At 45.8% G+C, this 72,089-nt stretch overlaps 1 protein-coding gene across 2 annotated transcripts; it reads right to left on the bottom strand.

Annotated features, from left to right (window-relative positions):
- Positions 1–44,972: 44,972 nt before the first annotated feature.
- SF1 (splicing factor 1) lies at positions 44,973–67,531 on the bottom strand. 2 transcript variants are annotated; one of them, XM_088442536.1, is made up of 12 exons: positions 67,395–67,531; positions 65,372–65,497; positions 62,329–62,404; positions 57,343–57,495; positions 56,914–57,003; positions 56,649–56,832; positions 55,993–56,108; positions 55,812–55,919; positions 55,386–55,578; positions 46,400–46,583; positions 46,161–46,322; positions 44,973–45,993 (listed from the first exon to the last, which is right to left on the bottom strand). In XM_088442536.1, the coding sequence occupies exons 1-12, from the start codon at positions 67,396–67,398 to the stop codon at positions 45,665–45,667; spliced, it is 1,725 nt and encodes a 574-aa protein (XP_088298662.1). In that variant the 5' UTR covers positions 67,399–67,531; the 3' UTR covers positions 44,973–45,664. The 2 variants fall into 2 exon arrangements, with proteins under 2 accessions (XP_088298662.1, XP_088298663.1); XM_088442537.1 differs by lacking the exons at positions 62,329–62,404; positions 67,395–67,531 and having other exon boundaries at positions 65,372–65,458.
- Between the last annotated feature and the right edge of the window lie 4,558 nt (positions 67,532–72,089).

The following is a 72,089-nucleotide window of genomic DNA, read 5'->3' as shown; positions in this document are numbered from 1 at the left end:
TGAAAGTCACCATTGATGTCAGATCTAGGGACATTACACAAAAATTAGTCAGGGCAGAAATTAATATGATATACCATTCCATCTGGGCTTAATAAAGATTTTCAAAGTGAAGGTTTTTTTTTTTTTTTATAAATTCCTTACTGTTTTAAGTATGGTTTTTATCAACTAGTTTTATAATATGGTGTGTGTCTCCTTTCCCTTCTCCTTTTACCTGTATCACCCATATTATGGCTTTTCTATATTGGAATCATATGTCCTATTTATGGCTGTCATATGCCCCTTGTGATTCTGTGCTAATTGTGGTTCTCTTTATACTTTTCAGATTATTATAAATTAGCTTGGACTATATATTCCACTGGACTCTCCCAACATGGCCACCGCCACCAACTGGTCTTCTATGGAGACTTTCCCTCTGTAATTTGAAAAGAAGGATTCCATCATTCCTGATCGGATCCCTGAATAAGGACCGGAAGCATAAAGCTCACCAGGAGCGTTGAAAGCTGCATACACAGAATGGAACGCAACCTCTGGACCACAGACGGGAATAGGAAGTGTGATGCTGCTTACTATTTCTGGATGTGAAAATTTGGCGGGATTTGTGAATAGGGGGAATTACAACAGAAAGTGAAATGGACAATATGGAGTGGAACATTAGGGTTTGCTCAATATATACTTAAGAGTAGTAAGTTTGGTCTGTAATTAGAGTTGTTTATCTAGATATTGGGGCTGGTATAAATACTGCCCAAAGGTGACCTCCTCCTCAGTCCTTGAAAAAGATAGTTTATGGTATTGAAACGCGTTGGTGAGGAGAGCTACTGTACTCGCCCTGGTTTTTTGTTCATCTGTACTTGGGGACACCTGGTTCAGATTTTAACAATTGCCTTTATGCCTACCTGTTCATATGGACTCAACATCTGGTAGGAGTTCATCTTTTCTCATTTATGTGATTTCTTATATTTTATTTTTTTTAAATAATGTCACACTATTGGAAGCTTCTCTTTCTATTCTGAGGGTAATCAACATTACTGTTTGGAGAATGGATTGTGACGGGGAAACAGACATCCTAGTTGGGCAGTGCCCTCACCCTACACATGCATTTGTCTACCTGGGTTCCAATCAATACAGTAGATCTTCAATAAAAAGGTAGACACGAAAGTGTCAACATGGTCAAAAGGTCAACACAAAATTCTAGACACATGGCTTTTTTCAGTTTGTAGAAGGGATGGTACTAGGAGCGATGGTTAGGGTTAGGCACTTACCGGAGGGCTAGGGTTATGAACCAAGGGGAGGGTTAAAGTGAAGATTAGGGTTAGAAAACAAAAAAAAATGTGTCAACCATTTCTGTTGACCATTCCGATGTCGACCTTTTGGCCATGGCAAACTTTTGTACCTGTTGATCTTCATCTACAGATGTGTCCTTTTGCATCTTTGCCACTGTAGTGGCAAATCGTGCCACACCTGGTGCGAGATGCGTACCTGCGAGCATCACAAATTAGAGAGAAACTGGCTGGCCTGATAAATAGTTGGTTAGGTGTATGGAGCACCGTTTAGTTAGATAAAAGTTGGTCTGGGATATGGCCAGCTTATTGGCCTAATAGAATAACCTGTGATATGCGAGCATGGACACGATACCTATGAGTTAGCCCACATATAAACGTCAATACTTTAAAAAGCATAACCAACCTAGTTACTGGTATCGCAGCCTTGCCCGCATCTCACAGGTTATTATATAAGGCACTAAAAGTTCTAGTCCATACTGGCATTTTTTGCCCTATGACGTTTGTCTTTAAAATGCCACATTGTCCTCAATAAGTTAGAATAAATAATTAATTTATAAAATAATATAAACTAATTTAAGTAGTTTATCCACTGAAGCTCAAACAAAAGGTTTGTTTGCCATTCCAAAATGTTATTTTTTGTTTCTTTGTGTGAAGCAGTACACAAAGGCCACGTTATGTCATTTGGGGGGAAAAAGTGCCTAGCTTTGATACTTCATGAACAAGGCAAAACTGAATTGAGCCCATTCTGGTTGCTTCGCAAACAGATGTCAATATACCAAAGCACATGTCACCATCTACAGGCCGTAACAATGTATTGCACACCCATGAAAATGCAGATAAATTAGAAGACACAAAAAGACTAGAGTTTCTAAATATGGGGGGGGGGGGTGATGCAGACCTAAACGCCAGTCAGCAGTAACTACTTCTGCTGTGTGTATGCAGAACTAAATGTACACATCTCTGCCAGGAAACTGCCCCTATTAGTGCACCTTGTTTACTAACAGTCATTATCAGTGGGCACTTGCACCAGCAATATCGAGCAGACATAATTACGGGTGCACACAACTCTGCTTAGCCTGCATTTCCGTTACTAGTGAAAAAGATACATCAATCCGCACTGTTATCTATTCTCATAAAGATCAACAATATATACTGTATGTATACTAATTGGCCCCTTATATCATATCACTTGAATTAATTAAATACATTAAATTTAAAGATAGGGGGTGCTATAATTCGACAATTGAACTACATAAGTAACCAGAGAGAAAAAGAATTGTCATTAGATTAAAACATTGGCCCTCATTCAGAGCCGTTCGCTATTTGTGGTCGCTCGTTTAAAAACAAGGGGTGGCTATTCAAATGATCCGTACGCACATTGTAGTCTGTTCACACCTCTAAGTCTGAACGAGCGAGCAAAACATACGCTCGTTTATTTGTTAAAAACGCCCCCTGGCCGCTCGCATCCTACGTCATGTCCGCTATTTATTAGATTAATCGAGTACATCGACCAGCGTATGAACTGCTCGCTATTCTTGTGGTTGGTGTTTGCTACCACAAATTTGCGAGCAGTTCTGGCTAAAAAATAACCCAGTGACGTGGTCACTGACGCTGCTGTTTTAAATATGCACACCCATAAAACGCCCGTTTTGACCTTTAAGCACGCCTGCGTTCGGATCTCCACTCCCCATTTTCAAGCACCTTCCCCTGTTACCACCCACATACGCCTCATTCTGTCACTCAAAATAGCAGGCACTCGCTATATTGCGTACCAACGATTTTCGGCCGCACTGACTGGTTCACGCATGCGTACTAAAAACCGTACGCATGCGCAGATGTGCAAACATCGCTCGGAACGAGCGTACTGCCGCTAACGAGCGGCTCTGAATGAGGGCCATAACCTTTATTGTCTGCATCTTAAAATATATAAATACTCAATGTTAAAACAGTGAAATATAAAAAATAGAATTGTGTTAATAGAAAGGAAAATTGTGAAAATAAAAATATTTATTCCGACCGCTTAGAGCTCTTATACCCTAAATTGCTGTTTGTTTACTAATAGTATAATGTCCATAATGTTCCACAGTAATAAACACATATGTTTTATCAAATGATCACATGTGAGTGTTTCTTTTCTCAAAGGGTAATTATTCTGATTGTGATACAGACATTGTTGCTATATGTCTAAATTTCATATTCTAGGAAATAAATACTACTTCCTCAGAGATATCATCTGTATATTAAACAAAGTATCCAGTGCATAAAATGTTTACACATTGTGGACCTCATTCAGAGGCAGTCGTTAGTTGCAAGCGGTCGCCCTGAATCAGGGCGGCCGCTTGCATCCTGAACGGCCGCCTCATTGTCAATGGTGATCACCATTGCGACCATCGGGGCTTATGACCAGACCCTAAGGTTGGGTCTGGGCACTCGTAAGCCCCAGGGAGCTTTCTGCTCTGATGGAGCAGGAAGCTCCCCACTGACATCACTGATGATGTCAGTGCGGCCGCCCACAAAACGGTAGGCGTTCGTAAAGGAACGCCTCCGTTTTGGAAACCACCCCCCCGGCCTGCCTACCACACGGGGCAAGCTGTCGATCAACATCGACAGCCGCCCCTTTGGTAGCGAGCTCAGGAGCGACAGAGTCGGGTCGGTTACGAGTGCATCGGCGCTTGCGACCGACTCTGAATAAGGTTCTGTGTCCATTGTTATGGATTGTCAGAGGGAGCATAGTATCAGATCATCCATCAAATGGTTGGCTAATATAAGAACACTAGTAGATGAAATATAGTGTACTTCTTTCATTACTGCTGTGAAAACATATATTCAGCAATAAATAAGTGGGACTTGATGGAATATCAAAATATTTCCAAACAGGTTCTAATGCATATTTAAATTGACTGCGCGTTCGCCTATTATAAATATATAGGTGTTTTTCAGTAATTGTATTAGTTCATATACACCTCATTAGTGACTATATAAATCAACACCTATTGTTGTAGGTCAATATATATTGTCGCTTCTCTTTATGGTGGTACAGACACACTGCCTATATTTTCATGTGATCACAGAAATATACTAATAAATAACAAGGCTTCATATGCAGGACGGACATCCTGTTATACTGAGCAGTATTGTAGCAATAAGAAGGAGGATCACAGGGCCTGATTCAGAGCCGAACGCTCTGACCAGAGCGCTCGCTCTGAATCAGTGCCCTCCTCCCTGAAAATGGAGCGGCCTCCTGGTCGCTCGCATAGCTGTGGGTGACCACCCACAGCATATGCGAGCGGCCAAAAAGATGGGCTTGCGACGAGACCTGCGGTAGGGTCTCGCTGCCGCAAGCCCAGGAGTGATTTTGGCTCTATCAGAGCCAAAATCACTCCCACTGATATCATTACTGATGTCAGTGGGGCCGTCTGACAGCCACGCCCCCGGCACGCCCACCAAAGGGGGCGTGCTGTCAATCAACATCGACAGCACGCCCCCTTTGGTGCGATACCCGGAGCGACGGAGAGCCCGTCGCTATCCGGGTCTCGCGCATGCGCACGACGGAGCTCCCTCCGTCGTGCGCATGCGCAGTGGGGCAACATCGACCCGCTTGCGAGTGTCCTGCGCTGCGAGCGGGTCTGAATGACCCCCACAGTTCATATACAGTAGAGAATATCCTTCCTATGTAGTACAGCCAGTGCTCGAAGTGGAAATTTTGAAGTGGGGGTATGGAAATTTTAAACCCCCCTCCCCAAGCTTTAGGGATTTTGATAATAAGATTCAGTCTCTGCTTCTATCTAAACCCCTGCACCTCTCACTGCATAGTACCTTCTCCCACCCCCCTGCATCTCACACTGCCTACTTCCCTCACTCACACCCTGCATCTAACATTGCCTACTTCCAGCTCTCACACCCTGCACCCCACACTACCTACTCCCCACTCCCACTACCCGCTTCCCTCTCCCACACCCTGCACCCCACACTACCTACTCCCCACTCCCACTACCCGCTTCCCTCTCCCACACCCTGCACCCCACACTACCTACTCCCCACTCCCACTACCCGCTTCCCTCTCCCACACCCTGCACCCCACACTACCTACTCCCCTCTCCCACTACCCGCTTCAATCTCCCACACTACCTACTCCCCACTCCCACTACCCGCTTCCCTCTCCCACACCCTGCACCCCACACTACCTACTCCCCTCTCCCACACCCTGCACCCCACACTACCTACTCCCCACTCCCACTACCCACTTCCCTCTCCCACACCCTGCACACCACACTACCTACTCCCCACTCCCACTACCCACTTCCCTCTCCCACACCCTGCACCCCACACTACCTACTCCCCACTCCCACTACCCGCTTCCCTCTCCCACACCCTGCACCCCGCACTACCTACTCCCCACTCCCACTACCTGCTTTCCTCTCCCACACCCTGTACTCCACACTACCTGCTTTCCTCTGCCACTCCCTGCACCCCACACTACCTACTCCCCACTCCCACTACACACTTCCCTCTCCCACACCCTGCACCCCACACTACCTACTCCCCACTCCCACTACCCACTTCCCTCTCCCACACCCTGCACCTCACACTACCTACTCCCCACTCCCACTACCCGCTTCCCTCTCCCACACCCTGCACCCCACACTACCTACTCCCCACTCCCACTACCCACTTCCCTCTCCCACACCCTGCACACCACACTACCTACTCCCCACTCCCACTACCCACTTCCCTCTCCCACACCCTGCACCCCACACTACCTACTCCCCACTCCCACTACCCGCTTCCCTCTCCCACACCCTGCACCCCGCACTACCTACTCCCCACTCCCACTACCTGCTTTCCTCTCCCACACCCTGTACTCCACACTACCTGCTTTCCTCTGCCACTCCCTGCAGCCCACACTACCTACTCCCCACTCCCACTACACACTTCCCTCTCCCACACCCTGCACCCCACACTACCTACTCCCCACTCCCACTACCCACTTCCCTCTCCCACACCCTGCACCTCACACTACCTACTCCCCACTCCCACTACCCGCTTCCCTCTCCCACACCCTGCACCCCACACTACCTACTCCCCACTCCCACTACCCGCTTCCCTCTCCCACACCCTGCACCCCACACTACCTACTCCCCACTCCCACTACCCGCTTCCCTCTCCCACACCCTGCACCCCACACTACCTACTCCCCACTCCCACTACCCGCTTCCCTCTCCCACACCCTGCACCCCACACTACCTACTCCCCTCTCCCACTACCCGCTTCAATCTCCCACACTACCTACTCCCCACTCCCACTACCCGCTTCCCTCTCCCACACCCTGCACCCCACACTACCTACTCCCCTCTCCCACACCCTGCACCCCACACTACCTACTCCCCACTCCCACTACCCACTTCCCTCTCCCACACCCTGCACACCACACTACCTACTCCCCACTCCCACTACCCACTTCCCTCTCCCACACCCTGCACCCCACACTACCTACTCCCCACTCCCACTACCCGCTTCCCTCTCCCACACCCTGCACCCCGCACTACCTACTCCCCACTCCCACTACCTGCTTTCCTCTCCCACACCCTGTACTCCACACTACCTGCTTTCCTCTGCCACTCCCTGCACCCCACACTACCTACTCCCCACTCCCACTACACACTTCCCTCTCCCACACCCTGCACCCCACACTACCTACTCCCCACTCCCACTACCCACTTCCCTCTCCCACACCCTGCACCTCACACTACCTTCTCCCCACTCCCACTACCCGCTTCCCTCTCCCACACCCTGCACCCCACACTACCTACTCCCCACTACCCGCTTCAATCTCCCACACCCTGCACCCCACACTACCTACTCCCCACTCCCACTCCCCGCTTCCCTCTCCCACACCCTGCACCCCACACTACCTGCTTTCTTCTCCCAAACTACCTGCTTCCCACTCCTACACCCTGCACCTAACATTGCCTACTCCCCACTCCCACACCCTGCACTCCACACTACCCGCTTCCCACTCCTACACAAAGCACCTAACACTGCCTTATTCCTTCTCCCCCCCTCCCCCTGCACCTTTATTTCCATGTCCGGAGTTGGCAGAGTCTGCCTTCTTCTCCCTCTCTGCCAGCTGGCAGTGGGCTCTCTTGCGGGCGTGGCATCATCAAGCAGGGACAGTTTTGATTAGCGCTGGGATGGATTGCGAAGGCGATTTTTACGTAGTGCTGGCTGTGAACCAATCACAGCACGGACCGGCAGCCAATCAGAAACAGCTGCATGGCTGATTCTGATTGGCTGCTGGTCTGCAAGCCGTGATTGGCTAGCGGCCACCGCCAATTAATCTCTTTATTTGGCCGCCGGTCTGTGATTGGTTCACGACCAGGGCCGGGGTTGTGCACTGTTGCTGGCGCCGCATCTTTTCTACCGTTGGCCCGCCGGTACCTGTCATTCGATGCCCAGTGCTGCTTAGAGATGTGTCCCCAGAGGGACACATCTCCACATAATACGGAGGAAACTTCTCTTTTTTTGTTTCCATCGCTGCCGCAGGGGTTGCTGGCTGAAGTGGCGGTATGGCATACTGCTGTATACCGGCTCACTTCGAGCCCTGAGTACAGCTATATTAAATACTAGCTGTGCTACTAAATGCCCTTTAAATATAAAACGGTATATTACCGATTTTACTCTAATGAAAGGGATAGCATTGACTGTACTTATATAGCCCTCTGATGAGGCTTTATATATCTGATAAACATCCCATTATATTATATAGTACACTTGACTTTAGGTATCAGTGTGTAGGATCACTGTTTGACTGGAGCAGCCTATATCTGGCTGCTTCCTCATGCGATATAAGTGCACTTGCACCAGCAATATGGAACAGACATAATTACGGGTGCACAGCTCTGCTTAGCCTGCATTTCCATTTACCCACAATCTCCAAATTTAGTCTATGGGGGGAACCCAATTGCAGGCAGGAATTTTTTTTTAAAAAAACCCTGTGGCGCAGGGCTTTTCCCACAGCTTTGGGGTTCTATTATTCAATTAGGGGACTGAAAATGTGATGCACTGATTTTTATAGTAGTCACCGCATTTTTATTCTCGCACCTCCAGAGAAAGTCTGAGTTTTCCTAAAATGGTTAAATTTAGGAAAAATCAGCGGGACTTGCTCTGGGTCCCCGGTGGCACCACCCCTGAGGGCTGATTAAATAATTGGAAGTTTCCCATTAGGTTAATTAATCCTTAAATGACTCACCTTACGAAGCAGTGTGTTCTGCACCCAGCATCGGGAGTCGGGTCTTCTGCAGTAGGGTGGGCATGTGACAGTGAGTGTGTGTGTGTGTGTGTGTGTGTGTGTGTGTGTGTGTGTGTGTGTATGTATATGAGTGAGTGTGTTTGAGTGCCCCCCCATATGAGTGTATACTCCCCCACCCCTGTACCCAGCACTGGGAGAGCAACAGGAGCAACAGAGAGCACCTAAGACCCCCGGACAGGTGAGTATCATTTGCTTATTAATTTTATACACAGCACGAAAACCCCACGACCACTTTTTTTTTTTCTTTATTGGATACAACGGGTATCGGAAGCGTGCATACCCGCAGTAATCCAAAATTGGGAGCAATGTTTTTTATCTTGCTAAACCTCACGTGTAATTGAATCGCCCCCTATGTAAGAATGCCCTGTTTTAGTTATGTCTCTTTAGAGTAGACACAAAGGGAGATTAGGTTTCTGTCTGTCTCTGCATTGAGATTTATGTTCTTACCTGCTTAAAATCCTTTTCTTCGGAATCCATGGGGGACACATGCTTAGACCGTGGGTATAGGCTGGAATAGTAGGAGTCCAAGCACCAACTAGTTAAGCTTTTTCTCCCAGCAGCCCCAGCTCCTCCTCCTCCCCTATACCCTGACCCCAACCAGGCCAGTTAAGTTTGCTAGCCCAAGGCAGGAGTGAGAAAGAAGGAAAACTGATACACACAGAAGACTAAAAAGTGAACTGGAAGCAGAGTAAACACCCTGCAAGCCAGGTGCGTCAGGGTGGGGACCCTGTGTCCCCCCATGTTTCCGAAGAAAAAGATTTAACCTGGTAAGAACATAAATCTCTTTTTCTTCATCATGCCATAGGAGACACAAGCTTAGACCGTGGGATGCCCCAAAGCTATCCCCCCAAGGGAGGGGACTCTCCTGAGATGTGCTGAGAACTCCTCGCCCTAAAGCCGCATCCATGGTAGCGAAGATGTTAAATAGCAGTTGAGGAACGTATGGCTAGAGGACAACATGGCTGACCTACAAAGATGCCCAGCCGAGGCGCCCCGACAAGCAGCCCAAGAATTACCCATCAATCTGGTGGGATGAGCCGTTACCACAGACAGGGCAATGACTGTAAAAACCCGAAGAGCAAAAGACAAGTTTCCAGAGGAACAAATGGGCTTTTCGTGGAGAATACCTTGAAGGAGAGTACGTCAGGAATCAGAAGAAATCTGCACTTTCAAAGAAGAGGTGGAGGCCTAAATCCAGACCTGCCTGTAGAATGGAGAAGCTGAGAGAGACTAAATACTCTAGGGTTAAAATTCCTGGCAGGGCACCAAGCAAAGTAAGTCCGCCAAAACGCGGTGATAAATTCTTGCAGAGGAAGGCTTACTGGCATGTAGCATAGTGCGAATTACTGACCTGGAGAACCACTTAACTCTCAAGACAGATGTCTCAAGAGCCACCCTGTCAAAGCAAGGCAGGCCAGATCTGGATGGAAGCACATGCCCTGAGACAGAAGATCCAGCTGCAGAGAACCACGCAGCTTAGCATCGATTGAGAGGCACAGGAGATCTGCGCACCAAGCTTGATGTGGCCAATCGGGCTCCCGGGATGACCGTGCCACCCCTCCGGAGGACCAGTGGAATCAGCAAGATTGGGGGGGAGGGGTCAGAGGGGGAGACATACATAAGATTGAACATCCACTGGTCCACCAATGCATCCACCAGAAAGGTTCCCGGATCCCTGGTGCAAGAGCAGTATCTTGGCAGTTTGTTGCTGTGCTGAGACACCATTAAGTTGATGACCAGCAAGCCCCATTGAAGAACCAGGAGCTGAAAGATGTCTGGGTGAAGTGCCCATTTGCCGGAGTGGACATCCCGGCAGCTGAGGAAGTCCACTTCCCAATTCTGAACCCTGGGAATAAAAGCCACCAACAGCATTGGAAAATTATGCTCTGCCCAGATGAGAATGCAACTCACCTTCATGGCGCCTCGACTGCCGCCCTGATGGTTGATGTAGATGACGGCTGTGGTGCTGTCGGACTGTACCTGGACAGGATAATGCTGGAGGAGCGGCAGAGCTAGGCAAAGAGCCCTGAAGACTGCATGAAGCTCCAGAATGCTGACCGGCAACTGTCTCTCTTGAGCCGCCAACCGAATCTGAAAGGTCTGCTGACAGGTTACCGCCCCGCAGTATGAAGAATGATCACCTGTGCTGCTGATAAGACCTGTTCCACCGAGACAGAACTTCCAATTGATGAGGCCAGGAATGAAACTGTGCATACTCCACCATGTCTAAGGTGGAGACCTTTACTTGGCCCAGGATCTGCATGCAATTGTGTATTCACACTCGGTGATGACGCAAGAACTTACGAATCCTGGCCTGCAGGTCCTGACATTTCTCTGCTTGAAGGAAGACTCGCTGCACCCTGGAATCCACCAAGGACCCAAGATGGCCCTCCAGGCAAGAATCAGTAGGTCATCCAGATAAAGAATACTGATACCCCTGCACCACAATTAAGCCGCCATGATCTTTGTGAAGACATCTGGCACCATGGAAAGTCCAAATGTCAATGGGCGAAATTGAAAATAGTCCTCCTGAACTGCAAACCGGATGAAGTGCTGGTGACTGAGCCGGAGAGGAACATGCAAATAGGCATCTTGGATGCCTAGGGTGGCCTACAAAATCCTAGATTTAAGCTAGAATAATGGACCATAGAGACTTCATGCAAAAGTTTGGGATCCACAAGAACTTGTTGAGGGTTTTCAGGTTGAGAATTGGTCGGAAAGAACCATTCAATTTATGGATCCAACACCTTCATGGGCCAGGGGTACCCCTCCCTGACAGTTTGGCTTTGACCCAAAGAGAACATATGTTGGGGTCCTTAGAATGGAGAATATTATCGGAGGCCCAATTACTCCATCTGGTGCCTCAACAAGATGGCCAACATGCTGTGTCTGGTAATTATTTGCATACTCCTGTCTCTGTATCTGTCTGTCTATGTGTGAAGTATAAATACTAATTTTTACTTCTTCATTTTTAAAGGACCTGCCATGGATCAAAGGTTGCAGTCGGATGGGGTGAGGGCACAATCTCCATCAACTGTGCCTCCCCCATTCACCACTGCCACCCTTGCCGAAGTCATCAATGGCCTTAGGGTGGCAGTGGAACGCCAATCTGCAGCCATTGAGGCAGTCCAGGCCAGCATGGTGGAGCAAACCTCCATTCTAAGGACAATTAGCCAAGATGTCAGGGAGATAAAACAACAACTCACTGGCCCAAGAGAAGGTGAGGTGGACTAGTGCCCTGCTGTGGCTGGAACAAGCTCCAAGCAGGGTACACGACAGTCCACCCAGATCCGTAAATTGAAGTCTCAGGAGTCGGCTGCAAAGCGGAAGCGCAAAGATTGATCATCTTGGATTTTTACCACCCAGATTTCTCCACCAACTTTATGGAAGTTTATGGCGAAAAATTAGATCTACAAATAATAATTTGAGCTTGTATCTTGCCATCATATGTGCCAGACATATTTGGAGGTGAATTATTTGTAGGAGGTGAATGAGGGACATTTGGTGATGGCACAAATGTCACAACCCACATTTTCAAGTGTGTACCCATTCCAAATTCATCCAGAAAATCGTGTATCTATTCATTTAATTTTATTCTGTTTTTTTTTTTTTATTTAAAAAGACATAATTTAACAAAATAAAATTGTTTGTATGAACAAATAAAAACTTACTGTCAGTGAATTGTCTTTTTTATATGCATTTTTACCTTCTAAAAATGACAACAAAACCTCTATAGCTGCTATGGAACTACAAATCCAAGCCTGGCCTGGCACAGTATTGCTATTAAGGCATGTATATATTGTGGAATGGCATGCTTGGATGTGCAGTTCCACACCAGCTTGAAGGAAACATAAAAAAAAAACACCACAGTTTTCCCTATTACACTTGAAATACAAAAAACACAATTTTGATTGTATTTGAATATGATAAAATATAGGGATAATTCTTAGGGCAGTTAAATGTATTTGGTGTGTGTAAATACATCACAATCATAAACAAAGAGAGTAACCTGAAAATTAATTGAAATAGGCTTAAGAACGCATCTACATAGCAATTATACAATGCAATGGGTTGCACCTGCTACTCTATTATTTGTGACCGCAAACATCAGCAGCGAAGAGAACCATCGACTGCAAACACAGGGCCTGATTCAGAGCCGGACGCTATTTGCGCTCGCTCGTCCAGAAAAAGGGGCTGGCTATTTAAATTGACCGTTCGCTCTTTGCGGTCTGTTGACGCCTCTATGTCTGAACGAGCAAACAAAACATGCGGACGTTTTTTTGTAAAAAACGCCCCCTGGCCGCTCGCATCATACGTCATCTCCGCTATTTATTAGATTAATCGAGTACATCGAAAGGCGAATGAACTGCTAGCTATTCATGTGGTTGCATTTTCCTACCGCAATCATGCGAGCAGTTCTGGCTAAAAGACACCCAACTGACGTGGTCGATGACGCTGCTTTGTTAATTATGCACACCCTTAAAAGGCCCGTTTTGACCTTTTGGCACGCCTGCGTTCGGATCTCCACTCCCCGTTTTCAAGCACCTTCCCCTGTTACCACCCACAAACGCCTCATCCTGTCACTCAAATTAGCAGGCATTCGCTATTTTGCGAGCACACGATTTTCGGCCGCACTGACTGGTTCGCGCATGCGTACTAAAACCCATATGCATACGCAGATGTGCGAACATCGCTCGGAGCGAACGAGCAGCCGCTTATGAGCGGCTCTGAATCAGGCCCTCAGTGCTTGTGGTAGGCCCTAAGCTAACGCAGGCACTGCGAGTGCTGCAGAGAAAAACACAGCCAGGTGATGTGTGCAGTGACGATGCAATTTAATTATGTACTCCTATATGTTGGTGTTAAAACGCACAGCCACGCCCGTGCTAGTGTAAGCACACCCTGTTTACACAGAACTGCCCCGATCACCACCCACAGACGTCCCTTACTGTCACTCAAACTAGCGCACTGGTAATTTGCACAGAGCAATCGTTTGGGGATCACAGTGGCTGGCTCGCGCACGCGCACTGCGAAGCATACGCAGACGAGTAGTAATCGCCCATAGCGAGTGATCACGGCTTAGCGTCCATGTCTGTATCAGGCCCACTGGACGCTGAGGTGCACTTAGTGCCGCCGGGATGACACTAGTGGCAGTACACAAGATCGCGTACTCTGATGTACGACCTGTGCCGCCAGATTGCCACAAGCCACAGGATGCTGGGTTGCGCACTATACACTGAGCGCGGTCTATGCCGCCTAGATGACACAAATGGCAGGAGGCAGGAATACAGACCGTGTCGCCAAGATGACACAAGCCACAGGACACTGAGTGTGGTCTATGCCACCTGGATGACACAAATGGCAGGAGGCAGGAATACAGACCGTGCTGCCAAGATGACACAAGAAGCAGATAGTACAAATGCGGACCGTGCCGCCTAGATGACACAAACAACAGGAACAATGAAGCTGATTGGATACAGGTAACTCGACTGAATACAGGAGACCACGCTAGAACCGGAAACACGTGAAACGCTATCACCGGCATCAGAGCAGTGTACACAGGAGAAGGTCATGGACGCAGGCAGGGCCAGGTTAAGCTCTGTGGGGGCCCCTGGGCAACAAACATGTGGGGGCCCCTATCAATAAAGGTTATATATATATATATATATATATCTATATAAATATATATATATACACATATATATATATATATATATATATATATACATATAGTACCCCTTCTGCAATGCCCCCTGAAGTTGTGCCCCTTCTCCAATGCCCCCAATAGTTGTGCCCCTTCTCTAATGCCCGCAGTAGTTGTGCCCCCTGCAATGCCCCCAGTAGTTGTGCCTCTTATTCAATGCACCCTGTAGTTGTGCCCCTTGTCCGATACCCACAGTAATTGTGCCCCCTGCAATGCCCCCAATAGTTGTTTCTTATTCAATGCTCCCTGTAGTTGTGCCACCTGTCCAATGCTCCCAGTAGTTGTGCCCCCTGCAATGCCCCCTGCAATGCCCCCTGTAGTTGTGCATCTAAAGTAGTGCCCCCAGTATTAACTCCCCCTCCGCGCCCACACACCTGTGAAAAACTTACCTGTCAGGGCTCCGGGGTCCCGCAGTCGCGGCTGCTGCTGCCTGCTGGATCTAACTAGATCCAGTAAAGGCGCACAGGCTCCTCTCATCGCGCGGGTGCCGTCATGACGTCACCCGCGCAATGAATCACTGGGAACGCTGGCCTCTGAAGCAATCAGAGGCCAGCATACCCAGTTAGTTGGTCACGATCTACATGCAGGAGCTCCGCGAGCTTCTAGTAGATCGCGACCAACCTTAGCCGGACCTGACCTGAGGCATGTGGCCAGGGGTCGGGGACCAGTGGCGGATCTAGACATTACTTTTAGGGGGGGCGGTTTTAGAATTAAGACTCCTCCCCTATCTATTCATTACTCCTCCCACTTACAGATCTGCCCCTCCCATTTCCAATAAATTTTGGAAAAAAAATAAAAGAAACAGAACATTCATTAACAAGAAAATTATTATTTCTTGTTAATATTATACACTAGCGACAGCCCCCCACCAATAATATCCTCCGCACCCCCTCCCCACATAATATAATATGCTCCATACCTCCTTGTAATAATATGCTCCAGACCCCTCCCCACAAAACTTATATTAATATGCTCCAGGCCCCACAAGACATAACAATATAATAATATGCCCCACCAGACCCCACTTATCACTTTTTGTAATTATGGATATAAGGAGACATAATTTAAAACAGTGCATAACAACAAGGCACTCACCTGCTGGACATGCTGCTCCGCATGCCTCCTCCACATGGTACGCAGTGTGGAGCCCCAGGGCTGGCTTATGCTGCAATATGTTTACACCTGAATACATGGGACCTCTGAGCAGGGTGTGAGCTGAAAAGTGCGCCAGTGCGGGGCACAGAGGAGGAACAGGAGGCAACCATCAACACGCTGAGGCAAGTGTGGGGAGGAGACAGGGGAGGGAGGGCCACGGGACACCACGCTGGGTTGGCAGCCTAGCAACAGCGTTGCCGGCAGCCCAGGAACAGCATAGCAGGCAGCCCGGGAGAAGCGTCACCAGCAGCCCAGGAGCAGGGTTACCAGGAGCAGCGATGTGTGAGACATTGCTAGCGCTGCGGGCCTGCGCGGCTGCACTGTCAGACACTGACAATGTCAGGAGTGGACGGGGCTTCGGGCTTTGTGTACGGGGGGCGATCGCCCTTATCGCCCCCCCCCTGGATCCGCCACTGTCGGGGACAGTGTGTGGGGGCCCCTGGACGACCGCCCCTGTCGCCCTGCCTTTAATCCGGCCCTGGACGCAGGAGCCAATCCGGGCTGATCCCAGAATGATAGACAGGAGGTAAATGGAGCTTCAGCGAATGCTGGCCCGGCGTTCACCTTGCACAGAATTAGCAGTGTAGCGGCATGTGACACCATGTCAAAGGTGGACACCATTGATCCCAATGCCTGCATTGCAGAGTGAATCGACACTCTGTGATTGTGAAGCAGTCTGTGTAGTCTTTGCTGCAGTGGTGAAATCTTGTCCGCTGTTAGGGAGTCCAGTAGAGCTCCCAAATGTACCATCCTTTGAGGGGGTGTCAGAGAAGACTTTTTCCAGTTGATCAGCCAACCATGCTTTTGTAGAAAGGCAAAGGTTACCTGCAGATGGCGGTGAAGAGTCTCTGGGGAGCTGGCCAACAGCAAGAGATCGTCCAAGTATGGAAGCAGTCTGATCCCTTGACAATGAAGAGAGGCCGCCATAACTGCCATGATCCTGGTAAAGACCCGAGGGGCCATTGAGAGGCCAAACAGCAGAGCCTGAATTGGTAATGTTGCTGCAGTGTAGCAAACCGGAGATATTGTTGATGAGAAGGTGCTATAGGTATATGTAGGTAAGCATCCTGAATGTCTAGGGATACAATAAAATCTCCAGGATCCATAGCTAGTATAATAGAATGGAGGGTTTCCATACAAAACCTGGACACCCTGATAAACTTGTTCAGAGATTTGAGGTTGAGGATAGGCTGATGAGACCCATCTGAACTAAGAAAAGGGTAGAATAATAGCCCTTTCCCCATTGTGAGGTGTGAACCCTAATTATTACTCCTGAATTCAGCAAGGACTGAATGGCTTTTTGGAGCAGCAGAGCCTTGGTTGAGTCCGATGGAGGTCCTGTGCAAAAGAACTGTTTGGGGGTCACCTTAGGAAGGAGAGGGGGTATCCATGGGAGACCACTTCTCTTACCTGGGCATCTGACATGGTTTGATGCCAAAGTGGGCGAACTGAAGAAGTCGGCCCCCCACTCTGGAAGCCCCCAGGGTAAATGGTAAATCTGGTAAATCTACCTTTTGTCGTTTAAAAAGTGCGTTCCTTTTCTTGGGAGCAGGTTCATCCGCCTCTATTTGTAAAATAGATTTAACAGCTCGCACAAGAGCAGGAAAATTTTAGTTTAGAGGGTGGCTCCTTGACTCCTGAGACGGAGTCAGAGTGAGAGAGGTCTGCGTCTTCTGCCTCCCCAGATGATATATCAGAATCAGATAACTGAGAGGACTGGGAAGATAACACAGCACATTTAGTAGGTAAAGGCTTTTCCTTTTGCAGTATTTGCTGAAAAACCGTAGAGGTTTTTAGCCAAACTGTGTACTGAGGTAGACAGTACATCTGCCCATATTGCCAAAGGATTTGCAGGGAGTAGCTGCTGTGGCCATCACACAGGGGGAGCCACCATGGGGACTGCTATGTGCTCCACAAGTTTTGTCAGCATCTGCGAAAAGACCTTCCAGGGTGGGTTCTGAGGGAGAGACACCAGGACTGAGAGGCGGGTGATGGGGCAGCAGCAAACAACCGGAGGAAAGTCTGGGGCTGCTTGCCTGTTATGGTAAAAGGAAAAAGTAAATTAAATCATAAAATTAAAGCTTGGGCTGCTTAATGCAGCCCCGTTATAATGGTGGCCCAGCTCCTGCCGGACACCAACGAAACTGAAGTGCCCTCAGGCTGTGGGCGGGGTATAGGGGGAAGGACCGGAGCATCCTGGGATTCAAAAGCTTTGCTGTTGGTGTCTGGTCCTCCAGGGCCCACCTACACTCCAATGTCTCCCTGTAGAGCCCTATGGACCCTGAAGAAGAAAGAAAGTCCTCCGGAATAGAGGAAGTTTCAACATCAGTGTTAGATACGTCATCTGTGTGGGCTGAGGAAACCTCGGAGTCTGAATCATAACCTGACAGGTGAGTGGAACTCTCACGTCTGGAGGGAGATGTGCAGTCCCTATTCAACATACGCTGGAAAGACTAACACCAGCGCTAAGCCATGTACTAATTGAGAGAAGGACTGTACCCATGGCGGCTCTATAGTAGACAGCTGTACAGGACCATGAGAAGGTATAACTGGGGTAGCTGGGCCCCTGAAGGGACACTCGCAGGGGGATCAGGCCCAGGGGCTGAAAGTTTGTTAACCAACTGCATTACCTTTGAGAGGGAAATAGCCTAAGCTGGTTCCTGGCTGGGAGTTGCAGTCAACGTACTTTCTTGCTGCACAGCTGTGAAACACCGGACACAGATTATCCAGGTCCTGAGGAAAAGTACAGTGGCACAAGTCTTGTAGGTGCGCAGTGCAGGAGTGCCCACCTCCCTGGGTGCTTTGTTCTTGGAAGACACGTTATAGAATCCAAGACAGTCCCCAAACACCAAATGTTATAAAACAAGAGTATGCAAATAAGGGGTAGTGTAACAAATGATTTTCTTGACTGCACCACAGTAGGTGAGGTTTGCAGAAGGTTGTTACTGAACCCCACAATAAAGAACACTCTAAGTCTAAGCTATCTGAATAGAAAAAGCCAGAATAGAAAAAACACTGAGAAATGAAAACACAGGGAACAATGAAAAAGCTAAGTATTCATAAACAGTAAACATGCACACACGAGACTTCGGGTTCCAGCGTGGATCAAGTAAACTCCTGGGGGACCTGCTGCGGGCGGCAGGCCTACAACACCGCTGAGCAGTCTTAGAGACAGGTTTGTCTTGGTGAGGATCTAGAGACTGGTGGCCGTTGCATGGAGAGGTATTTCTCACCAATGCCGCAGAAAAATCAGAATCGGAGGTCAGTGAAGCAGAGAGACTCTTTCAAGATGGCGGCTGCCCCTGCTTCTCCAGTGTCTGAGTGTGGCTCCCTGCAGGAAGAGGTATAAGCTCACAGCCCTGAGGGAGCTTCATCATCTGCCCCCGCTTTCATGGCTTATCAAGATATTGTAAGAGCCATCAAAGACACAATAACCACTATGTTCACAGACAGGGCCTTAACTAGGGTAGTGCGACCTGTGCTATGGCACAGGGCACCGCAGGGCAGGAGGCGCTGTTTGGGCCTGTCAATTTTCCTTTTTATTATCATTCTCACTTGTAGCTTCCTCTTCTTTTATCCCCAGCATCCCGTGGCCTCCCTTATCTCTTCCATGGCCTTCCCCATGAGGCCATGCCCTTTTTCAGGTGCACTATCTTATGTCCCTATTTAAAAATTGGGGGAGGGGGGGCGCCAATGCTCTCTTTGGCACAGGGCACCAAAAAATGTCTAGTTATGGCTCTGTTCACAGAGAAAACAGCCAAGTTTACCTCTAATATTAAGGAGCTGAAAGAACATCTCTCTCAGCTTACACATAGAGTTAACCAAACTGAAAATCGTTTGGGGGAGATGTTTCATGATGTCTCTTTACTTAAGGAGCAGAATGCGACGCTACAAAAATCACATTACCATTTGTGCAACAAGATTGATGATCTTGAGAATAGATCACGTAGGAACAACTTGCGACTGGTAGGTGTACCAGAGTCCATTAAAGGGCCACCACAGAACCAGTTTCTTCGCCAGATGCTCCCTACCCTGCTGAAGGCTGATGAGGATTGCAGTGACCTGGTAATTGAAAGGGCACGTCGCTTGGGGCCAGTGAAATCTGATGTTAATGCACAACCTCGGGTTACCATTTTTAGGTGCCTTAATTACTTACATAAGGAACTTTTGTGGGTAACCTCTCGTAACAGAAAAATCTGCAATGGGAAGGCAATCGATTACATCTTTTCCAAGATTATTCAGTTGAAGTCACTAGGATGCGGAAGGAGTTTTCCATGGTGTGCAGTCGTATAATTAAAGATGGCCGAAAATTCCCTCTAAATTACCCCGCTAAATTGAACCTTTTTGAGGGGGACTCTTTCAAGGACTTGCTGCGGATGCTCCTAGATATCTTCGTGAAAGTGCGGAGGCTGAAGATTTTATAGATGTGCAAGGCATGTTTATATAAGTTCTCTCCCTTTTGGGGTCCTCTATTGCATGGATGGTTTTTGATGCCCTCAATGTGCATGCAGATTTATTTGAGGTTATTCCTTTTTGCTCAGAGGACATTTTCTTGAATGAGAACAATTTCTTTTTCTCTATTAGGCTCGTACAGCCTCAATGCGCTGGACTCTCTTTTTTACTCTTTGCTTATTTATTTCTTAATTATTATCACAATGATCCCTTTTCTTTTTCTTATATTACCATAGGATTATTCCCTGATCCTGTTCTCTAATATTTATTACTGTGCATCCAAAATTTAGGAGCTGAACTAGATGTATGTTATTTGAGTTTTGTATGCTATTTGATAATTGCTCAGGGTTGATTATTTGATACTCAAATCAAGATAGCTTTGTATGTCAGTTTGATAGTTTCAATGTCTCCTACTTAATAAAAGACTCAATATTTGCAAGGTATTTTTGGGACACACCTGTGTTATAAGTTTTTGTTGATTTTATTATTTTAATTCCTGTATTAGGTAACTATATATGTTATTGTTCTAGGGCTGCTCACCCAGTAGTAGGGGTTCCCCCCTTGGGTACCTCGTATTGATTTTTCTTGTCATTTATAGACGGAAGTTTATTTTGTTCACGCTTAAAGCTGTGAAGAATTTTATCCTTCTAATATTTGTTTTGTAACTGCTAGAAATTATATTTTCTAGGTTGCATGCATTCTTTTACTAAGGAATGCGTTTTTTGTTGGGGGAGGGGGTGGGGGAAGGGTTCTTGGTCTTGGTGCAACTTTCATACATTGTCTAATAGCTATTTGCTATCATGTCTAGTTTAAAGGTACAGTATGTTCTTTTAATGTGGGAGGGATTAACTCCCCCAGTAAATGAAAAAAAAAAACCTCTTATATTTGAAAAAAATCACAGGTAGATATCGCTTTATTGCAAGAAACTCATCTCACTGATGTTGAACATACAAAATTAGGCCTCCTTGGTTACATGGTAGCTGCATTTGCCTCATTCTCCTCCAAAGCCAGAGGGGTGGCAATTTTAGTTAGGAAATCTCTTCATCCTCAGATTTCCCCCATTTATTCAGATCCCGAAGGACGTTTTGTTATAGCAGAGATATCTGTACTTGGGGAAAAATATACTTTTTAGAATGTCTATGCACCAGTTAATTACTCTAAGGTATTTATACAGAGGTTATTGGCTAAGTTATACCCATATACTGATTCCCAACTATTTGGGGGTGGAGACCTAAACATGGTGGCGTTTCCTTCTATGAACAAGTCCTCCTCTCCAAGATGTCTGGCCCCTAGACCTCAAATGGGAATTCAATTTATATGTGAACTGCATCTTATTGATTGTTGGAGGGCATTATACCCAGTTGATAGAGATTTTACATGTCTCTCATCTGCACATGGCACTTTATCACATATAGATTATTGACTCCCCTCTTCTGATCTATTTTCAAGAGTTTTGGATGCAGGAACTGACCCAATAGTTTTATCAGATCATGCTTTGATTTGGTGCTCTCTGGCAACATCGGTGGATGTGGGAGATAATAGACAGTGGCATTTTCCCTCATATCTAGTTACTGTCACGACCCTGTCTAGTTGTCACCTTTTTGCCTTGGGACTTACCCCTGTCAGCTTCCCCATGGATCTGTGTGTGTAATTTGCCTGGAGGATTTGCTCTGATTATTGCACCTGGTCTCTCCTCTGTCTGTGAGCACTGCTAGCCCTGATTGGAATCACAGGTGTGGTTCTGATTCTCAGAGCTGCAGAGATGAATACTCCCTCTGCATGTTGTGCCTTCCACCACTCAGAATGCTACTATCAGACCACCTGTCCGTATCCACCAATTGCTGCCAGACCCATGGTATATATATCCTCTCTTGATAGCATTCTGGGCCTGAACATCTCGTCTTCCCGTGGTGTATGGTTCATGCATTCAAGTCTGTCCCTGAAACCTGCTACAGCAATCCCTGGCGCTATCCAGAAAATCTGTTTCAGCTGTACCTGGCAATCCAGTAAATCTGCTGGCAGCAACCCCCGATGCTTCCAGAAAACCTGTTACAGCCAAACCTGGCAATCCAGTAAGCCTGCTGACAGCAACCTCTGGTGCAACCCGATAACCTGCTACAGTAATACCTGGCATCCAGACGTCCTGTTACAGCAATACCTGGCCTGTGCTCTGCTGTTAGTCCTACTCCTGGTTGGTCCCTGGCACTCTGTAAACCTGCATCGTGTCACCCTGCCTTGCTTCCTGCTGTGGATCAACTCCTGTCCCTTTTACCTACCTACTCCCCTCCCTGAACCTAAAATTCCCAAACCTACCCATTCCTTCCTGAAACCTGTTATTTCCAATTATCCTGTCCAGCCTGCAAATTCCCAAACCTACCCAATCCTTCCTGAAACCTGTTATTTCCAATCATCCTGTCCAGCCTGCACCTGAGTTCTAGCCTTTGTCATAGTAATTCCAGATTACCCTGTTTAGCCCTCGTCTCAGCATTACCTGACTTCCCTTCAGCCATTGTCACATTCCAGTTCTGAGTCAAGTTCCAAGCTCATCAGTTCAGTCCACGTTACTCCAGTCCAGAGTCAAGTTCCAAGCTCATCAGTTCAGTCCACGTTGTTCCAGTCCAGAGTCAAGTTCCAAGCTCATCAGTTCAGTCCACGTTGTTCCAGTCCAGAGTCAAGTTCTCAGTTCATCAGTTCAATTCAACAAGTCTTCCTGCCGGTCCCAATCCGGTCCCTCCAGTTCCTGTCATTTATCATCAAAGGCAGTTTTCACTGCTACCCAAGTCTTGTAAATAGAGCTATTTACATTATCTGTGATTCCAGTCATGCCGGCCTCCGTTGAAACCCGATCACCACCTGAGACAGGTAACTCGCAGACACCAATTGTGACAGTTACCACTTTCAAATTTAGAAACATGCTTGAGGCCAAATGAGCGGAGTTTAATATGGACAACCAAGAGCACGCTTCTAATCCTTTTCTGTTTTGGCAATCTGCTAAGGCAGTGATGAGAGGGGAAATTATCTTGTTTGCGTGTAAGTTTAAGAAAGACCGTTTTGATATGTACCTGTCATGTGTTGTTATGCTCAATTCAAATCTTTACCAGATTCCAAAAATAAAGCAGCTTATATCCAAGCTAAAGTCCACTATGATGCAATTTTAGATCAACAGTCAGTTAAATGTACCGAAAATTCAGCATTTCAATTTTATCGTCATGGCAATAAAACGGGCCGCCTATTATATAATCTATTGTGAGGTTCAAGACCAACTTCTTGGGTGGCATATCTTAGAACTGCTATGGGGAGTAGGGTAACTAGAGGGCCTGACATATTGGAAATATTTTGTACATTTTATGCTGATTTGTATACTCAGGGTCCTATAGATATTGTTAAAAAAGAAGTCTTTTGGAAAGATCTATCTATCTATCCCTACCATGTCGAGTTCACATGTGGAGACCCTCCTTGCTCCAATTACTTCTGTGGAAGCAGTAACGTTTATAAACCATCTCAAACCCCTTGAGGCTCCAGGCCCAGATGGGATGTCAGCAGAGTTTTCTAAGATTTTGATAAAACATGTAGGGGATACTTTAAAAGATGTTTTTAATGACATTTTAAAGGGTCAACAACTCCCCTTTTATTTTAATTTGGCTGTTATTAAAGTTTTGCCGAAGCCAGGTAGGGATCCAAGTTCCTATAGCCCAATATCGCTCATTAACGTGAACTATAACATTTTCATGAAGATATTGGCCAATAGGCTGGAATATATTTTACGCACAGTTGTCTCCCCTCTCCAAACAGGATTTATCTACGGAAGACATAATGTTAGAAAAGTTTTGGCTGCTTGTGTTGTACCTGTAAAAAACGGGTTAAAATATATATATATTTGTTTAGATGACGTAGGGTCCGGGGATGGTTATGGCTTTTGGAGGGGGACCCTATGTAATTTAAAAAAAAAATATTTTAACCCGTTTTTTTTACAGGTACAACACAAGCAGCCTTCACATTACTCACTGATATGTGCAGGCTGCTTGTTTGGGTGAGTTTGGCAGAGAGAAGAAACTGCAATCTCGGGTGAGTAATCTCATCTAAACTCGCAACTAGGGAAAGAAATCTCTATCTAGTTCACCATCGGAAATTCACTTTCAGCTAAACTCACTTCTTAGTAAATTTCCCCCATGGTCTCTAAATAATTACGTTTTGGGGTAACCCAGCATTTCAACCGGGTCTAGATAATGTGGGATTTTCTCGGGGGCGAGAAAAGGGGATAGCGGCAATCAACGATATATTTGGCCCAAGAGGCACCATTCTTACCATTCAAATGCTTCATATCAATATTCTTTACCAAGCAAAGATTTCTATTTTTTAACATGCTAGACATTATGCACTGTCTTTACGACCTGCAATGGTTCCTGCTAATATTGTTGATTCACTGCAGTCATTATTTGCAAGAAGCACTACCTTATCCAATAAAACTAAGTTTCTTTATGTGGACCTACTTCCAATGACTCCAGAAAAAGCATGGTCCTTTACTATTGAGACATGGGGAAAAGACATACCACAAATCACATTCCCCTCAATTCGGTTGACCCACATGGAAAAAACTGTTAAGATCTTACATTCTGCCTTGCTACAAGAGGTCAATTTAAAAACAGTGTACCGCACTTATATATCACCAGCAAAGAGGTGAATCGGGGGCATGTATAAAATGCCAACACTCTTTTTCGACTTTCTTTCACAATATGTGAGAATGTGGAAAGATAAGGATATTCTGGGAGAAGGTCATGTGCTTTATCAATGAGGTTTGTAAGTTACACCTAAGTACAGATCCTTTGGCGATGTTGTGTGCCAATTTTATTAATTGGGATCTTCATGGTAGAGGGAATGAGCTTATCCCCTTTTTGACGGCATCAGTCACAGTAGCCAAAAAAGTGATCCTGCAGAATTGGATAACTTCGACTCCTCCTTTTCTCTCGGCAGTGAAATCTACCTTACTACAATTAGTATACCTAGATCACTGCCAAATATTGAGAGGTGTTGTCCGATTTCATAGAAATTGGGGAGTATTCATTGATTCTCTTGCTTCAGATGCAAAAACTCCAATTTTTAAACTATTTGAAACTACAACATGGTGTAAGTACTTCGAAATTTAGCATGAGGTTTGCACTGTTGACCAAGGGGGAGGGGGAGTTGGGAGGGGGGGGGCAGGGGAATTAGGTGAATTCTTGTTCAAAATGGTTGAAGTCTTATATTGAATGGATATATTTTATATAGAAATTTTTCAGAATGTTAAATATATTTTAATTGTTTAAATTGTCAAGTACTTCTTGCTGATATATTAATTATTGAATGCATTTTATATATGTTTTCTTTCTCTATTGATATGCACTGTATTGTACAGACTTGGCAATTTTTATTGTATGTTTTATACATATTTCAATTTGTTCCAATTAACAAAATAAAATTTGTTATTCAAAACATTCAAGGAAGGCACAAATGGGCAATAACTGCTTAACAATCCAGACCCCAAAGGGTAGGAAGAAGTTGAAAGTATAACCTGACTGCACAGGAGGTATACAGGGAGACAGGCACTCTTTGCTCTCTGGAGACAATCAGAAGCAGGCACAGGCTAATATAGCTGCTCAGTGTGGGAGGGGAGAGGTGAAAAGTATCTCAATGCCAGACATCTGCTGTGAGGGAGTACACCAAAGGTTCAGGGGAGGGGCTAACAGGGAGAGCCAACCTCCCCCCTTGCTGAACCAGATCCCATGGGCAACGGCCACCTCCATAGAAGCATCCCAGGGGGTGCAGGGGGTCATTATTATCCTTTATTTATATGGCATCACAAGTGTTCTGCAGCACCTTAGAGTACATAAACTAATAAGTTAACAAGGAACTAGTAACTTACAGTACATTATAGTGCAGGACAAGGTTTATATACATTACTGCAATAGCAATTAAAACACTCGCAATAAGCAGTAGGGAGTTAGCAGTCAAGAGTTAGGTGCCCTTGTGGGGAGTAAGGCTGTAAAACAAAGTGTAAGGAGAAGCACATGAGGAAAGAGGTCCCTGCTCATGAGAGCATACATTCTAAAGGAGAGGGGCAGGCAGAAAGGCGTGACACAGAAGGGGTAGATAGGGAGGGAAGAGCATGAAGTGGGTTAGGATGAGAGCTGGAAAGCCTTGATGAAGTAGTGGGTCTTGAGAGCCCGTTTGAAGATTTGAAGAGGGATGGAGAGTCTGAGAGGGAGAAAGTTCCAAGGGTAGGGAGCAACACGGGCAAAATCATGGAGGCAGGAGTGAGTGGAAGTAATCAGTTGGCAAGAGAGGCAGTGTGCATTTGTTGGGCAAAGTGGACGGTTGGTGGTGTGAAGGGAGATGAGGTCAGCTGTAAGTGGGAGAGGATTGGTGAGGGCTTTGTAGGCGAGTGTAAGAATTTTGAATTGGCATCTGAAAGGGAAGTGGAGCCAGTGTAGGGCTTGAAGTAGAGGAGAAGCAGATGTAGAACATTTGGAGAGGAAGATGAGCTGAGCAGCAGCATTGAGGACCGATTGTAGTGGAGAGGTGTAGGAAACTGTGAGGCCAGCTAGGAGGTTACAGTAGTCCAATCTGGATATGACCAGAGAAGTGGATGAGGGTTTTAGTAGCATCCAAGGTGAGGAAGGGTCTAATCCTGGAAATAGAGAGGTGCTGAATGTGTTGTTTAAAGGAGAGGGAGAAGTCTAGGATAACTCCAAAACAGCGCACTTTGGTGCTAGAGGAGATAGTTGTGCCATCAATAGCTAATGAAACTGAGGAAAGTGAGGTAATGGAAGAGGATGGCAAGATGATCTGCTCAGTCTTAGACATGTTAAATTTAACAAAGCGCTGGGACACCCAGGAAGAGTTAGAGAAACAGTTGGAGATATGGGTGAGTAGAGAGGGGGAGAGGTCAGGGGTAGTAAGGTAGATTTGAGTATCAGCATACAGATATTGGAGGTCAAAAGAGTTGATGAGTTCACAGAAAGGGAATGTATATAGGGAGAATAGGAGAGGTCCAAGAACAGAACCTTGGGGAACTCCTACTGTTAGTGGAAGTGGGGGGAAAGAGGAGTCATGAGGAGAAATGATCAGAGAGGTAGGAGGACAGCCAGGAGAAGGCAGTGCCACGTAGACCAAGAGAGTGAAGGATTTGCAGGAGGAGAGGGTGGTCTACAGTGTCAAATGCAGCAGAAAGGTCAAGGGGAATGAGCAAAGAGTAGTGGCCCTTTGGCAGCAATGAGGTCATTGCATACTTTTGTGAGGGCAGTTTCAGTGGAGTGGAGCGAACGGAAGCCAGACTGAAGTGAGTCAATGAGGGAGTGGGTGGAAAGAAAGGTGGTAAGGTGATTGTAAACAACAGGCTCAAGGAGTTTGGAAGCAAAAGGGAGGAGAGAGAAGGGTCGGTAGTTGGAGTGTATGTTAGGATCAAGGGTAGGTTTTTTTTAAGAATGGGGGAGATGAGCATGTTTGAATGCAGAAGGGACAGTGCCAGATGATCGGGCGAGATTGAGGTGGGCAAGATGGGAACAGGCAGGAGAGGTATCAGAGGAGACAGGAAGGAATAGTGTCAAGGGGGAGGTGGAAGGAGGGTAGGACCAGATGAGAGCCATGACTTCCTCTCCAGAAGCAGGGGAGAAGGATGTCAGACTTGGTGAGACAGATGGGGAGGGGCAGGAGTGCTAAGGGTCTAATGGGGTATGATGTCCTCATGTATGGAGTCAATTTTAGATGTAAAGGAGGTGGCAAAGGCAGAGAGCGAGGAGGGAGTTGAAAGTGGCAAAGAGATACCAGGGGTTTGAGGACTGGGAGATGAGGTTCAGCACTGTAATGGTGCATACACATGGTCAGATTTTTCTTCAGATCTGAACGATTTAAAAAATTGTTCAATCGTTCATATCTGAAGGAAAATAAGACATATCTGAACGATGAATGATGCCCGTTCCCGTTTGTCAGATAACGATATCTGACATCTGATGTGTTGGCAGTCAGTTTTGGACGATTTCCATTCATTTTAATGCAGTCAAAAATCGTTCAATCGTTTGCAAATCGTTCAGTCGTTCATCTGACAAATCTGACCGTGTGTATGCACCTTAAGATGAGAGAATAAATTTTAAATGGAGGAAGTCTGCCTTATGATGCATACACATGGTCCGATTTTTCTTCAGATCTGAATGATAACGATTTTAAAAATTGTTCATATCTGAAAGAAAAATCTTACATGTAGGTAACAATGCGCATTCCCGTTTGTCAGATAACGATATCTGATGTGTTTGCAGTCAAATTTGGTCGATATTCATTTTTAATACAGGCTGAAATCATTCAATCGTTTGCAAATCGTTCATCTGACCGTGTGTATGCACCATTAGAGTGCGATTTCCTCCACTGACGCTCTGCAAATCGTGAACACTTTCTTCTTCAGGGTCCTTAGGGATCCCCAGGAATACCATGGGGATATTATGATTGGAAGACCAGGCACCAAACAGTTAAAGCTTCTGCTCCCAGAATGCCCCAGATCCTTCCCCATATATATACTCCGCCCCTAGCCATAGGACTGTTGTTCGTTTGGAACAGCAGGATCAAGACACACGTTTGTAACAGGGGACTGCTCTGGCAGTCCTAAGCTTTTATTTTTATGTTATATTTTATTTTCTTATGGTTGAGTCAGTAGTACTCAGCATTCAGACACAGATGATGCGAATCGCTCTACCTCCGCCAGGCCGCAACATTAGTAATTGTGCTGGTGATTTTGGCAGGTCGCGGCTGAGCTTAGCTAGCAGCAATGCTGCGACCAGGACTGCACCGGATGTTCGGAGATGTCAGGTAAGGCAATTCCTCGCTTACGAGGAATAATGCGCGGCAGTCCTTGCTTTTGGCGTCGGAGACGCATCAGAAGCCGCTGCTGTCAGGGCCCGGGATTGTCCACGTCCTCACTACACCACCAGGGCCTTATCGTCTGATGCCAGGGATTAGCAGCAGATGCTTCTGCTGCCACGAGGCCAGCGTACCTGGCTGGTTAGCGCAGCCTAGGGGAGGTAAGCACTCCTCCGACCCAGTCCCTACGAAGGGTGTCATGGATTTGGGTTGCTCAGTCTACCCCCCAAGTGTATAGGAGACGCTCACGGTCCACGATCAGTGCGCCCTTTAGCTGTTGGTCTCAGGAGGGTCTGGGTCGGTCTCCCTGCATACTTCTCGCTTGGTTAAGGTATATGGTGCTCTATGTCCTACCATTCCTTTGCAATGCTGTAGTTGATTTAGAGCCTATTGTAATATTACATATGCATGGTGTGTGACGGTTTGCTAGCTGCTGATTGACACTGTCTTTTATTTCTAAAATCTGTCATCCTCTTGGAAGTACTTCACATTCAATTGAGACTTTGTGAAGGCTGTCACATTACAATTATTGCCTTTATTGACCATGTCAAAAGATAAAAGGGAAACAGGAGGGGAAGCAGCCTGTGCTGGTTCCATGTAAGTCATGTACAACTTGTGTCCTCTCAGGACATAAAGGATGGTTTGTGTGTTGTCCGAGTCACCTCACAAATCCAGTTTACCTGTCCCTGGACAAGAACCATCTTGTGTTTCCTCTTTGTCCCAGGTTATGATGAAGGCTGTGTATCGTATGGCTGCTCCTACGATGCCTCCTTATATGGGGTGTCCACAGTATACTATGTTTGCACCTCCTATGCAACCTTTATGGAAAGATGTTTATGGCCATTCTAGTCAGAGTATGGCACCATCTGATGTCGATAACAGACCGGGAGTGACCAAAGCACCTAAATACAAGTTATCTTTTTGTCAGTCTGCCCAACATATGGATTCAGTCACATCATCAGGAGAATCAGATGATGCACTGGGTTCCTCTCCAGGATCTAGCTCTGGGGAGGAGGATCATCCATCCACAGTGGATGTTCCTTCTTTGGTAAGGGCAGTTAAATCAGTCCTAGATATTCAGGATGATAAACCAGCTCATAGTAAAAAGGCTCCAATGTTTAATCACCACCGGAATGTGGTGAAATCGGAGTTCCCTGTATCTGATCACCTTACAGAGCTTATCAAGAAGGCATGGGGTAACCCTGATAAACTGTTTTATGTGAATAAATTCATTGTATCCGTTCCCACCTTCTGTATGTACTAAATGGGAGGTACCTCCTGCTGTGGTTGCTCATGTGACACATTTAATTAGAAATGCTACATTGCCTATTCCATCAGCGTAGTTGCTGAAGGATTCCACAGATAAAAAGATTGAAGCCTGTCTTAAAGCAATATTTTCATCATCTGGAAAGGTTACTCGCCCAGCTATGGCTGGGGCCTAGGTAGCCAAAGCTGTTGAAGAATGGATAAGGGCATTGGAGGATTTACTACCAAATGCTACCAGAAAACAGATGACTACCATCTCCCACATATGGGAAGCAGCTTCCTATCTGGGAGGGGCTCCAATTGATGCTGGAATTTTAACTTCTAGGGCAGTGTTGGCTAACCTTGACACTCCAGCTGTTATGGAACTACATAACCCAGCATGCACTGCTACAGTTTTGCTATTAGGGCATGCTAAAACTGTGGCAGGGCATGCTGGGATATATAGTTCCACAACAGCTGGAGTGTCAAGGTTAGCCAACACTGTTCTACGGCATCAGCAGCATCAATAGTGGCACGCAGGGCCATTTGGTTAAGATCTTGGAATGCTGATACAGGATCAAAGAGGGTGCTGGAAGTCTTGCCTTTCTATGGAAAGGTACTTTTTGGAGCAGAGTTGGATAATATAATTACTACTCTGACGGCGTTCAAAATCTGGAGGTCTGCCATCTAATGTCAAACACTAGATTTAGGCAGGTTTCTTATCAGTCCTTCCATCCTCAGGGACGAGCAAAAGAACAGCCTTCCTCTAAGCCGACTAGTTTCTGCAAGTCTAAGAGACAAGCTAAAGTCTGGCAGGGCAAGACGTCCAGCTTCTAAGCCAGACAACAAGCCCTCGGCCTGATAGATCAGGCCTCCTCCTGGGGATCCCAGGGTGGGTGGCTGACTTCTTCAGTTTGCAGATTAGCATCAGACAACTACAGTTGCCTGGGTCCGAGAAGTGGTCCCTCAGGGGTATGCCCAGATGCAGTCAAGGCCTTGGCCCTGCAGGAAGCCATTCACTTCCTGCTGCAGGCAGGGGTAATAATTCCAGTTCCTGTGTCTCAACAGGGAAGGGGTTATTATTCCAATCTGTTTCTGGTTCAGAAACAGAATGGGGCTTATCATCTTATACTAAATCTAAAAACTATCAACAGGTTTATCCATGTACCCAAGTTTCGTATGGAAACTCTCCGGTCAATTATTTTGGGAATGGAGCCGGAGGATTACATTGTTTCTCTGGACATTCAGGATGCATATCTGCATGTTCCTATTATACCATCCCACCAACAATTCTTACGGCTTGCTGTCCTTCAGCAACATTACCAATTTCAGGCTCTATTCAGCTCCCCAGGTATTTACCAAAATAATGGCAGTCATGACAGCCTATCGCAGGCGTCAGGTAGTCAGAATTATGCCATATCTGGATGACCTTCTGATATTGGCACAGAAGTTGTTACATAATCATCTTCAAATGACCATAGCCTGCCTACAAGGGCACAGCTGGATAATCAATTGGAAGAAATTGGTACATCTGGGAGCATTTCTGGATTCTTGGACACAAAATGTTTCTGCCGGAGGACAAGGTTGCGGATCTATCATTGCAATATGCAATCTGCTACACAAGAGAAGGGAATCCATTCAGTTAGCAATGCAGGTCATTGGTATCCACCTTCGACATGGTGGGGTATGCCCAGTTCCATTCCAGGCCTCTACAAAGATTGCTGTTTGTTTCACCTGGAGAGAATCAATCTTATAAAGTCTCAGAGGATGCTTCTCACTCGAGGTTCATCACTCCCTCCGGTGGTGGCTGAGAAAGGATCATCTAAACAAAGGGCATCCATTCTGGATTTCAAATTGGGTGCTTCTCACCACGGACGCCAGCCTTCACAGAGGGGAGCAGTGACAGGTCATCACACCTTTCAGGGAAGATGGACAAATCAAGAAAGTCCTCCACCAATAAATATTCTGGAACTATGAGCCGTCTACAGAACGCTTATGGCACAGGACCTGCTCCAGGACAGGCCGGTCCAGATTCAGTCCAACAATGTGACTACAGTGGCCAATCATCAGGGAGGCACAAGAAGTTATGCAGGCATGAATGAAGTGACAAAGGTTCTAATTTGGGTAGAACGTCAACTTCCGGCCATCTTGGCAATATTCATACCAGGAGTACTCAATTGGGAAGCAGACTACCTAAGTCGCCAGGAAATACATGCCAGAGAGTGGTCTCTCCTTCTGGGAGTGTTTCAGCTCCTGGTAAACAAATGGGGCCTACTAAAGATAGATCTCATGGTATCACACCACAACCACAAGGTCCCCAGGTACGGGTCCAGGTCCAGAGACATCAGTAGCCTTAGTGGACACTGGCAATGAGATGGGATTTCAAGTTGGCCTATCTCTTTCCTCCAATTTGTCTACTCCCAAGAATTCAAGCAGGAAGGCGGAACGGTAATACTGGCAGCTCTGGCTTGGCCCAGACGTCATTGGCTCACAGACATCCAGAATCTATCCATAGACCATCCATAGCCTCTTCCTCTATGGCAGGATCTGCTAATGCAGAGTCCCTGCCGAGATCCAGACTAACCTAACCTGGCTTTGACGGCATGGCTCTTGAATTTTCCGTCCTAAGAGAGAAGTTTTTCTAGTTCTGCAATTCAAATGATGATTAGGGCATGGAAGCCTGCCTCTGCCCGCATCTATTACAGTTTGGTATTCTTTTGGTCAATGGTTTTCCCATAACAAGTATGATCCGAAGATATTCAGGATTTCCAGGGTATTGGCTTTTCTTCAGGCAGGATTAGACAAAGGTCTGCACCTGGCCACTTTGAGATTGCTTCATTACCAGATGTTTGGAAAAAAAACATTCTAAGGAGTTTTACAAATTCAGCCTCCTTTTGTTCCACCAGTAACACCATAGGATGTCTTTGGTTTTAAGGGACTACAAACTTCCCCATTTGAACCTGTGGATTTGAAGTGGTTAACAGCAAAGACACTTTCTGCTTGCTATTTCTTCTGCTCGCAGTGTCTCTGATTTGACAGCTCTCTTCTATCGCTCCCCATTTTTTATTTTTCACCAGGATAAAGATGTTCTTGGTACAAGGGAGGGTTACCTTCCTACTGTAGTGTCCCATTTTCATGTGAATGAAGAAATTGTTGTTCCAGCTTTTCAGGCTCCAGACCTCTCTGTAGGTGAAGCCTCTCTGAATGTAGTTTGTGCTCTCCATATCTACAGTATGTGGAGCGCACAAACTGTTAAAAAATCAGATGCTCTATTTGTATTATATGGTTTTCACAAACGAGGATGGCCGCCTAATATCGAGACTCTGTCGAGATGGCTACGCATGACTATCGCTCAGGTGCACACAGGCTAAACTTTCTGTCCGAGGCATGGTGACAGAACATTCTACTCAGTCTGTAGAGCCATTGTGGGCATTTAGTCATGGTGCCTCCGCTGAAATGGTTGTGCAAGGTAGCCACGTGAACTTCTGGCCACACTTGTTTTAGGCCTTTGATACTTTTGCCTCTCAGGATGCTTCCTTTGCGTGACGAGTTCTCATTTCTGCTCAGGAGCATTCCCCACCCTCGGGGGAACTGCTTTAGGACATCCCCATGGTTCCCTGTGGATCCCTATGGAACCTGAAGAAAATTAGAGTTATGGTAGACTAACCTAGATAACTCCTTTCCTTCAAGGTCCACAGGGCACTCACCCTGACACATCTGGCTTCAATGTGTTATATTCTATTGGTCACAGATTCCCTCATGTGAGTGTTTCTGGTGTACAATTGCTCTTCCTTTTCCTGCCTTGAGGCTTGTTAACTAAACTGAAGGCCTCCGACTAGTGGTGGGGTATATATATATATATATATATATATATATATATATATATATATATATATATATATATATATATATATATATATGAGGAAAGACTCTGGGCATTTCCGGGAGGAGAAGCTTTAACTCTTTGGTGCCTGATCTTCCAACCAAGCAAGTTGTCAAGTAATTTGGAGGGAAGGCCAGGGGGACAGTAAATGACAGCTATGCTGAGGCGTACTGATTGGAAGCGGCATCTAGCATGAACCTCAAATGTGGGGAATGTAAGGGAAGGTTCAGAGGGTATTAGCTGGCAGGAATAATTGGTGGATAGAAAGACCCCCTAACACCACCGCCATGGCAACTCCCAGGACGAGGGGGTATGAGAGATCACCCAGAGTAGAGAGCAGCAGAAGTGATGCAAGAGCGTGAAATCCAGGTTTCAGCAATGGCTAGTAGATTCAGGGATTTAAAAATGAAGGTCATAGGTTGGGACCAGTTTATTAGACTGACCTGGCATTTCAGAGGGCACAGGATAGAGGGATGAGGGAGATGTGAATAAGATTATCAGGGTTGCTGTAGCATGGGAGATTAATTTGGTGGACTGATGAGTGTAGCGATGGTGCGGGTACCTGAGGTGGGCAGGGAGGGGGTTGTGGATGGAAGTGAAGTGATGGTGTAGGAGTAGGGTTTAGCGGTGGGGAAGTAGGACAAAGGGGGGTGGAATAGGATGAAAGTGGAGTAATGGGAGAGGTGGAGAAAGAAGGTAGAGAGAGGGGGGGGAGGTGGTGGAGATTAAGGGGAAAGGCTGAAAAGTCCTATAGGGCACCTAGTGCTGACTATTCAAGAGAATACAAAATTAAATAAAATCCTAGACTGCTTAAAAACAATGTAAGAACAGTGCCCAATCCTTAAGTGCACCAAATTAAATTGGCCTGCCTGGGGGAGGAGGAGTCAGGGCTGCCTGAGGAAAAAGCTTAAGTAGTTGGTGCCCGGACTACTACTAGTGTCTATACCCACGGTCTAAGCCTGTATACCCTATGGCATGATGAAGAAATATAGACTACATTAACTATGCATCAGCACCATGGTGTTCACACGAGAACAGTTATTTCAACTGGATATAGTCTGAAGGGAGCACTGCCTCCCCAGTTATGTAAAGGTGAATTGGCAGCAATTCTAATTTTACTATAACAATCCCAAGTGATGATACTCAGATTTCTTTGTGCAATTTTTCTTTCCACAGTAAGGTAATTCGGAGCATCTTGTTACTGCTTGGATATGCGGAGGTAAGAAAAAATAATATTGTAACCGGTTTCCCCACCTCACAATGTGTCTCAGCGGCTTCCTCAGACAGTAACAAGATGCTCTGCTGAATTGCCTTAATGTGAAATAAGAAAAATCACACAGAGTGAGTATCATCACTTGGTTGGTGATAAGACCTTTGCCCAGTATCCTGCACTGGATGAAAAATATGAGATATGGTAAGAACTTACTTTTATCATCTCTATTTCTACGAAGTCCATAGGGTTCCACAGGATACCTTGGAGTATAGGTGATGACGTCAGGCATCAGGCACCATAGAGTTAAGTTTTCAGCCTCCCAGGATGCACTAGGGCAGTGTTGGCTAACCTTGACACTGCAGCTGTTGTGGAACTATATATCCCAGCATGCCCTGCCAGTTTTAGCATGCCCTAATAGCAAAACTGTAGCAGTGCATGCTGGGTTATGTAGTTCCATAACAGCTGGAGTGTCAAGGTTAGCCAACACTGCACTAGGGTCCCCCTCCTATACCCCGCCCCCGAGCCAAGGCATCTCAGTTATGTACCAAGCCATAGGGCAGAGAAGGAAGAGAGAAAAAAAAAAAAAATCTGGACACACAAGAATCACATTCTCACCAGAGGGAGATGGGAAAAAAAAAATCCGGTGAGCAGAGTAAAGCCCATCTGCAGCACAGGTGCGACAGGGCGGGAGTCCTGTGGAACCCTATGGACTTCGTAGAAATAGAGATGACAAAGCAAAGTTCTTACCATATCTCATATTTTCTACATCAGGGTCCATAGGGTATCCACAGGATACCTTGGGGATGTCCCAAAGCAGTATCCTTTAAGGGTGCGGATGCTCCTGTGCTGAAAGGAGAATCCGCCGCCCGAAGGAAGCATCCTGAGAGGCAAAAGTGTCAAACGCGTAATACCGCACAAAGGTATGGACAGAGGACCACATGGCAGCCCTGCAGATCTGGACTGCAGAGGCACCACGTCGAGCTACCCACGAAGGACCCACAGACCTAGTAGAATGAGCCCTCACAGAGGATGGAACTGGAAGACCTTCACGAAGATAAGCTTCTGAAATTGAAATACGAATCAAACCTGCCAAAGTTTGCTTTGAAGCAGGCCAACCCTTTTTACGGAAGCCATAGAGGACAAACAAGGCGTCCGACTTCCTAAATGAAGAAGTGCGGTCAACATAAATCCTTAAGGCCCACACAACGTCCAAAGTGGCCTCACCCACTGAAAGATCAGGTGAGTTAACCACTTGCCTGGCATGGTCGTATCAGATACGACCATACCAGACTGGGCTTTCCCTGACATGGTCATATCTGATACAACCAGTCAGAAAAGCTCTATGGGCGGCTGCTGGAAAATCATTTTCTAGCAGCCGCCAATCACAGAGGGACCTCCTGGTCCCTCTGCACACTTTGCCCCTCCCCGTGGGCCGATCACTGCAGTGATCGGCCAGCCCAGCGCCGGCGAACCCACCCCCCCTTTGGCGGCTGCCGAGAGGACAGGGTAGAGAAGACAGCGCTGTCCTTCTCTCCCTCCTACGGCAGTTAGCAGCAGCCTAGCGGTTGCTGACTGGGCAGAGAAGGCAGCGCTGTCCTCCTCTCCCTCCTCCAGAGAGCAGCAGCCCAGCGGCTGCTGACAGGGCAGAGAAGGCAGCGCTGATAGCTCTGTCCTTCTCTCCCTCCTCCGGAGAGCAGCAGCCCAGCGGCTGCTGACAGGGCAGCGCTGTCCTTCTCTCCCTACTCCGGCAGGTAGCAGCAGCCGACTGGGCAGAGAAGGCAGCGTTAACAGCGCTGTCCTTCTCTCCCTCCAACTCCGGCTAGCAGCAGCAGCCGCCGGGCAGGGAAGGTAGCGCTATCAGCGCTGTCCTTCCCTCACTCCACCCCCTCTATCAGCAGCCTCTCCCCACTGACGATAACCCCACCCCGCAAATAAATCAAAACCCTGCCCATAGTGTATATACACACACACACATACACACACACACACATATATACACACACACACATATATACACACACACACATATATACACACACACACATATATACACACACACACATATATACACACACACACATATATACACACACACACATATACACACACACACATATACACACACACACACATATACACACACACACACATATACACACACACACACACACATATACACACACACACACATATACACACACACACACATATACACACACACACACATATACACACACACACACATATACACACACACACACACACACACATATACACACACACACACATATACACACACACACATATACACACACACACACACGTATATAGATGGCAGCCCCAAACCAATGTTAAGGAAGCATCGGTAGCTGTGGTCACAATCGATGTTTCTATCGATGGCCAACTACTATATAGCATAAAAATTGCCATTTTTATGGTATACAGCGCTTAAAAAATTTTTTTTTTTTTTTAGAAAATAGTGTTGGATAAGTTTTAAAAAGCTGTTCCTGACCTAATTCAATAAAAAAAAACACGACAATTTCGGAGCGGTTTTTGGAGAGAGAATTCGTCAGTTAAGTGGTTAAAAGCCGGCACAACGATTTCCTCTTTGATATGGAAACTTGAAACAACTTTGGGAAGGAATCCAGGACGAGTGCACAGCACCGCCCTGTTCCTATGAAAAATTAGAAAAGAGGGTCTACAGGAGAGAGCCCCTAAGTCAGAAACACGTCTGGCCGAAGCAATGGCCAGAAGGAATATTGTTTTAGCTGTCAGCCATTTAAGGTCCACTGAGCCCAGTGGTTCAAACGGCGGTCCTTGGAGAGCCCTCAGGACCACAGCTAAATCCCAAGATGCCACCAGTGGAACAAAAGGTGGCTGAATTCGAAAGAACACCTTGCATAAAGGTGCGCACATTAGGAATCGCAGCAATCCTATGATGGAACCAGACTGACAGGGCAGACACCTGCACCTTCAGAGAAGCAAGGCGAAGCCCATGGTCTAGCCCCGCCTGTAGGAAAGCTAACACTCGAGACAGACGGAACTCCCGAGGGGCATAACCTCTCGGTCGACACCACTGGAAGAACGTATGCCACACACTATGGTATATCCTTGCAGAAGATGGTTTCCGAGCTCTTAACATAGTTTGTACCACAGAGCTGGAAAAACCCCTGGACCTTAATATGGCCGTCTCAACAGCCACGCCGTCAAAGACAGCAAAGCCAGGTCTGGGTGAAGACAAGGACCCTGTGATAGCAGGTCCGGTCGTAGCGGCAACCACAGAGGAATGTCCATGGACAGACTCTGAAGGTCTGACAACCAGTGCCGCCTGGGCTATGCGGGAGCTATCAACAGGAGCGTTCCTCCTTCCTGTTTGAATTTCCGGATTACCCACGGAAGGGAAAACGGAGGAGATAGGCAAACCGGAACATTCACTGGACGGACAGAGCATCCACCAGAGACTCCTTTTCGTCTCTTGTTCGAGACCCGTACTCGAACTTGTTGTTGTGCCGTGACGCCATGAGGTCGATCTCTGGAAGACCCCACCTGTCCACCAGAAGTTGAAAGACATCCTGGTACAGAGACCATTCCCCCGGATGTACGTCCTGGCGACTGAGAAAGTCCGCCTCCCAGTTGAGGACTCCCGGTATGAATACTGCTGATATGGCCGGGAGATTGCGCTCCGCCCAGACCAGGATGCGGGACACCTCTAGAGTGGCGCCCGACTTCGGGCTTCTCCTTGTCGATTTATGTAGGCCACGGTGGTGGCGTTGTCCGACTGGACCTGCACGGGGTGACCTTGGAGAACCCGATGTGCCTGCTGGAGAGCATTGAAAACCGCGCGGAGTTCCAAGATGTTCCTGCCCTGGAACAAGTGTGGACCCGTGACAGCTCCCCAGCCCCGAAGGCTGGCATCAGTTGTTAACAGGACCCAGTTCGCCACCCAAAATGGACGACCCTTGTTGAGGTGGGTCGTCTGCAACCACCAGGCTAGAGACAGGCGAACCTCCGGAGTGAGCACCATCGTCTGGGACTTTAGACTCAGGCAGTCCATTCCATTTGGACAGGATCAATTGCTGCAGAGGTCTGGAGTGAAACTGGGCATATTCCACCATGTCGAATACCGACACCATGGAGCCCAGTAACCTCATCGCCGAGTGCAGAGACACTCGGCAACTCTGCAAACAACTGCGCACCCTCAACTGTAAGGCATAGATCTTTTCCCATCACAAAGATCCTCTGCTGTCCTGAGTCCAATAAGGCTCAGAGGTGCAGAATCCTCTGAGACGGGATCAGGGTGGACTTTTGCCAGTTTATTAACCAGCCGTGACGTTGCAGTACTGCAATAGTCAGGTCCAAGTGGCGTAGAAGGAGCTCTGGAGATCCTGCCACCAACAGAAGGTTGTCTAGGTACGGCAACATGCGGACTCCCTGCAGCCGCAGGTAAGCTGCCATGACCTTGGTGAACACTCGTGGTTCTATCGCCAGGCCAAAAGGTAATGCCCGGAACTGGAAGTGATCGTTGCGGATTGCAAACCTGAGGAAGTGCTGATGGCGCAAAAGAATAGGGACATGCAGGTAAGCGTCCTGTATGTCCAATGACACCATGTAATCCCAGGTTCCAGCGCCAGAATGATGGACCGTAGGGTCTCCATCTGAAACCGCGGCACCCGCAAGGACTTGTTGAGGGCCTTGAGGTTGAGAATCGGACTGTACGACCCATTGGGTTTCTGCACCAAAAATAGATTGGGAGAATGGAACAGGCACTATAACTCCAGCCTGGAGCATAGTGTGCAAAACCTTCCGCAGTTCCAAGGCTTTGTTCTGGTCTAATGGAAGGCCCGTGGTGAAGAACCGGGATGGGGGCCTGTGCCGAAAGGAGAGGGCATACCCGTGAGAAACCACCTCGTGAACCCAATTGTCTGTCGTGGTTATCAACCAACACTGGGCGAACTGCAGCAGGCGGCCTCCCACTTTGGGATCCCCCAAAGGGAGGCCCGGACAGTCAGGCCGTAGGTTTGTCATCAGACTTAGGGGCCGGACGTCTGGTACTCCAGGCCTATTTCCTGGGCCCAGCCTGTAGGGGAAAAGACTGTGCTTTAGGCCTACCCTGGGCCCTGTAAGGCCGACGTACCCGAACATGAAGGGACCGCAGCAGACGGGAGACATGTAGATTTGACTACCGCCAGTGTGGCTACAATTTTGTCCAGATCCGGACCAAATAGGACTTCTCCATTAAAAGGCAAAGCTTTTAAGCCCTTTTTGGAATCAGCGTCTGCCTTCCAAGATCGCAACCATAAGGTGCGACGAGCAGCAACAGCTGCCGAAGAAATCCGAGAAGTGAGCATACTGATATCCAAGGCCGCTTCATTAATGTAAGTGGCCGAATCCCGGAGATTGCCTACCAACTCGGCCTATTCAGCAGAACAGTCGGAATCCAAAGACTCCTCCAAACTATCAGCCAAGCGCTCCGTAGCTCTGGCTACCCAACATACGGCCATAGCCGGTCTGGATGCCCCCCCCCTGCGAGGGAATAAATGGACTTTAGGCAGATCTCCAACTTGTGGTCCGTAGCATCCTTCAAGGACATGGAGGGCATGGGCAAGGTGGCACTTCGGACTAGGCGTGTCACATGAGAATCCACTTGTGGAGGGGACTCCCACTTAGAAAAATAATTATCCGCAAACGGATAAGCCACAGCTAAGCGCCTCTGAGGCTGATAGTTTACCAGGGTGTTTCCACGCCTCCTCTAGATGGTCTACTAACTGACCCGAAAGAGGAAACACTGTGGCGTCTCCCTTAATATCCTTAAAAAAGGCATATTGGACTTGGACACCGGAGGATCATCATCCTCAATAACTAAAGCCGTGCGGACTGCCTGAATAAGGCCAGGAATATAAACCTTGGACTTAGCGTCCGACTCTTTAGTACGGAGAGGTTCTTGGTCAGATAGATCCAGAATCTCACCATCGGACGTCACGTCGTCATCCTCATAAGGAGCAGACAGACGCCACAGGCCGCAACACAGACTCCCCCCTTGTAACACGTCCAAAAAATGCTGTACCGAATTTCTCAGTGAATTAACCCACGCAGGTTCCTGTGAACCTGGGGAGGGGAAATAGGGAGACTGTCGGGTACCATCAGTTGTCTCGGGAACCCCTGCATGGGTGATGACACCACTGACTGCTGGGAAAATCCCATCTGGGAACACGCAGGTGGCGAAGCTAACTGGCCCACTAGGGTTGTAAGCGCTTTAGCGAAACAAGCCCAGGGAGGTTCCTGTACCAGAGCCGTGACAGTAATTGGCCGCGCCAATAAACACTGCCGACATAGCCCCTCCGCGTTACCCTCCCCCTCCGCTATTGGTACATTGCACTTAGTACACATAAGCTGGAGAGGAAATTCACTCGCAGACACATGCTAAGTGACCCCTCTCACTAATACTCGTTAGTATAGTGGAAGAACCACCCTGCAATCACCACACTGCAAGGTCTTTAGCAGAGGAAGAGCAGGGACAGTAAAATGGCCGATAGTAGAAAGTGAAAGTACAGGCAGCAGACGCTAGCAGAAGTCACATACAATGCAGAAGAAATTAATCCCTGCACTATCAGCGCTGTTCCTCAACTACACAGAGCCTGGTAGGACACAGCGCTGCATACACAGACCTGTTTCAACGGAGGAAAGGTATGCCGGGGGACCCAGACCGCGATGCCACCGTCAGCAGCGTTCACCATACAAAGATGGCCGAGGAGAAGAGAGGAGGCCGACCCGGGGGAGGAGCGCTGCCACAGGACCAAACGGCAGCACAGAGGGCTGTGTGCAGCGGTGAGGCGCCGGCTGTGTACAGGGAAGGCGCGCTCCTCTGGCATGCAGTTAACCCCTGGGATGCCGCAGCGATAGTAGAAGCACAGTTTAGTTACCTGGCTCCATGCTACAGCCAGTCCCCAGGGAGCCCCCTTCCTGGGGACTGTGGACCATGTGCTCAGGAGGGACCCACAGCAGGACCCCCGCTGCTTACCTGCTGCCCCTTGAATCCGGCCATGGTCCGAAACATCTGGAGTCACCTCTAGCCGTGACCCCAGATGCTTACCAGCATCCCCGGATCAGTACCGGCAGGGTGTAGGGGAGACAGCATGGACGTCAGCAGTGACTGTCCATGCTGTACTCCCAGATGTGCAGCCACAGCTGCCTTGAAGAAAACTTCAGGGGCTATCCTTAGCCACCCTCTAAACATGTGCTCCGACTCTGAACCAGGCACCAACGAAACAGATGCCTTGGCTCAGGGGTGGGGTATAGGAGGGGGACCCTAGTGCATCCTGGGAGGCTGAAAACATAACTCTATGGTGCCCGATGCCTGACATCACCTATACCCCAAGGAATCCTGTGGATACCCTATGGACCCTGATGTAGAAAAGGCAGTTTTAATGGCTACAGTGATATATACCATCTGGCTGCACGTTCATATCCTATTATAAACATGGGAGTCTTGAAATGTGTCTACAAAGGAGAGTTCCCTCTATAAAGTTGACTGATATGAGACTGAACCTTTATATATGCCCATAGTTATTTCCTTCCACTTACCAAGGCACTAAAAGCATTGCTATATTATCTTGATCAAACAAAGTGGATATTGATAAAGCATACCAAGACACTATATACCTGGGACTGAGTAAATATTCGATCTAGATCTAATACAGAGAACTGTCCACATTTAATAGGGTGGTTATTTTTCTGAACGTGACCTACAGGAAAATAAAAACTGAGTGGAAGTAAGGCAATAGAATGTACACATTGGTTTAGATGTTAAGTGTGCATATATAAAGGAGTGTGGAGTATAACATTGAATCCTTTTGAAGGTTTTTGACTTTTTTGCTGCTCAAAATAAGCTCAGAATCAGCCTGATCTATTTTATATATTCATGTGATATTTGTGTATTTTATTGTGTCTACAATATGGCCATTTTCTATGTATTAATAAAATGTATTGTAATTGGTGCGAGACATTTCTTTAATTGGCAGCACTTCCTATATAAGTGTATATTTCTTTTTCAAGCTATTCAATTAGCACGCTTTCTGAGGCTGTAACCCATACTTACCAAGGAATTTTTGTCCACACCTCAGGACGGTGCAAACAGAAATCCACATTAAGATCAGCCTGCAGGATGTAACTGAAAAGCCCCAGGCATTTAACCTGGGTGTTACAAACCTGAGGTAAGTGCCACAGGTAATTAAATTCAGCCCTAGGTGTAAGGTGGAGGAACATGTACGGTTTTCTTGTTCATTTTGGGAGAAAGCATTTATGCTTTATTAATTGTACTCATCCACAATTGATATCACATTGATTATCAAAAGTCACTGAATTGGGATGTAGCTGGCATTTCGGCACACAATGCTGGTGCTGGAAACCTGACAGCAGTCAGAATCCCGGCTCCAGAATCCCAGCGGCTGCGATCCAGTGAGTATTGATGCTAGAAGTTAGTGTCAGGCACTAGGGGGAGGGTTAGGCTGCAGAAAAGGTGGGTTTAGGGTTCAATTACTTACCTGCATGAATCAGGATTTGGGCACCGGGTTTCTGATTGCCAGCATTTGGTGCACCGGGATTGTGTACCCAACCCATTAAATATTTAGTGGTCTTTCTACTAGTGTTTCACTCCAAAGCTTTTTAATTATCTCAGTTAAGCAGTGAAGAGGATACTTACCTGGAACATTACATGGTTTTACAGATTATGCAAAGCTCAGTGGTACTTTTGTTTTGGCCATGGTGTGCATTGGGCATGTTTAATTCACTACACGGACTGTCTTATAATGCTGTACAAATTGTATTTATGTACCAGATACTTTATTTTGACAAGTTCCATAGATAACAGGGTAAAAAATTTTTATATTTGCCTGTACAGAGTAGGCATCTCAGTGGTTTGGCCACCACTATCCTTACCTTTAGTTTCATAGCAGTCTGTGCCCTATACCTGGTGCACAAGGTCTGAAGACTACAACATTACACGTACACACAACCATGTACAATACCGTGCAAATGCCCAGCTGCCAGTTATGCACCTTGCTGCAAATGAGATGCGTCAGATTCTTAGGACTCTGCATCGTGCATACTCTCACATGCAGTGCGAAAATACTTGCGTTAAACTCTGCAGTAGCTCCTTACTAAATACAGGTCCACTTCCAACTTTATATAAATGCTACATAAGCTGGAGCATTCAGAGTGGCAGCCACAACTGTTGGATAAGGTTTAAATATCTATGTAAACTCCTCATACTTCCAGTACAATTTAAGTTTACAACTCAACAGTTAGTGAACACAGCACACATGTATTACCCCCTTCTCCCATCTCCAATAGGCTTACACAAGGAGAGAGTACAATTTGGTATATCAGCTGTATTTAGGGCCACATGGCTGGATCAGATAACTCAACTGTGCACTAACACCTCTTGTCCATTCTAAAAGGGGACTGGACATGGTATTTGAATATATTAATGAAGCTACATGTACAAAACAAACATCAATACTTAAATATAGTTTGATCTGGAGGCCACAAATGAGTTTCACAAACCGTCCAAATATATGGTTTCAAAAATAAAATAGCCCTCAATGTACAGAGCTACAAGTTGTCTGATTGGTACAGTATGAGCTGACTATAAACACCAGCTGTAAAATAGTCCAGCCCTCAGTCTAGGTTACAAGTAAAAATGGCCTCTAATTCACAAAGCCCCATTTGTTTATGCATGCAGACTCACCGGCAATGTCATCCTACGCAGGTTCACTTTGCTATGTCAATGGCAAAATTAATGTTCTAATACACAAGAACCTTAATTACCTTACTAGGTTAATTACTGGCAAGACTATTAAAAAAAATCATTTTAATGTAAGACAGGCTCTTTTTACAGCATCAGACAAAAAGCAAGCATAAAGGCAATAGGTCAGAATAAATGCTACAACTGCTGCTTTTCCTTGACACAGAACGCACCCATCCACAAGTCACATTGATATCAGGGAATGAGGGTAGACATACTGCCTGCACTCACGAGGCTAAAGTAACGTGGCAAAAATAAACAATGCACCATTAAAGGTACGTGGATACTAGACAGTTAGGAGCGTTGCAAAGGACCACATTTGTTCTGCACTGAAAAATGGGAAATTAGAACAAATTGGCAGAGACAGCAATGAGCGACATGTTATCTGTGACAATAGGTAAATATTTACCTAAGCTTCACACGCTGTTAAAAAAGTTAAAGAACAAGGCTTTGTCATCCTTTAACCAACACTTAACACCTGTATTTAAAAAATGAATACATCACCAAAAATTGTTAGGGCGGAAACAAATGACTGCCACCGGATGGATGTACAAAACCCCACTGAATTCAAAATAATAGTCTGAAGGGTTGGTTTGTTAAAGTTAGTAGTAAGCACACATTTATCATGTGTATGCTGATCCTCATTTTTCCTTGGGAGGATTCAATTATCCACTGTGGAAATTACAGTTCTGATGTTAATGGCAAATTGCCTTCTTAATTATGAAAGTAGAAACTAGTGACTCAGTTTTGGGGTGGGGGCGGGGGAGGAGCAGGGGGCATGGAGAACGGAGGTATTCCTGGAACACCCATACCCATCATAGTGACAAAGTTGGAATGATCCATTGGAGGTGGGGGAGGAGGAGGTGGAGCATACAGAAGGCCAGAGGTTCCAGGTGGTGGCGGTGGAGGTGGTGGTGGGGCACTGGGGGGCAGTGGCGGTTGAACACCAGGTGGTGGAGGCACAAGGGAGGCATTCGACTGCATGGCAGCACTAGATGAAGCACTAGCCCCTCCTTGTTGCTGTTGCCATGGAGGGAGAGAAGCTGAGGCAGATGTGGCGTTTTGTGAACCTGGAAAATATAAAATACATTAGAAAAAATTAAAAAGTTGCGACAATCAAACTAGCCAGATATAGAAGTAAAAATAAGACTAAGAAAAAAATCAAGGCGTTTACTCAGCTAATGTACTACCCAGTTAAAACCTTCACACATTTTAACAATGGAAAGTCCATACTTACTCTGCTGCCATGGAAGGGGAGCTCCAGGCTGGAGAGGTGCTCCTGTAGCTTGTTGTTGCCAAGGAGGCAAAGAGGGGGCAGATGGTGGCGGTGGAGGTGCTGGTCCACTAGGAGGTGGAGGTGGCGGTGGCATCAGGCCCATTGGGTGTGAATGCAAGAGACCTGGAGAAAAGATTAATCACCTATGCTGGAGTGATGAATGACCAGAAGGGTGTCAAAATCTACATCAAAGTGCTTACCCATAGGATGATGACCAGGTGGATGTGCTCCATGATGAGGTTGCATCCAGTGATGATGGGGGGCAGCAGGATTAGGCTGGAGGGGTGGACCATTGCCAGCTCCTCCCATTGGATGATGGAAGGAGTGAGGTGTACCATGTAGAGCTGGGTATGGACGATCAGTAGCCATCCAGGGTGGCCGGTTCTGTGTTAAGGGAAACATTTCAGATGAGATCTACAATTTATCAGTTTCACTTGAGAAAATACTAAAAGTTCAGCATATGGAAGAGCAGAACAGCGAGGTGTCTTACCTACACCATGACCATAAAGGGGATTTTTATACTTAAATGCATTTAAACCCAATCAGGGACATTGGGTTAATGTTGGGGTATAGAGGTTACAGGTGAATAATGATGCAAACACACGAAACCATCTGTTCAGCGATCGATATCACTGAGCGACCTCCCTTGAAATTCCCGGTGTGTTGGTCGAATGATATTCATTCACACAACAATATCACCCAAGACCATTCCCTCCTGTAGGCACTGAGAGAGCATCCAGATTGGTCTGCATGCATGGACAATTAATTATATTGTTATCGTCCATGCAGGAAAGCACATCGTTTGTTGAACATTGGCAGCTTAAAAATTAACATGAACGATTTAACTATGAACGATATCGTTACTTTAAATTGTACCGTGTACGCAGCATTATATATTAATCTGAATCAGTTGTCCATGCTCCTCTCTATAGCCCATGTCTGCCGGGAGAACTTCAAATATATAAAAAATATGAGATATGGTAAGAACTTACCCTTGTTATCTCTATTTCTACGAAGTCCATAGGGTTCCACAGGATACCTTGGGGTATAGGTGTGACATCAGTCGCAGGGCACCAAAGAGTTAAGCTTTCAGCCTCCCAGGATGCACTAGGTCCCCCTCCTATACCCCGCCCCCGGGCCAAGGCACCTCAGTTAGTTACCAAGCCATAGGCCGGAGGAGGAGAAGGAAGAGAGAGAACAAAGATCTGGACACATACAAGAATCACATTCTCACCAGAGGGAGACGGAAAACCGGTGACCAGAGCAAAGCCCATCTGCAGCACAGGTGCGACAGGGCGGGAGTCCTGTGGAACCCTATGGACTTCGTAGAAATAGAGATAACAAGGGTAAGTTCTTACCATATCTCATATTTTCTACTTCAGGGTCCATAGGGTATCCACAGGATACCTTGGGGATGTCCCAAAGCAGTATCCTTTAAGGGTGGGGACGCTCCTGTGCAGAAAGGAGAATCCGCCGCCCGAAGGAAGCATCCTGAGAGGCGAAGGTGTCAAACCTGTAATACCTCACGAAGGTATGGACAGAAGACCACGTAGCAGCCTTGCAGATCTGAACTGCCGAGGCACCATGTCGAGCTGCCCACGAAGGACCCACAGACCTAGTGGAATGAGCCTTCAGAGAAGGAGGGACCGGTAGGCCTTCATGAAGATAAGCTTCAGAAATAGCCATACGGATCCAGGCTGCCAAAGTTTGCTTTGAAGCAGGCCAACCCTTTTTACGGAAGCCAAAGAGGACAAACAAAGCGTCCGACTTCCTAAACGAAGAAGTGCGGTCAACATAAGTCCTTAAGGCCCGCACAACATCCAAAGAGGCCTCACCCACGGAAAGACCCGGTGAGTTAAAGGCCGGAACAACTATTTCCTCGTTAATATGAAACTGGGAAACAACTTTGGGAAGAAACTCGGGCCGAGTGCGGAGCACTGCCCTGTTCCCATAAAAAACCAAGAAAGGGGGTCTACAAGAAAGAGCCCCTAACTCAGAAACACGTCTGGCCGAAGCAATGGCCAGAAGGAAAACAGTCTTAGCTGTTAGCCATTTAAGATCCACTGAGCCCAGTGGTTCAAACGGCGGTCCTTGGAGAGCCCTCAGGACCACAGCCAAATCCCAAGGCGCCACAGGTGGAACAAAGGGTGGCTGAATGCGGAGAACACCCTGCATAAAGGTGCGCACATCCGGGATTGTAGCAATCCTACGGTGAAGCCAGACAGATAGGGCCGAAACTTGTACCTTCAAAGAAGCAAGGCGAAGCCCATGATCTAGTCCCGCTTGCAGGAAGGCGAGAATCCGAGACAGACGAAACTCCCGCGGTGCATAACCTCTCGGTCGACACCACTGGAAGAACGTATGCCACACGCGATGGTATATCCTCGCGGAAGACTGTTTCCGAGCTCGTAACATGGTACGCACCACAGAGCTGGAAAACCCCCGGGACCTCAGCATGGCCGTCTCAACAGCCACGCCGTCAAAGACAGCCGAGTCAGGTCCGGGTGAAGGCAAGGACCCTGAGACAGAAGGTCCGGTCGTAGCGGCAACCGCAGAGGAATGTCCACGGACAGACCCTGAAGGTCTGAGAACCAGTGCCGTCTGGGCCACGCGGGAGCTATCAACAGGAGCGTCCCTCCTTCCTGTTTGAATTTCCGGATTACCCGTGGAAGAAGGGAGACCGGAGGGAACAGGTATGCGAACCTGAACGTCCACCGGATGGACAGAGCATCCACCAGAGACGCCCCTTCGTCTCTTGTGCGAGACCCGTACACCGGCAACTTGTTGTTGTGCCGGGACGCCATGAGGTCGATTTCTGGAAGACCCCACCTGTCCACCAGTAGTTGAAAAACGTCCGGGTGCAGGGACCATTCCCCCGGATGAACGTCCTGGCGACTTAGAAAGTCCGCCTCCCAATTGAGCACTCCCGGGATGAAGACCGCTGATATGGCCGGAAGATTGCGCTCCGCCCAAACCAGGATCCGAGAGACCTCTACGAGAGCCGCCCGACTGCGAGTTCCTCCTTGCCTGTTTATGTAGGCCACGGTGGTAGCGTTGTCCGACTGGACCTGCACCGGGCGACCCTGGAGAAACCGCTGTGCCTGCTGGAGAGCATTGAAGACCGCACGGAGTTCCAAGATATTTATTGGAAGCTCCGCTTCTGTCGGCGTCCACCTGCCCTGGAACAAGTGTGGACCCGAAACTGCTCCCCAGCCCCGAAGACTGGCGTCCGTTGTCAACAGGACCCAATGTGGAACCCAGAACGGACGTCCCTTGTTGAGGTGGGTCATCTGTAACCACCACGTAAGGGACAGGCGAACCTCCTGGGTGAGCACAATCGTCTGGGACTTCAGAGACTGAGGCAGCCCGTTCCACTTGGACAGGATCAGGTGCTGCAGAGGTCTGGAGTGAAACTGGGCGTATTCCACCATGTCGAACACCGACACCATGGAGCCCAGTAACCTCATCGCCGAGTGTAAGGACACCCGGCGGCTGTGCAGACAACTGCGCACCCTTGACTGTAAAGCAGAGATCTTGTCCTCCGTCACGAAGATCCTTTGCTGTCCCGAGTCCAATAAGGCTCCAAGATGCAGAATCCTCCGAGACGGGATTAGAGTGGACTTCTGCCAGTTAATTAGCCAGCCGTGCCGTTGCAGCAGTGCAATGGTCAGGTCCAAGTGGCGTAACAGGAGCTCTGGAGATCCTGCCACCAATAACAGGTCGTCCAAATACGGCAACATGCGGACTCCCTGCAGCCGCAGAGAAGCCGCCATGACCGCCATCACCTTGGTGAAAACACGTGGTGCTGTTGCCAGGCCAAAAGGTAACGCCCGAAACTGGAAGTGGTCGCTGCTGATTGCAAACCTGAGGAACTGTTGATGGCGCCAAAGAATAGGGACATGCAGGTAAGCGTCCTGTATGTCCAATGACACCAAGTAGTCCCCAGGTTCCAGCGCCAGAATGATGGACCGTAGGGTCTCCATCCGAAACTTCGGGACCCGCAAAGACTTGTTGAGTGCTTTGAGGTTGAGAATCGGACGATATGACCCATTGGGTTTCTGTACCAAAAATAGATTTGAATAGAAACCCTGGCCCCTCTGGGAGAATGGAACCGCCACTATAACTCCAGCCTGGAGCATAGTGTGCAATACCTTCCGCAGCTCCGTAGCCTTGTTCCGGTCTGATGGGAGACCCGTGGTGAAGAAGCGAGCCGGGGGTCTGTGCCGGAAGGAGAGGGCGTATCCGTGGGAAACCACCTCCAGAACCCAAGTGTCTGTCGTAGTGGTCGACCAACACTGGGCGAACTGTAGCAGGCGGCCTCCCACCCTGGGATGACCCCAAAGGGAGGCCCGGACCGTCAGGCCGCAGGCTTGTCATCTGGCTTGGGGGCCGGACGTCTGGTACTCCATGCCTGCTTCCGGGGCTTGACCGATTTCTTAGGGCCAGCCTGTCGAGGAAACGACTGTGGTTTGGGCCTGCCCTGGGCCCTAGATGACCGAAAGGACGATGGTCCCGAACCAGAAGGAGCAGCGGCCGACGGGAGACAGGCAGATTTGGCTGCCGCCAGCGTGGCCACAATCTTATCCAGATCCGGACCGAAGAGAACTTCTCCGGTAAACGGCAACGCTTCCAGACCTTTCTTGGAATCTGCGTCCGCCTTCCAGGATCGCAGCCACAAGGTGCGACGAGCAGCTACCGCTGTTGAAGAAATTCTAGACACCAGAGTACTAATGTCTAGAGCCGCCTCGTTGATGTAGGTGGCCGAATCACGGAGATTGCCAATCAACTCCGCCTGATCGGCCGGACAGTCGGATTCAAAAGAAGCCTCTAATGAATCCGCCCAGCGCTCAATCGCTCTGGCAACCCAGCAAATGGCCATAGCCGGCCGTGCTGCCCCCCCTGCAAGGGAATAAGCGGACTTCAGGCAGATTTCTACCTTGCGGTCCGTAGCATCCTTAAGGGAGGACATGGATGGCATCGGCAATGTGGCACTACGGACAAGACGGGTCACGTGAGAATCCACCTGTGGAGGGGATTCCCACTTCGCAAAATAATTATCCGCGAACGGATAAGCCACCGCCAGGCGTCTCTGCGGCTGGTATCTTTTGCCAGGTTGTTTCCACGCCTCCTCTAAATGGTCCACCAACTGACCCGAAAGAGGAAAGACTGTGGCATCGCCCTTCACATCTTTGAAAAAGGCATACTTAGATTTAGCCGCTGGGGGAACTTCGTCCTCAATCACCAAGGCTGTGCGGACCGCCCGAATAAGTCCAGGAATATATACTTTGGACTTAGCATCAGCGTCCTTAGTATAGAGAGGTTCCTGATCGTAAGGATCTAGAATCTCCCCATCATCAGACGTCCCTTCGTCATCCTCATAAGGAGCGGACAGAGACGCCACCGGCCTTTTATGAGGCCGCATCACAGACTCCCCTTGCAACACATCCGACAAGTGCTGTACAGAACTCGTCAGGGAGTTAACCCACGCTGGCTCCTGAGAACCCGGGAGCGGGGAAATAGGGAGACTGTGGGGTACCACCAATTGTCGTGGGAACCCCTGCATGGGTGACGACACCACAGACTGCTGGGACAAACCCATCGGAGTAAACGCGGGCTGCGGAGCTAACTGGCCCACTAAAGCTGTTAACGCCTGAGCGAAACAAGCCCAGGGCGGCTCCTGTACCGGTGCTGTAACCGTAATAGGCCGCGCCATGGACAAACACTGCCGGCAAAGGCCCTCCGCGCTACCCTCCCCCTCCGCTAACGGTACTTTGCACGTGGTACACTGTAGCCGGAGGGGAAAATCACTTTCAGACATGATGGCACCACGTATGTGACCTCTCTCACCAATTAAGTATTAAATAGGCGAGAGACCACCCTGCAGCACCGCACCGCAAGGGCTTTAGCAGAAAGAACAGGGACAGTAATAAAGCTGACAGTTTAGAGAAGAAAAGATTACAGGCAGCAGCGCTAGCACAGTCACATACAATGCAGAAAAATAACAATTCCTGCACTAACAGCGCTGATCACTCAACTACACAGACACAGGGCCTGGTAGGACACAGCGCTGCATACACAGACCTGACCACAGCGGAGGAGAGGTATGCGGGGGGACCCAGACAACGATGCTTCCGTCCAGCGCTTCCAGCAGCGTTCACCATGCGTTCTGGAGAAGATGGCCGCCGAGGAGCAGAGAGGAGGCTGGCCTGGGGGAGGAGCGCTGCCACAGGACCAGTCGGCAGCATGCAGAGAGGGCTGTGTGCAGCGGGGGAGGCGCCGGCTGTGAGACAGGGAAGGCGCGCTCCCCTGGCATGCATTTAACCCCTGGGACGCCGCAGCGCTACCGCTCTCCTGCGGTCCGCTGTCCCAGGGGGTAGTGGAAGCGCAGGTTGGTCGCCTGGCTCCACGCTGCAGCCAGTCCCCAGGGAGCCCCCTGCCTGGGGACTTAGGACCATGTGATCAGCGGGGACCCACCGCGGGACCCCGCTGCTTACCTCTGTCCCCCTTGAATCCGGCCATGGTCCGGAGCATCTGGGGTCACCGCTAGCTGTGACCCCAGACGCCCACCAGCATCCCCGGATCAGTACCGGCGTTCTGGTACCGGCGGGGTGTAGGGAAGACAGCATGGACGTCATGACTGACTGTCCATGCTGTTCATCCAGTTGTGCAGCCACAGCTGCATGAAGAATAAGCTTCAGGGGCTCTTCTAGCCCCCACTCCAACAGGTGCACCCGACTCCGGCCGGGCACCAAACTAAACTGAGGTGCCTTGGCCCGGGGGCGGGGTATAGGAGGGGGACCTAGTGCATCCTGGGAGGCTGAAAGCTTAACTCTTTGGTGCCCTGCGACTGACGTCACACCTATACCCCAAGGTATCCTGTGGATACCCTATGGACCCTGAAGTAGAAATATATATATATATCCATCTATCTCGAAGCTCCATGGGTACTAGCAGAAACTAAGCGTATTTTCAGAGGCAGAATATTATGACAGTAGCAGCAGAAGAAGGTGCTTTTGTCTAAAACCTATGCCTTCTTATACTCATTAAAGCCATTTACTAGATATGAAATTTAAAGTCCGTAATGTCCTGAAAACATATGCTTTGGTATAATACAAGCAAAATGTACCACCTATACAGCACATATATGCAAAAAAGTAATTGTAGAGATACAATTTTGGCAAGACCACAGCAGCAAAAGGGTTCCAGGTATTACATTAAGTGAAGGGGAACCACAAAGGCAATTTAATGAGGGTAGAAATTTTAGAAAGTTAGAAGACATTGTACAATGTTTGGAATATAGTGTACTTGGCAGACTGATGTTCATTCATTTCTGTAATAAAATGTGTCTTCTGGTTTTCACTAACTTCCCCTTTTACATTTCAAAATACAGGTCATGTTTTCCTCTATATATTATGCTTGTGTAAATTGTTAGCCTAATCAAGTCTCACTACTTCCTTTTCATAAATGTCACAGCATCTGACCAGTGGCTCAAAGTAATGCAGGTCAAAGCTCCCACCCATGTACTAGCTAAGGTAAAATCCTCCTGTGGAAGGAGCCATACCCCAATGTACTCCTGAAAAGTTACTATCACTACTTCATCTTTGTCAGCTCACTAAAATTTAGACCTGTAATTCTACACTGAATATATGCATAGGTATGAAAGAACGGGTGCAGAGGAGGAACTACCACCAGTACCAGAGGTGCAGCTGGTGGGAGACAATGGTGTTCAGTATCACCAGTGTATGCGCACACCACCTCACAGTATGCATAATAAAAGTGTGCTTTCACTGTGCCTTACCCCAAACAGACTTAGAACAGCGTGGCAGCCGCAGTAAGACATTACATCACACTTCCTAATTTTGCGGTGGGGTTCGGTGATCTATTCAAGCTAGTGTTTTAGCAGGGCACCCGGCCCTGCAGTCCTTTGTAGAGATGACCCAGTATTGGAGGATTGTTTCCCCTGCAACACCTCCTGTTGGGAGACTCAGGAGGCAGGGCTTGAATGCCGCTTCCTTGTTTGTTCTATGTCCACAGCAGCATTGTCTTCTCTGTGAATCTGACCTGTGGCTATCAGTGTTCAGCACTATTCAGACTGTTCTTTGGAAGTTTGCTTCACTTATCACCCCTAGACACCTGGGAGTATCGCAGTTGTACCCTATCTGGGACATGTCCACATGACAAGTGAAGCATAGGACTGCACAGCCAGCACCTTTGAGTGTGGTCAGCCCCGTTAAGACCTGTTGTGTACACATTTTTACACAGTTTCCTACTCCCACTGTGCATAACGTACATTTTTTCCATATTGTCAGAGCAAAATTATAGGCACTACTGAAAGGCATATTTTGAATTGGGGGTACTATAGAATTACATTATGACACAGACACTATTATATTTTGAATTGGGCACTTTTCTTTACATTAATTTGGAGCACTGCTTTGAAGAATTCCAAATACAAAAGGGTTTATATTATATGCAGTGGATCTATGTACACATTACTTTTGATAACTTTCAGCAACGCATTGTGTCCAAAATGAAATTGTCCCCTTAGTGGTCAGAACCCTGCCCAAAGAGATTTTTAGTGTGAACACTACAGTTCCACACCTAAACAGAAGCTTGAACTTCCACCGCTTGTTTAATGGAGGTGGAAGTAATCTTATCTAAACATGCAAATCAGTTGGAGATTTATCTTCTATAGATTTAGGCAGCATGTAAGAAGAAGCAGCCAGTTTAGCACTCATTATGATCTCCCACAAATGCTAAAGCTGGGTACACACTGACAGATATATCAGTCCAATCTGTCTTGTAGAAAGGAAAATCTGGTCTTCCAGGGCTTTGGAGCAAATTCCTATTGGTATTTGCTCCCATACATTACCAGATGTTCCTTCCCACCACACAGATTGGACAGATATCTGTCAGTGTGTACCCAGCTTAACTCCAGTTTAAAACCTTTCAAAATAAAAGATGCAGAACAGCGCCATTTTCCCCAGAGATACTGTAATAGCCTAGGTTTACGCAAAACCTCTGAAAACCATATACAATTTTATCATACCTGTATCAACGGTAAGCTTCTACATACAATTGAAGTCAACACAAAATTAAATCATACTGAAATTAAAAAGTTTATCTGGCTTTTGAAAAAAAAAAAAAAAGCCATGTAAAGAGGAAGTGGTACACATGAATACATACCATGGGTGGCTGGCTTCCAGTCATGCCAGTAGGTCTCAGGCTCCCTTGTATGGGATTATGTGATTGAACAGTTGTTGCACCCATAGAGGAAGGTACAGGGGCTTCTCCCAATTCTGCCATAAGGGAGAGGTATTCTTTATCCATCCTTGCCTTGTCCTGAGCTGATTGGGGCTCTCCAGGACGCACTGACACACTAAAGAGAAAGTATTCATATTAATATTTTATTAGGTTCCATACATGAATACACCACTCTGTAGCAATAATCACTTCGTATATGTTCATTTATGACAAACCTAACAGCATCTAAATAGGAATAAGATGAACCAGGAAAGTCTGTTGGTTTTTCAAAATTAATCAAGTGGAGAAATCGTTCACACAATTAATATATAAACTGAGGGATATTTCAAAATGTGTTTTGGCAATCACCTTATAAACTTGCAGTCAGAAGCAATATGTCCAGCTCCTCCACACTTCGTACAGAGAGTGGTATTCGTGATGCTTCGTGTTTCTGTGCTTTGCCAAGGTCGCAGGATCCTATCAACAAATTAATGTCAGTTTTATGCTTCAATTTGAGGGTTATAAAGATAATGAAGAAAAAAAAATTAACCTGTTGTCATCTTCACGCAACGTGCCATTGAGTCGTGCTAGCTCGCGCAACTGCATTTTCCGAAGGTCGTTCTGATCCTCCGGAGTTTCTATACCCTGTTTCAGAATATTTCGGATCTGCAGAGAAAAGCACAATTAGCCCATAATTTATTGGGACTAAACAGGAATCTATTCACCCACCAACTGCATTAACCTGTTCAGTTACACTTACAAATTCAATGATCAGTTTATTCTAATTAAGTTTAGCACTGTCATGGTCCTGCTCAGTGACTGTAAATAGGTATCAAATATCCCGAATGGATTACATAATGGTTTATGACAGTTTTCCAAACAAGTCGTAGCACACTGAATTTCCAAACATATTACATATACACCCACTCATCTTGTTAAATAGCAGACAGCTCATTGTAGCAAAGTTAGCACTGAGATGTTGCAATAACTGAAAAGAACCAGTTTGACATACTTCAACACTTTCCTCATACAATTGAAGAGAAATTCACCCCACTGCCAACACATGATTTAAAAGACAAAAAAAAGTTGCAACTACACCGTATTAATGAAAAGCTTTTTACCTAGCCATCCGAGGTGCAATATTGGCATATACTACTTGCCTTTTTAGCGGTCCGGTGATATTTTCATGTAATAACTGCTGCTTACCTGATCAACTGCTTTCTTAACATTTTCCATGGTGTTCGCTGTAACCAGGGCATGGAGTGGCTCATCTTCCCCTGGAAGCATCTGCCCATCTTTGCGTCCCACTTTACCTTCCTTCACTGATCCTTTGCCCCGGATCATTATCTTGGCATTACACTCCTTCTCAATGTTTTTCAGTGTATTGCCCCTTAGTAAAAGAAAACAGGAGCTCTATCAGGAGATATCACACACCATCATGCAGGCATTACATCTATTGAGTGTTTCATACCTGGGCCCAATAAGTAGACCTACAAAGTTAATCTCTGGGTATTCATCCTGAGGAATCATGACCTTGTCACTGACACGTGTAGCAGGTGGTCTGGAATACAAAGCAGTGTGGGCAGTATACATACAAACTTCATAGATTGAGAACCACAACAGACTGAAGATGAACATTCAAGGCCAAATGTAATAGCCCGCGATTTGCAGCAGCCGGTGCCGTAGTCACTAGTTTTAAAGGGTAAATTAGTTTAAAAGGCAAAACCAACTTTGTTTTGACTTTAAACTAATTGGCTCTTAAAACCTAGGGATCTGACCAGAGTCGCATGGCTCTCACAAACCACGGGCTATTACATTTGGCCCACATTTGGGATATAAATAAGTTTACATATAAAGCAAACGCTTTACTATACATAATAAAACGCACTATTCTACTCACTTGTAGTCTGCGGGAGGTTTGAAGTCTGGGTTCAATCCCACCATCTCAGTTATTAGGTTGTGACGCTCCTCTTCCAGTTTTTTACGTGTCCTGAACTCCCGTGTGTTAAGACGTTTCCCTTCACTATTATAAATGGGCTCAGGAGATGGGGATCTGTATGGAGGGAGACCATAGGACATCAGAACAATGAAAATGCACAGAGTAACACTGAGAAGGCAGTTTCCACTAGAGGGAAACTTACCCACCATTACAACATTCGCATGGGTAAATAAAACATTTACAGCACTATACATGACTGGCATTTTCAGCGTTATACAGCTACCTGTTGAAAATGAAAGGTTTACTAATCCCTCTGCCCTAAATCCACTAACTAAACTCAGCACCTGCAACAATACTTTTTAAAGTGCTAAATACATTAAAGTAAACATGCGACGACATACACCTTGTAATGAGACTGCAATAGCTAAATGCAAATATTTACAGTCTTCATTTCCAGATTATCACACTATAACCATTTTTTATGCATTACCTACAAAAGTTCCAACATCAAGCTCTGCAAATGACTTGCTAGAAATAAGATTACTTCCATTAAGTACTAATGTGAACTACTAAAGACAAGGGGGTCAAATTCAAGTTATGGTGAAAACTTATTTAGAAATAGAAACTTAAATATGGAAGGAGAATTACCAGGCAGAGGACAGTAACAATAACTACAGCATATTTAAGCTAAATGCTGGTGCCATTCTGCATCTTATTTACACGCTGATAGACATCAGTGTTAAGAGAACATTATATAATATGGTATCAATTATGGTGATCTGTAACAAGATTTACTCCTTTCATGAAATCAATAATAGTCAATTAACTTTTACTCAATTGTTTGCACTGTACTCTACATGAAGAGCATGGGATGGACGATAACAAGTTACTGAATAAGATATAACTAGTTACACATTTATGATATTAGGAATATTTAGAGTAATGTCTCCCTTCAGTTCTCTAGTTTTTACCTTGCACTAATATGTAGTAAAAAGGTGTAACCAGCATTTTGAGATGTTCAGTTTATAGCAAAAGCAAGAAAGGCAAGAGAACTGGTAGATTTCTCTGAATGTACCAGTTTTGTTGCCAGCACATAACGGAGAATAGATTTAATGCTGTAGAGTAACTTCAAACAAATCATAAGATTTAAGTTACTGGAAAATGTTATAGGAAGGTAATCCCATTACTGCGTACTGGTCTCATGTAGCACATGCTCATACAGTGATGCACAGGGAAGAGGCTCAAAAGGCAGACTTGGGCAAAAGGAAAATCTCTATCTACTAGAGAGAAAGTCAGCAGGTTAATTATAAAATATGGTTGAATATTCGGTCGAGAATTCAAATTATTAGAGGGCTGCTTTGAGGAAGAAAAAACATTAGTTATTGATACAATTTTGCTCACAAACCTTATTAAGTGGGGCACAATAGTTTTAAAACCTGTTTAAAAAGGTGCAAAGGCTGTTAACCGTTAAAAATGAAAAGGTTAACCTCTAAAACCTGCTTTCCAGCAAAAGCAATTGAGAATGCAGTAGGAGCAGAGAGAATAGGGTATGGTTAAAGTTATATAAAATAATCAAGTTGATTTTGGATAACTCACTCCATAGAGTGCACCTATTGACACTGCAATAGTGATGAAGTCAAAACAAAAGGCTGTTGAAGACATTTGAGAGAAACCGGTTACAAAAAAAAAAAAAAAGAAAGTGGTTATTGATTAAGAAACTGAATCCATAGGTGACCGTAAGCTACTGATGACTATCACACTGATTAACAAAAAACTCTAGTAACCTCATTAAATCATAGGGCCAATGCTAATTACATACAATGCACTGCCAGACTATTCCCCATTTTTCCATTTAATAAAAATGCTGATCCTATCAGCGCATAGCATATATACCTTACCTTATACTATCCATTTTATAGAGCTAAATTACCCAAGTTGAGATGATTAACAACTTTTTACACTGAATGTAAGAAACTGATATTAAGCTGAAACGGTCACTTCTGCTGTCTAGACTTAAATAGTAAAACACGTCATGTGAACTCTTTCCAGCACCAGAAGCAAATTTTGCTACTCTTCATAATTTATAATACTTCATAATTTATATACTGTATTATAGAGTAAAGTATGACTGAAACCTTTTACATCCCTCAGGAGGGTTCAAGAACACTTACTGGCTTCAGCAAACACTTCAGCAGCTAGAAACATGAACCAGTTTTAGCATTAAACTGGAAAAAGCTTGGCTCATAAAAGTAGAACAAACTGTCTCACAATGTAAGTCTACCTCTGAGTCTTGTTTTTAGTATAATTCTACATTTCCAACTACCAGGATGTAAGACTCCATTTCACTATACTACTAGTCAATTGACTCTTCATATCGTTATAGATACTACTGAATATTTATTCCAAGTATGAAGTATTTTCTAAAAGGAGAGGCCTGCAGAACCTTATTGAATGGCCTGACGTCAAACTAATGGTGCTGCCCAGCCCTTAATGAAGAGACCCCAACAAGCTGCAACATCCAGAGTCCCAAGGAAAGTCTATCTTATAAGGATGTGGGTTTCCAAATCTGTAAAATCCTAAGGCTCAGCAACGCTACATTATCTTAAGGTGTAAAGATTTTAAAATGACATTTTAGAATTAAATGAATAAAATAGTAAACATTAGGCTGCTTATTATATCAATCTGCTGAAATAATTATGTAAACTAACAATAACGCTCAAACTGGATCATTCGTTTGTGGAGATACCAATAAGTTAACAGTAACTAAGCCAATGACAGGATTTCAGCAGACCAAATCTTAAAATGGTCTTAGAAACCCTTTCGCCAGAGGTTTTTCACCTACAAGTTTTACCAATCAGGAAATACTTGAATCAATTAGTGGTAATCAGCTTACTCTCCAAACAAAGTTTAGATACTCACAATAGACAAGCCTCCTCCCCCCCACCCCCAAAAACCCCACCTAATTATGTGATTTATTAAACACTGCATTTTGGTCTTTAATGGGCAGCTTTTTCACGTTATTAAAGTATTTCTAAGCAAAACCATGACTGAATCAGAACAGTTATAATAATATGTGAACTTCCATTTCAGCCTTTATTCTTGTTAAAACTTTTACAGCGGCCTCAAGTATTTAATAATGCGCACAATCACCTTAGGTAGTTTTTTTCTTTTTTTAAATCCTTTTGAAGCTTATGTTTAAGTGGATGCATTTAAATCCTGCTTTCTAGCATTTATGGTGCCTATTAAACATTTTCCGAAATTCACCTGGAATTGTCTTTTTTGCATGAATCTATAAACTGTAGGTTCTTAGGTATTTAACAAAGGTCTAACGGGTGAAACTACATCACAAAAGTACTCTATGGTGGCGATTTGTTTTATAGGGCGCCTAAGCTAATGGGCACCTGAAGGAGCAATTCAATTGCTCAGTTTGGGCATGTGCCATGCGTAGACCTTTCCGATCGAAGCCTCTTGAAGTGGCAAGCAGAAATGTGCGATAATCCAGCGTCTTGGGCGCACAAAGCAGGACTTTAGACCAGGTTAGCTGCTTGACGTGGCTAAACACTAGTTTTGGGCGCGCACACAAGACACGGGCACCCAAATGGAGCGACAATTGATTTGCACCATATGAGAATAGTGGCCTATTTCAATTTAACAAGCTGCAAAAAGCTTGACTAATGTTAGTTGTTAGACCCTTTCCTATGTAAAGGAATCTCTTCGGATACTTCCCCTCTATCCTATTAGGTGTTGGTGCATGTGCAAGAACTCAGCTGGGGCAGAACTCAGCCCCCGCAATCAGCAGCAGCTTACAAGAGCTTAAGTAAACTATTAGTCTCAATACATCTCTTATGGCTGCAAATGGCAATAAAATGGTTAAAGCATAGAAATGCCTTTAAAACATTGAAGGAAAAAAAAAAAACCTGTGTATAACCAGGGTACGCACTAATGACAAGTTTTATTGATGCTCCCGTGTGGCAGCATGTCCCTCCTGTCAACTTTGTTCAATGCAAATATCTGATCATATGGGAAGTGCAGTTTGGCTACACTGATTTATGTACTAGTTAGATCAAATATACTTCAACAAGCAGCATTCAGATAAGCCAGGACACAGTATAATTGCCACTGTGTACCAGGTGCTCTTCCAAGAGACAAATGGCAGGCACAATCATTTTTAGTATTTCTCAAACTCGGTCCTCAGGACCCCACACAGTTCATGTTTTCCAGGTCACCCAGCAGGTGCACAGTTGATTTAATTACTCACTGACATTTTAAAAGATCCACAGGTGGAGCTAATTATTTAATTTGCGATTCTGGAGAAGACCTGGAAAACATGCACTATTTGGGGTCATGAGGACAGAGTTTGAGAACCTGTGGTATATAACATTCCTTTGGTCTTCAGATACTAAAGGTGGCCATAGACTACATGATGAACCACACAATCATAATGGAAAGTTGTATGGGCACAATGCAGTTTACTGTGTGTAATCTGCAAAACCGTTGAGAAAATCCAAATGTTCACAACCAAATAATCCCAAATTTTAGCATAGAATAATCGTTTAAAACAGTCATACATCAGCCAGATCTGAATGATAATTGTACAGTGAATGGGTGGGTTATATGTGGGAGCATTTATTTATCAGGAAAAAAAATAAAAAACAGATATTTGCAAACTGATGGTCAAGCTCAGGATGTCTTTCTATACACACAGATGTGCAGTCACCTCCATTAAGCATTATGCCACAGTAGTATTTACTTAAAAGCCTCAACTAATGTGCAAGAAAAATTATAGCACTTTGGAGAGCAAGCTAATCCCACTAAGTGAAACCAGTTTTCTAGTTATGGCCTGCCTAGTTGTCACACTTCACAGAACATACAAGTTATTAACAAGCCCAAGAGAAGATGAAACGGTTACTGTCAGGCGTTACAAACGAGTGGAGGGGTTTTCCCAACCTGTCTTCTGGGTTAGGGGGTATTCCCAGGTCTCCCGTGCGAAGCTTGCGAGTCAGATCCTCAATTTGTAGTTGAACTGGAAGAAAGCAGGTTAGAAAACAAAAAAAAGGAACGGGAGAAATTTGTTACATTCCCAAAAAGGAGAAATATTAAACCCAACATTTTGATTCAATAATAGTTATAACCAGGAGAAAAATTCATTGAAGTAGGTCAATGGGTTAGGGTTATTGTTACCTGTTTCATACCTTTAATGGGATAGGGCAATGGTGACCAATATAGAATAAGGCCTAAAACAAGTTAATTGGGGGTAAAATTAATAAAGTTCCTCACAGAACAAAGGCTTTGTGGTAACACCGGAATCTACATCACTTAGCAGGGTCAGTAACCAAAACTTTACTATGACTATGTAATGTGACATCCTGATTTGTTTTCATTAAGTCCACATTTAAGAAGGAGTTGGTGATGGAAAATGCTTTCAAAGACTTGCTTAAGAGGTGGAGTGGATTATAATTTGCACAATTACAGATTGCCATTAGGGGGGTCTTTAATTGTTTTTTAGGTGCTGATGACTTACAGCAGGCCTGGCCAACCTGTGGCTCTCCAGCTGTTGTGAAATTACACATCCCAGCATGCCCTGCCACAGTTTTAGCATTCCCTAATAGCAAAACTGAAGCAGTGCATGCTGGGACTTTTAGTTTTACAACAGCTGGAGAGCCACAGGTTGGCCATTTCTGACTTACAGGATCTAATCAATTGTTTCTGCAAATGGGCGTGAGCGCTGCGGGCACCCATTATATTTGCTTGCTTTATCCTGAGGTGGCAAGCAGAAAAACGAAAGTCTGGCTTTTGAGTACCAAACGTATCATGCCCAGTGCTTTAGATGTGTTTAGCCACCTTACGCTTCTAAACAAAGAGCATTTGGACTTTATATACGGCATAAGTAATGGGCACCCAGTTACTCTTGCTTGCCGGCACAAACAATTGAATATCGCTTGTCACTTTAGACAGGAGTTTGAACGCAAAAAAACAATTGAATTCCCCTTTAAGTGTGATGACCAATCAGCAATGTGTAATACTAGCACTGCTCAGTGTACAATCCTTAGGACTTTTTTGGATATACTTTTAAAAAAGTGACAAGGCACTAAATGGAAACATACATAGGATTTCACACGCCCAAAGACCAGTGACTAAATTCATGTTAAGATTTGTATGGGAAATGGTATGCAAAGCAAGACAGACATTTTCTAAACAGTGACCTAAAATCACCAACTCTGGGGAAAGCAATTGTCATTCTTATATAAAAATGAACAATTCTAAAATAGTTTAGTTCACATTTCCTTCTTAAAAGTGTATACAAAAAAAATCATTACTAACTAAGATAGCTGTCAATCTACCATTGCAATGGCAGCAATTTTAAATTGAATATGTAGACTCACATGAAGCTAAATATTGTACTGTATTGCATTCACATTATTTAACATTTCCTGGAAAACTATATTCTGCTGCACTGAAAATCATATTAGTCTGCTGAGTACTTCATTCCAATCAAAATGCTAGCACGTGAGACCCATGCTTATAGGGATACCAGCACCAGAAAAAAAAAAAAACCTTAAGTTTAAATAAAACCAAACACCATACAACCTGTGAGGAGCATGGGAACAGACATTTTTGCATCATGATCAACACTAAAGCAGATAGACTATGTACTACTCATGGCTCCCACTAAGTGTTGACACTGGAAAACACAAGAACGAACTTATTATACACTTCATAACCTACAGTTTACATACACTATAGTTCTATCATCTACTGCAGTGTTTCTCAAACTCTGTCCTCATGGATTCCTAACAGTCTAGCTGGAGCACTGCACTGAAATTGAAAATGTATCAACCATAAACATCAATGTACAGGCTGAACAATCATGTATAGTGACCACCAACATTGGTTGCTTGAGCAGAGTGCATTGTAAAGGGGCACATCCACTAGACGATCTACTCCCTGTCCAATCTCTAAACGATTTTCCCTTGATTTTTTTCCCTTCAAATTTTTTCTTTCAGTCTGAACGATTTGAAAACTATCTTTAATAGATCAAGTGAAATTGACCTGCATGTTCAGTCGACTGACGAGACGATCAAATGACCAGCGGGAGCGCGCATCGTTGACGACCAAACACTGCACAATTTATAAACAATTGAACTTTAACGACATAGTTATCATTCAATCGCCTGCTAAAATTGTGTAGTGGATGCCCCCCTTAAGTAACAGTAAATATTGTGAATGAAGAATGTACTACCCAACTGCTATAGGAAACCTAAATGTCTATTAACGTACAACCAAGTAAGACTTAAATCTCATGTTCATTCATTTTAAATATGCCACAAACCAAACAAAAACTATTTGTATGCAGAATTCACTTGATGTACAAGATCTAGATTAATACTTTTAAGAGATTCTCCCATCAATTACCCAATTATAAATGAAGGTAACCATATTTGCATGTAAACTTTCAGGACCTAAACTCTTTACATTCCTTTCACTATATTACAATAAGAAAAGTATGTAACACTAAATTTAAACTGAGCAAGAAACCACAACCTAGACAAAAACAAAATCATCCACTTTAGCCAATGTTGGATTATTCACTGATCCAAATACCTTAAAAATCCTTAAATTACAGTAATATAATTCGATTTTCTGGTGCTGGACTCCGATTAAAAGACTAATGTGCATATTATCAATACCCTACACCACAAAGCATATGCATTTGCTAAAGTACAAGTAACAGTTTGCATTTTACAAAAGTCTAAAGAAACAGACTGATTTGTTAAAAAGAAATACTGCATGTTTAGCCACTAAAATGAAGTCTGTTCCAAGGAATACATGAAAACTTGGGCTTAGAGATGGTTACATTTGTTTTGAACAAATTAAATATTTACAGTTCACAAAGCATACATATTACAATACAATTTATAACAAATGTAACCTTTTGAAGCTGATGAGATCACTGAAAAATGTACAAGTGAAAGAGGTAAGATGATATTACCTATATAAGCTCTTTCCTGCTCACGACTGAGTCCCGGAGGTATCACCGTTGGCATTCCAGGAATAATTGTCTTCTGGTCTGGAGTTTCGTCATTCCAACGACTTCGCTTACGTTTCCGGGAAAAATCTAGGGAAAAACAAAAAAAACACATTATTCACAATGTGAGCTGTTGGATAAATCCACTACCATATCAAATGTTTCTCATTTAAGCTATATATCCTGGTCATCTTGGGCAGTGACCATACTATCCCAGTTATGCTAGGGAGTTATTTTGATTTATGCTCAGGCCAGATTGCTGCCAGAGTGACCTTAAACCTGGAGTCAGACAGGTATATTTATGTATACATGACACTGGGAAGATTTTCTTTAATGTCATCATGAATACAGCATAGGAGGATAGGCCTATTGGTTTTTGAAAACTGCATTTTAGAGGTATATACACCTGAAAACAATACAAAAATAAAAGAATGACTTTTCTATTCAATTAGAAATCCACATTACGTTTAAGGTGCGTACACACTAGACCAGAGGTTCTCAAAAACTCAGTCCTCAGGGCCCCACACACGACACGTTTTCCAGGTCACCCAGCACATGCACAGGTGGAGTTATTACTGACACATTTTAAAAGTTCCACAGGTGGTGCTAATCATTTCACTTGCGTTTCTTGAGGAGACCTGGAAAACATGCACTGTTTGGGGTCCTGAGATCAGAGTTTGAGAACCTGTGCACTAGACTATATATTATACAATATGCCCGATTTCGACGCATCGGAACGACAAATCATGTAATATCTGTCCAAATCGTGAGTGTCCACTCACAATCACAATGCACTACCCCTTGGGTCGTACATCACATCTTCAGATCTTGCCTACAGCAGTTTTCAGATTGGACAGTTTATGCTAGATAGCTTGTCTGGGAGTGCAGAAGAGCTGCCTGTTCAAGTGAAATAGTTGACATAACATCTTTTGCGAGTCTCTAGTGTGTAAGCACCTTTACGGGAGTCAATAGGCCAAATTCAATTCAATGCGAAGATGAATAGCCGCGGGAGGAAGCACCCGCAGCTATTCAATACACTGTGCTGTTTGGGCAGGCAAAAGGATTTCTTCTTTCACCCCCCTGGGGATGCGAAGAGAAATCCGACAAAAATGCCGGCACTTTAGTTGGAGAATGCCGGTTCTCGCAACTAAACACCCAGGTTAAGTCTCCAGAACCGGCATTCTCTGACTTAACCAAATCCCAACCAGGCAAACAGCGCAGTGTATTGAATAACATTGAATTTCACCTAAAAGTAACAATGATTTTGTACTTTGCAGCATGTAGAATGAAATCCATGCATCTCTAAAGTTCATTATGCAAAGACCAAACCCATTTGAATTGAGTCACATTTTAGTAAGAGTCAGAGTACTAGTTATAAGGACAACTAGAGTGCATTAGAATTGTATACTGAATGAGGTTACTAATGTGTAACACATTAGTTGACATTTAGTATAACTTTTCCACGATTTCAGATTCCCTGCCAGACATGTATATTAGTGGTCTCCATCTGCATCTATCATTATTTCACCTGTGGACTCAAGTAGACATTTTAAAAGGTGCGGTAAGTGCAGCCCAGTGGTCCGCAGTGCAGCCGGGCATTTCGGCTCTCCGGGTGTTAACGATACTGCAAACCAATAACCTGAAACCCCCATGTGAGAGCAGTACACCATGATGAGTGGTAGCCCGCCCTCTGATAGGCATGTCATTTTAAAGACTCAATAATTCCACCCACTTGTGTACTGGCTAACTGGCAAGAGAAAGGCTCCGTGTAACACATGCAAACAATAATGAGCTAACCAGATGAGATCCATTGTAGGCATTACTAGCCTTGGGTCACTGCTACATAACTATAATATGCAAATCCTATATAATGTACAGGTCTGTCTTCAGGCTACACCAGCATAAAACACATGGCTGCAGCCGCGCCGAAAGACGTTATGGCGGTTACAGACTGAGACGCGCTGGACGCAGTAGGCCCAGGCCTTACCCATCACGTGTCCGAGATCCAGCTTGCCGTTTTCCCTCGCCTCACCGCACGATGATGACTGAGCGCTAACGCGTTGTCTTCAACGATTTATAAACTCTGTTTCTCCGCCCACTGAAAAGACACAGCGGCGCCGGTTGGCTCGGGAAAGGAATCATTCATTGGACAAAATTGACCACTCCTGTATCTAAAAACACAGAGAGCTGCGATGAAGAATCATTTGCCGATTTGACAAGAAAAATGCCAGTCAAGTCCGGGTCACGCCCCTAGTTACCGCTCTCCATAGTACGTGTTAAGACGTGGGGGGGAGGAGCTGCTGAAAGAAACTGTTAACATGAGTGACGTCAGTGAGGCGGGGAAAGGGGAGTGTCACCTTTCTCTGATTTCCTGGTGCCGCCTCAATTGGAAACTTGTGTGAGGCTGCTTCGCCCACTGTGGAGACACGCACTTTAAGCACGCATCCATAGCTGCTTCTTCATTGGTTTCCCTCTCTTACTCACACATGTCGCGCTGACACGCCTACCGCCGCCATCTTGTAGGCTGCTCGCCTCTCTTTGTAACTCTGGTTAGTTAATTAAGTGGGAAAATGGCGGCAAGCGGAGGAAGTTTTGGGGAGCGATGTATATATACTGTTTAACTGCATTATATTTAGTCAGGAAATGATACTGGTATAGGGTCAATTCATACTTGCCTACTTTTGATAACGAGTTTCAGGAAGATTTTAGTCCGCAGTAGTATGCGCCGCGCGAGGGGTGTGTGCTGTGCCATGCTCCGCCCAGAGGGCGTGTCTAGCCTCCCCGTGAACGTATTTATTGCCACTCATGGTTTTTTAAGCCTAAAATTACACACAAACATACATATACTCTAACTTACATGCTACATACATAAACTCTTACATACATGTATGGATGGCTGTCATTGAGTGCCCTTTCCAACACTTCGCACCAGCAACACTAGCTATCTACCCTCCAACATGACCCCTTCCATCCGCTACACAATGCTCTGCTCCTGGACTTTCTTCTTAATAATTGCAGACACCTGTGTTGAACTAGTTAATAGATGAGACAGGTGTTTCACTACAGGTGTCTGCAATCATCAATTAAGAAGGAAGTCCAAGAGCAGAGTATTTTGTACCGGATGGAAGGGACCATGTTGGAGGGTCTGTAGTTACCAGTGGACTATATGACGCAGTTCACATTAATGCCTTACATTTGACAGGCCACCGTTGGGGGAGAAAAGGCCACCACTGCTGCTAGTGCCGACAACCTGTGCCGCTAATCAGTGCAGTGCCGCCGCCAAACACACTGTGACAGTATCAGTGTGCACTGCTAGCTAGGCTGGCCACCGCTACCCACAGCCCCGCAGTGGCCGGTCCTTTAAGTAACATGACGTCCCCGTGCAGACAATTGTTTTGCGATTCCACCCACACAGAGTATTCACTTGCAAAGTGAGTGACAGGTAGTCAGCGTTTGAGGGAGGGGGGCTAGGCAAACGCAGACGTGTCTGGCCATTTAAACGCTGTTTCATGGGCTTGCATAAATTAGCCTTTGCAATCTCCTTCACAGCATGAGAGCACACTGCGTGTCATTAGTGCTGCAGTGTTTGTGACTGGTCAGACTTGCTGCATATGATGCATGGCTACTCAATTTGCATCAATGTTAATGTTTACGCCGTTGTATGTCGTCAGCCGGATATGAGAAGGCAGCAGTGGGCGTTGCTATGCTTGGCTGTGTTTTGGAAGACAGCAACTGCGATTGCATTAGCGTACATCTCGGAATTAGGACATAAATTCTAAAGTCTTATGCCGTGTATCCACTACGCGACATTACTGAGCGATTGGACGATTATGACATCGTAATCGTGCAATCGCTCAGTAATTGTCCGCAAATCGGGCAGTTCAAAGTAAAAAACGACTAGCGATGCGCGTGCCCGTTGGTCGTTTTTGATATTTATCATCGCCTATACATGCTAGTCAACCTGACAACGTCGTCGGGTTGACCATGTTCAGGGATAATTGATGTGCCTACACTGAACGATTGAACGTTCAGTGTAGGCACATCACAGACTGTGAAACAACTCCACAATTACAATGTCGTAATCGTGCTCTTGTTTCACAGTCTGTAAGTGGATACACACCTTTGTTTGGTGCCAAGTTTAACATGCAGTCATCTGCAGTCCAGTACAGTATGCTAGGGATGAGCATGAATGCTTGATATTTTATTTGAGATTCAATTGTTTTCTGGGCGCACAACTGAGCTATTTAATTGTTGCTCCGAGTGTGTGAGTGCTGCGTTTATCACGCCTTTTGCGCCGAAAAGCACTGGGTATAGCTGTGCAAAGCGGCAAAACCTAGCACGCCCAAACCACAAACTTTTTGAAGATTCTGCACACCACCTTAGGATGGTGCAAGCAGAAATGTGGGCACTCGCGGGCGAGCAGAGCAACATATTTAAAAGCTCCATCGGGTGCTCAAAAAAAACAATTGGCATACCCTCTTAGAATAATCGATCTTTGAAGGCATTATATCACGATATTTGGATTAATTTTGGAGGCTTGATGGTAGGATCCATCCTAAAATTACAATGCTAGCGCATGCAGGGTTTTTTATTTTAACCACACGCCCTGACTCCCCAACTGCTCATACATCAAAATAATATTAATTGCACAAAATATCAATATTATGTTTTTGATTTACCAACATATTAAATGCAGAGGTATTGAGTTGAAAGATCGATTCAAGTCCAGAGATTGGAATCCCTGCACTACGCATTCCAATATCTAGTACCACATGTAATATGCAAAGGCTTATCCTTACTTACATTGGCCATCAACTTTACTTTTCTACATTCTTTGTTAGATTCTTCTTGCTGGGTACCACTAATGTCAGACTACTGGCTGATATAGCTGTTTCCTGTCCTGCAATGAACTCTGGCAGCCCCTTAGTATACATTGCAGCACAGGGATCCAAGCAGGCACAGGGCACCGCAGGGCAGGGGGCGCTGTTCGGGCCTGTCAATTTTCCTGTTATTATTATTATTCTCACTTGTAGCTTCCTCTTCTTTTATCGCCAGCATCTCCTGGCCTCCCCTGTCTCTTCCCTGGCCCTTCTCCATGAGGCAATGGCCCTTTTTCAGGTGCACTCATGTCCATATTTAAAAAATGGGGGGGGCACCAATGCTCTCTCCGACACAGGGCACCAAAAAGTCTTAGTTATGGCTCTATTATAACTGTTTGCTTAATGTCAATGTGTCCACTGTCCAGCAGAATAAAAGGCAGTTATTAATTCTCTCTTTTAAAAATAGGGAAAAAAAACTAAGCTTGGGGCTATAAAACTTAAAACAGGATGAATTGCTACCAGCACTGGGCAATATGAATATGTTGCAACCCCCCCGCCACCCCAGATTATAATTACAGATAAATCCTTTTCTTCAAACACTTTATGGCAGCCAATACAACAAGTAGGTGCCTTTTCTAGGTAGGTAGAGACAGTTTGATTGTATATAATGAGTGCCTCCTCTTCTGTGTATCAAAGTATATACATACTGTAACAATATAGCCAGGAAACCTGTGTTTCAGTGAGTAATTCTAAGCATGGAGTTAAATGTAAATTAGAATTTGTGATTTTTATCTTTCATAGTCCATTGCAGCCATTTCAATGGGATATACCAAAGCAATTATTATTACTATTATCCTTTATTTTTCTGGCACCACAAGGGTTCTGCAGCACTTACAAATGAACAAAACAAGAAAACCGTGACCTACAGTTCAAAACAATGCAGGACAAGGACATGGTTTATAAACATTGCTGCATCCACGATCATAACACTCAAATAAGTAGGAGGGTTAGGTAGGTACCGATGTAGGGAGCATCTGATATTATAATACCCCTTTCAGACCAAGCTTCTGACCCGGGATATTGCCGGGTCAACCCGGGTCCATTCTCTGTGTGAAAGGGTCTGCCCAGCAGAGCCGGCCCTAACCAATTTGGTGCCCTAGGCAAGATTTTGTCTGGTGCCCCCTAGCAGACAATCCCACCACACTACACTCTACAGACACTCTTCCCCACCTCTTCAAACATGATACTCAGTTTTCACTTACCTCTTCCTTTTCTTTTTTTCTCTTTTTTCTTTCTTTAGGAGTCTGGCAGAGGACATAAAATTGTGATTCATTTGCCCCCATTTTGACATATTTATTACATCTCCCTCTCTCTCTCTATAGATAGATATATAGCTATATGTACACGCACACATATATACAGCACACACACTGATCCAGTTGCTGCCCACTTCACAGTACCACATACTACCCCTTCACTGCCCGCCTCACAGAACAGCACCCCTCTCAACACAGCAGCCTTGGCCTCATCCAGTACCCTTTTCCCAGCACATCACCCCTGGGCTCATCCAGCACCCCACATCCTGAACAGCACCCCATGCCTCATTATGCACCCCTTATCAAGCAGTCAGAACTCCTCATTCACAGCGGTAGTGGATAGATCCCCTTCAGTATTTGTACCCTGATGTTGTCCGGTACTGCCCAAAGTCATTCACTACTATCCACGTAAGCAAAAAGAGGGAATATAAACCTGTGGCGAGCAAAGCGAGCCACTGTGCCTGAAGCGTGGCGAGCGAAACAAGCCAGCAAGTGGACAAATTTCTGCTTTTTGTGGACCGTATGGGCATGGAACTTCCACCCTCA

This window comes from Taudactylus pleione, unplaced genomic scaffold, assembly GCF_031769625.1.
Source record: "Taudactylus pleione unplaced genomic scaffold, aTauple2 ptg000313l, whole genome shotgun sequence".
Taxonomy (NCBI): Eukaryota; Metazoa; Chordata; class Amphibia; order Anura; family Myobatrachidae; genus Taudactylus; species Taudactylus pleione.
This window is presented reverse-complemented; position numbering and strand designations above follow the sequence as displayed.

Excerpts from the sequence above, each read along its gene's own strand:
- SF1 (XM_088442536.1), bottom strand. Across the intron at positions 55,579-55,811 it reads TCTGACTGCAAGTTTATAAG|TGTGTCAGTGCGTCCTGGAG; the intron begins GTGATTGCCAAA and ends CTTTCTCTTTAG. Across the intron at positions 46,323-46,399 it reads ACCTGGTCATCATCCTATGG|GTCTCTTGCATTCACACCCA; the intron begins GTAAGCACTTTG and ends TCTTTTCTCCAG.